The sequence below is a fragment of the Suricata suricatta genome, chromosome 3 (genome assembly GCF_006229205.1).
Source record: "Suricata suricatta isolate VVHF042 chromosome 3, meerkat_22Aug2017_6uvM2_HiC, whole genome shotgun sequence".
Taxonomy (NCBI): domain Eukaryota; kingdom Metazoa; phylum Chordata; class Mammalia; order Carnivora; family Herpestidae; genus Suricata; species Suricata suricatta.
Window position 1 is genome coordinate 26346825 of NC_043702.1, and position 67370 is coordinate 26414194.

Genomic DNA, 67370 nt, shown 5'->3' on the forward strand with positions numbered 1-67370 from the left:
ATCTGCTTTCTTCAAAGTCTACTGATTTAAATATCAATATTGTCTATAAAATACCTTCAAAGAAATATCCAAACTATTGTTTGACCAAGTATCTTGGCATAAGGATCCCGCCAAGTTGACGTATAAAATTAACCATTACAGGTTCCATTCCATCTAACATACAAACATGCCACAGGCAACTTTGCCTCCTCATAATTTCATTTCCTTGGGAATTAGCCCTATTCCAAAAAATCCTAAATGTTTATGATAAATGCAATGAACCTTATGCAGACATATACCAAAGCTAATGTTATTTAGAGATAGAGCTATTTCAGCTAGGTTGGTTTCCATTGACATTAATAGAAATTGAGTCAGAAGATGACATTGTAGGGGCTTCTGGGTGGCTCAGTCTGATAAGTGTCCCACTCTTGATTTCAGCTCTTGTCGTGGGCTCGAGCTTTACATTAAGCTCCACACTAAGTGTGGACCTTGCTTAATATTTTCTTTCTTTCCCTCTGCCCCTCTCCCCTACTCACACATGCTTTCTCTCTCTCTAAAATTAAAAAAAAGAAAAGCAAATGACATTTTAAAAACAAAATGAATTATTAGCTATTATATCTGAAGTATCTAGTGCTAGATTTTATTTCAAAACTCTTTTTTACCCCTCAGGACTCCAACAATAGAACATAGATTCTGTTTTTTCTCTACTCACTTCTTTTTTCTTTCCTTTTTTTTTTTGCAAAATGAAATGAGTGGAGTTTTTTGTTTGTTTTTTTAAATGCTTATTTATTTTCTTTTGAAAGACAGAGAGAGACTGAACATGAGCAGGAAAGGGACAGAAAAAGAAGGAGACACAGAATCCCAAGCAGGCCTCAGGCTCTGAGCTGTCAGCACAGAGCTTGACACAGGGCTTGAACTCATGGACTGTGAGATCATGACCTGAGCTGAAGTCAGACGCTTAACCAACTGAGCCACCCAAATGCCCCTCTCCCCTCATTTTTTTGTTGTTCTTGTGTCAGTGCTTTTATTTAGGTAAATCCCCCCCTCCCCTCATAATTCCAGTGTAGTATGAGCAGGGTCCTGGGCTTTCCAGTTTCTTATTTGTCTACACAGAAGTATAAAGAATCTTCTCTCTCGGAACATGTTAACCATAACTGGCCTAACCTACTCATGTACCCCATCTTCAACTCCCACTATGAGACACAACCCCACTGTGGCTCCAAAAGTACCAGTTTAATTCTTCTTGCATAATCACTATCCTTCGGATTCCCAAATTCAAACCAAACCAACTTATAATGATCTTGAAAGACACAAAACATTAAAGGAGATGTCTTTAGATGCCATTAGAAAAAGAATTGAGATAAGTTGATAGCAAATCTAATATCTGTAGTTGTTTTCTAAAAGTGAGCTTGTGAACATGTTACTATATTAGTTCCTGAGTTCTCTTCACCAAGGGGAAAGCCAGCCCCTGAGAAAATACAATCATGAGGAGGCAAAGTTGCCTGTTGCAAGTTTATATTTTGGATAGAATGGAACCTGTAATGGTTAATTTTATACGTCAACTTGGCTGGACCCTTATGCCAAGATATTTGGCCAAATAATCAGATATTTCTTTGGAGGTGTTTTATAGATGATATTAATATTTAAATCAGTGGACTTTGAAGAAAGCAGATTAATCTCTGTACTGTGGGTGAGCCTTGTCCGATCAGTTAAGGGCCTTCCTAGACCAAGGACAGACCTCCCACTAGGAAGAAGGAATTCTTGCAGCCGACTTCCTTTGCGCTGGGACTACGACTCTCTCTCAGGTTACAAACTTGCAACAACCCACTTTGTTGCAGGACTGCTGGGCCGTTCTGCAGACTTTGAACTTTAATCTCCACAAGCAGGTGAACCAATCCTGTAAAAGAAATCTCTCTGTAATTATACATCATGTTGTTTCTATTCTCTAGAGAGCCCTGACTAATACAGAGCCATAATTAGTAATCATAAAGTGGCCTTTAAATAAGTTTACTAGACGTGTGTGAACATTTTTATAAAATCATATCAGATAGATAGATGATGCATAGATGATAGGTAGGTAGGTAGGTAGATGATAGATAGATCAGTAGAAAGAGAGAGAGAGGGAGAGATGATTTTATTTATCCCAGTCACCTGCCATGTCCTCATCAACCATTCACAACTATTAAGCAATGGAAACTGAACTGTATTTCAGTTCAGTTCAGTTCAGACTGCACTTCAGTCTCTTTGTGAAATTGTTAGCATTAAGCATATCCACAGTTCAACTGCTTACTTAGGTATTTCTTGCTGTTTAAAACATTTGAAGTTCTTATTCCCATAAGGAGTAGGTTAAAGATCATTTCCGGGCTTCTGCCATTTCACCATTCCCGGCCCATTCTCTCTCTCAGCCTCTCCTCCCTAGCGTCAGGATAATGGGACTGCAGTAAGACTACAAGAAAGTCTATGTGCAAATATAAGAATTCAAGTGTGTTATTTTTTACCTTCCATATTAAAATGCCTGAGATTTCAACATCATAAGAATGCTTCTTTCTCTCCTTATTTCTCTCCATGACCATGCATTATAGACACAGATCCATTGGACGATTGAAGGATTGAAGAATTTTGGTTTACCATCCTGTATGATTTGTGTTCTGCCTATTTCATGTCTCTGGATTTACTCTTATTTTAAAATGTCTGATTTATGCCCAACAAACAATTGTGTGTCCACATAATGAAAAGCCAGAAGATTTTACTTCTCTATGAAGACCATTTCAGAGACATAGAGATTCCTTTCTTGTATTTCCTTATTAAAACTCATCAAGATGTTCATTTCAGTATGTTTCCCACTTTCCATTACAGAAACTATATTTATGATCAATAGTTAAATTAATTAACTAATAAAATAATATTAAAATAATTATTTTAAAATAAAATAAAAATCAGAAGGAGTAAATTAGTATGAAAGACATTTGATTCTGGAAACCATGTTATTGACAGAGGATATTTCTTATGGACACTGTGGAGGACACCAGATCCTCTTCTAATCTTATCTCTAGCTTTTCAAATCTGTCTCTATGTACCTCACAGTGCACAGACACTCTCCAAGAGAAACCAAAGGTCACAAAATAGCGCCTAAAATTTAACAAGTACCATGTGTGTTGGAAGTAGCTTTCATCTTGTCATCATTGCCTGGAGTAGAATTCTCTGTACTTTGCCTAAAAAAATCAATCACATACTCCATTAATTATAGGTAAAATGTATTGGACAACTACTACGAAAGAGAAGGAAAATCACTATATATAGATTTTTAAACACTGTAATGTGTACCAAGATTGAGTACTCTGCTAGGCGGTTTCTTTCTGATCTAATTACAGATATCCATTTTATCCTTCTCTTCCTGTGAGAGTCTTTCTGGAAGGAGTAGGAACAGGACATTCACAGGGATGTTTTACAGTATTGTATTAGTAAAACTCCTTCAGTTGAACATAACAGAATCTCAACTTAGCTTAAAATAAGAAAGTAATTGTTGGGTTTTGTATGGGGAAAATCCAGAGGATAGAGCTAGCTTCTGATAGGGCTGAGAACTGAGGGTTAAACAAGACCATCAAGTATCTAGCACTCTGTGTTTATCCGTTCTGCTTACTCTGTGGTGACATCATTCTCAGACAGGCTCTCTTCTCAGGGTGGTGGAGGAAGCCCCAAGAGGGATAGACTCTTCCAGAACTCAACCAACACTTCTAGGAAAATTGAGCTTCGTCTCCACCTGCTTTGTCATAAAATCTGAAGTAAGATTTTGATCAGCATGTCTCTGGTTATGCGAACACCATGTGGTTAGATCATTCTATGGAATGAAACCTCTCTGGCAAGAGGGAATGTGATATCAGAAAAATAAAGAAGTAATTCAAGGCGGACAAGATCAACAGATGTCCTCTACAGATTCTCAGTCCATTTCCTTCCAAATGAGAGTACATGGTATGGAGGATTGTTGCAACAGCAGGAGGTCCAGCTTTACAGAAAAGGAGAGACCAAGCTTTGGTGGCCGGCCAGGTGACTCCGTTCTGAGAATACTTCCCCTATATTATAACCCCTGTTAACCCATCTCCCTCCCTGGACTGCAAATTTCCTTTTAGTAAGGCTTCTGAATATTCCCCCTTGATGTTAGCCAAGTGAATGTTAACAGTTCATATAGATTCCAAATTAAATATTTAAGACGTATCAGAGTTTGTTACAACATGGCGGATATGGACCATATCATATTGCTCCAGATTTTTAAGCTCCAAATATTTCATGAAAACATTATTCAGTTATGATTGTTATTGTTAACAATGATAAGCGCTTAAATTTGATTTCCACTTTGTTGATTTCCAAGTGCTTTCACATTCTTGATCTCTTTTGGACTTTCAACAATCTTGTGTATTTTACAGGGCCATGGTTAATACCCCTGCCTAAGGGTTGATCATTATGTGTCAGAACTGACTCAATGTTTATATCTTCTGTCTATTTAGCCAGATTTAATTCTACTGTCTGTGCTGGATTCTTCTATACTGCAAGTTGGATGTGGCAGCATGGGAGCCTAGGGCATTTAAAAGTGAAGTAGGATCTGAGGTAGGGGAAAATGTTCAAAAGAGAGAGTGTGTATGAAAAACCAAAATGTAATACAGCTAACAACAACCAAACAGACAATATAACAATAGCAACAATAAAATGGAATTTTAAACAAAAGAAACTGGTTTATATTATAATTTAATTCATTCCTGGTACTTGCTGTCCCTATGACCTTGGGCAAATTAAGCTTGGAAACTCATTTTCAAGCTCTGTCAAAATCTGGCACAGTGGGAGCATCTCACATTGTTCTGGTATGAAAATCCAAGTGGCCACAGGCAAAAGGGGGACTAGAAAGAAGAGGACAAATAAGATACCAGAGAATCAACCCACTCCAAAGACATGTCAATTAGAGTTATCCTTAACAATTTATAGACTCCATTTGAGACTAATCAGCACCACAGCCAAGAAGATCCTTCAAGCATTATACCTGGGTAAAGGCATTACAGTTATATCAATAGTGGAGATACAAAAGGCAATGTTTTTCCTATTGCAGGGCATATCCCTTAACAGTTACTAAAATTTAAATAATCACTAAAAATCGGTCCTATGCAGTAAGGTCCTATACAATATGACACTAATCACCAGGTCCAGCACCACACAATATTCCCATTCTTGTATGGCAATACTTAGATTTAGTGACAAGAGTCCATATGTAATTTGTAATGAAGGATAACTAGTTCAAACCCTGATACCAAAATGTTGCAAATCTTCATGCAAATCAGGGATTTAGTTTTACTGGTTGTCTTAGTAATATACCACTCACAGCATGCTGAAATGCTCAACCATGGGTTCTAATCAACTAAGTACACTTAGTATCTTATAGTGTGCCTAACATTAAAATATATTAATTTTAACATTAATTGTTGGGTTCCTAAATTTTTTCGTCTCTAGATAAACAAGTTTGCAGTCATCTGGGCTGAAGCACACTCAAATATTTCTTTGACTACTCAAAAAATGCCTTGCAATAACCTCTTTACTTTCTTTCCACTTGTACTAATATTGGAAAATGCACCCAACTGCACTGTTCATCGTCTTTAGAGGATGGAGGGTCAATGAAACCAATCTCTATGGTAATTCTGTCTGTTTCCTCCCATCGGAGCACATTGCCAGGCTGGTTCACAACCAGCTGCCCTGTGTGCCTCAGATAAGCCTCCTTGGCCAGCACAGCCTGACGCCTTCTTTTTCTTCTCTGAACTCTTAACAAACGAAGTCGACGCCTCTCGGTTGGCAATTAATCATTTCCTAGTCTGCCCCATGACATATTTCCTAGCAGCTGACTTAATACTAACTCAAATTAAACTAAATTGGTAAGTATGTTACTATTTATGTTGCTCTAAGTGTTCCACTAATAAAAATTAAAAAATGTGAGTGGACTTTTCGATTCCTTAAGAATGGACTGATTTTTTTTTTCTGTAGAAAAAATGTACTTGTTTATGGCATGAAGTTTCTATTTAGTAAATGAGACTCGCGTCTTTCATATTTGGAAAGAGCTACTCTTCTTCAAAAGGGAGATTACACCCATGTATAATCATCTGAAGAGACGATTATCTACTTAACAGAAGGCTTTTTTCTTTAGATTTAGCTTCAATCTCCTACTAGGAAATACAATGGGCTTAGAATTGGGATGCGTTTCAGGGTTCGGGTCTTATATTCCTTACCTCTGAACTGTTATTCCCTTGCCTGTAACATCCGTCTATACGCTACCTGCTCGCTTCAGAAGATTGTTACTTAGTAATCAAATCGGAAATATGCAGGCTCTGGCTTTGTATACCAAGTCCTACTCATGTGTAAGATATTACTACATTATTATTTAATTTGATCTTATATTACCTTCCTGTAGAATATATTAGACTTCAAACCAGGCTGTATATGTTAGTGTCCGGACACCAGGCAGGCCAGGACTCAGAGAAATGAGTACACACCAGACAGTCATGAGTTCCTCTGGGCCAATGCCTTTAAATCCTAAGGCGGAGGAGAGAATGGAGTGTTGAGTTCTCATCCTGCTGCTCAGCGGCGGAGGTGGCATTTCACCCAGCCACCTCCTAACAGAGCTCATACTCAGAAGCACTCGTCTCTACCACCTTGGCACAGAGTTCCGTGTCCCGCATCTTCAACAATTCTGCAGGGCCCCTTTCCAAGCTGCCCATGGAAGCCATCTTAACAAACTTCCTACCTCGTGTTTGTTTTTATAAATTTCAAAAGAACATTGAAGTCTATTCATTTATATTGGGTCTTTCTCTTTCAATATGGCAATTTTGTAAAAATTAACACTACCCTTGTAAAGCACTGGAATCAGTTCCTGCTGTGGTTGAGCCCCACTTTCCCGGGCACACAAGGACCTGCAAGTAACACAGGGTGAACGGTGCTGCCTTCAGGACAACACATCGGTGGCTCAAAATAAGCCGTGTTGGAAGTATTCACACCAAGACAACGGGCAGATGCCATCAGTCAGTCCCCCACGCCCAGAGTCAGTTGTTAATCTGCTACCAGCACGGCACTAGAATCAGGCAAATGGGGACTCGTATCTTAAAGTCATGACCTTAAGTAAATTATTAACATCTCTGAGACTCCATTTACTCCTTTGTGAGATGGTGATAATAATACTCCCTACCAAATAATTCTGTGAATTAAATGAGAACATTGTCACTGAAGTGTTCCTGCCAGTTTAGGGTGCCAGCAACTTCACTCCTGACAAGCCCACCTCCGTCCCCGTACCTCTCTGGATGTGCCTGACTCTCAAGACTTTGGTGTAATGATTTCTCCTTCATCTCCATTCTCTGATAAGCCCAGGAGAAGGCATTGATTTTCAGTTTGTCCAGATTTTTCTTGTTATACAGATAAGATTGAAGAATCCCAAGCACTTTACATAGAGGAGCTGGGGCATTGGTTTTTGTGTTTGGAGCATTAGCCTCCCTCTAAGATCCCAGCATTTGGTGTTGAAGCTTTTTTCTACCAGATTGTAGAAACAATGGTCACTGATTTATTTAATTTAAACTGGTATTGTCTATGGTTTGGCTATCATAAAATAGCCTTGTATTTCATCTTTGGGCTTTGAAAAAATAGATTCTTAAAAAAAATTACCCATTATATTTTCTGATACTGTTTAAAAAATGTTAATGTTAATTTTTGAGACAGAGAGAGAGAGTGACAGACCACAAGCAGGGAAGGAACAGAGAGAGAGAGAGGGAGTTACAAAATCCAGAGCAGGCTTCAGGCACCAAGTTTGAATTTGGAGCTCAAACCCGCACACCGTGAGGTGATGACCTGAGCCTGTCTGACACGTAACTGACTGGCCTCCCAGGCGCCCCCGATACTGTGTAGGTATTAAAGGCAGCTAACTCTTGTTCCAATAAAGTGAATGTTGGTCTGTTTCTGTCAGAAAATCTGGGTTAAGTTTATTAAGTGAGTTTCCAGGGCTGCAGATAGTTCTTATTCACTGATGAGACTATAATTCTTAACTTTTTAAATAACTGTTGTATTTATCAATATAGTTTTCACCTAAAAGAGTTATAAAATCAGTCTTTTCGTGGGAGCTGCATTTCAAGTATATACAATGAAGAAACAAATCAACCAACAACAAACACAGCAAGTTATGTAGTACGGCCAGGGTCCTGTCAGAACTTCTCCAAGAGCCTCCTCTTAGGCTCAAGTGTCCCCTCCACATCTAGGTGCTCTCCTTGATGGCAAATGTAATCACATCCTCTCCCAAATAACAGTAAAAATTCATTTTCCTTAACAGGACATCCTCATTGCAGTAAGTTACCAATTAACTAAATAATTAATTAAATAAAGCCATAGCATGTGAGTTTTCACCTAAAGTATTTCTAGCCCCAATTATCAAGTTCTAGTTTGAATTCTTGTTGCAAGTGACCTTGTGCCAAGAGTACGTGCAAATTTATTCAGAGATCTTGAAGTATCAACCTCAAGTTACAAAAAGAATACTGGGAGGGGGGCCTGTGTGGTGCAGTCAGCTAAGTGTCCAACTCGTGATTCCAGCTCAGGTCATGATCTCACGATTCATGAGATCAAGCCCCATGCTGGGCTTAGCATGGAGCCTGTTTAGGATTCTCTCTCTCTCTCTCGCTCTCTCTCTCTCTCCCTCCCTCCCTCCCTCTCCCCCTCTCTCCAGCTCATGCTCACTCTCTCAAAAAGAAAAAAAATACTGCTGTTTGTGCAGCATACAGAATTATCACCCAAACACTGTCGCACATTACAGAGACATTAGAAGATATTTCTCATGGGTACTTACTCTTACTTACTTCAAGTGTGAGTGAGAATAAACACTGTTTGGGGAGGAAATTCAAAAGCTTCACTCTATCTGTTTAGATTGTCAACACACTCATTTTTTTTTTGTCGCAGACTTTGAGTCTGGAGTTCTCTATATAAAACTTGTGCTAAATCTAGAACTTGACCCCATATTCATATGCTTTGTTTTTATTTGAGTCCTGATTCTGTTTGAGCCTGAAAATACACACTACACATCCCACATAATTATTTGTTAGAAAGCCAAGTTAGCAGCATTTATCAAACTTAATTGTGGATTATGAGCTAACAGATACTTAGCCGGACTATTTTACCAATATCTCTGTTTTTCATAGATGCATATTAAGTAGGCAATCAACATTTTCTGCCATACCTTCTTCCCCAATTGAATTGGAAAAGTAATTTTTGACAAGAGAAACGCTGTTCATGAAGACAATTGCACTTAAAAGTTCAGAAGGTCTAGGGGCGCCTGGGTGGCTCAGTCAGTTAAGCATCCAACTCTTAATCTCGGCTCAGGTCATGATCTCATGGTTTGTGTGTTTCAACCCCACATTGGGCATGCAGCCTACTTGAGGTTCTCTCTCTCCCTCTCGTTCTGCCTCTGCCCTGCTCGTGCACTCTCTCCCTCTCAAAATAAATAAATAAACTTAAGAAAAATATCAAGAGATCTAAATAAAGATTTAAAAAAATAAAGCTCATATGTAAACTCATATATAAGAAGGAAGCTTTCAGGAAAACTGGTGAGCCTTCAAGTATTAAGAGATTTTAATTATCGTGGATTGTGAACAATTACACAATTACTAAGCAATAGCTTGAAACAGTGTCCAGGGGCATTTCCCTTTGTAGGAAAGGTGAGAGTAAGTGGGTTGGGGACACAAGGACAGAAAGCTGTTCCAGGAAATAGTGGACCTTTGTAGGAATGAAAAGATTAATTTGCTTGCATTCTTGCTAATATATGATACACTTAAAAGTAATTCATTATGATAACACTTATAAAGTTCATAAGTTCCTTCAACTATAAGGCAGCATGTTGTAAGTAAGCACATTATAAATACAGCTAGACTGTGTGTTAAATATCTGCAAGTACATATACCAGGTCTATATCTGAGCACCCATTATGCACTAGGAATACACATTTTCACTGGGGGAAAGTGGAGTCACAAACGTATCACAAATGTAATTATAGATGATGTAAGAATTTGCAGGTTAGCTGATCTGGCACCGTAGGCAGAGCTGGTGAGAGGCGGGAGCTGAGGATTGGTCGGATCAGTTGTGTTTCCAAGGAAGGCAGGCTGTGGCTGTCTTTCTAGAGGTGGAGTAGGAGAAACAAGCCCGCTTTACTTCCGGATGATCACTCCTTCTTCATGGTTGGGGATAGACCGAGGCAAACAGTTTTTTTTTTTTTTTTAATTCTTGTTGATGATGATTGTGATAAGTTTCCCTATATAGCAACTGGAATTTTATGGAAAACAGTATTATTAAGAACACTGGAGGAATAAGCAAGGGAGATGATTTAGTACTTGGTGAGCGCGGAACACTAGAGCCCCAGGAAGTTGTGCCCAATAGGATATTAATTCTGCCATTTGCATTGGAAAGAATGATTATGGAGCCATCACTTTATAGAAAGTAACTGAAATCATGGAAGTGGCAAATGTTCCTTAACAGGTTGTAAAATGAGACAGAAAATTGATGCTATCATAACCCTGAATACCTCAACTTTTTAATGAGAAGGGTGATATAAGAGATGCTCAAAGAAATGTAAAAAAAAATAGTCAGAAAGTTTGTCAAAGGACAAGAAGAAAGCAGTATTACAGACCCCAAGAGGGGACATAGTCTAAGAAAATGAGGATGTTTAGAGAAGTCACTGATGGTGTCCTTGAGATTAATTTTTGTGAAATGGTGAGGACAGAAGCTTAAGTCAGTACATTTTCTGAGATGTAACAGACCATGAAAATATGATTTGCTTTTTTTAAAATTTGAATGAAATCCCAAAACAATCAAGAATTAAGCTTTATACAATGTCCAGAAAATCAATGAAATAGTGGAGAGTAAGATCACTTTAATGACTCTGATCCTAGAAGATTTTTTAAATGCTCACTACTTTGATAGTGATCAACACTATTTTAATTAACACGCCTACTTTGAAAGATGGGTATTATCTACATTTTGATCATTGAAGAACCCAACATTTTGAGCAGTTATCTGTCTGACTACAAAGACCCATAATTTTTCCAGTTTTAAAAGTGTTAAATGGGGGCCATCATTTTTCATATAAACAAAAGGAAGGATGTACTCCCAATAAAAAGGTCACTTCACTTGTCTACCAAAGCAAGTGCAATATCATCTGATATTTTATAGTTTATGTATTTCCTTAGCACAGAAGCTATGTCATTTAGAAAAAAACATGTATATTAACGGATTCAGTCATTTTCTCAGTACCAGTTTTCAAAATATTGGTTTGAAGCTAAAACTCAAAAGAGACTATTTTCTTTGCAAAAAATATACACATTGAGTATTCTGTTTGCATTAAATTTTGCACTGCCTCAGCTTTCTGATACCAATGTTTCAGAATGGAGGACGACCACTTTTGCTGAACTACTTTGTTAACTAGCGTGGCTTACCCAAGCCCGGGGCCGTGGAACAACAAAATGACTTTTGCTTGTTTTTAAATCCATGAAGATTTGGATTAAATTTCAGCGGCGTATATTTCTGCTTCTGTGAGGCCCATTTTCCAAATGAACAACGGGGAAGCTAATTCACTGAAGCCAGTGATGTGGTGCTTTGCTTTCCCTTGGCTTGCTCTGACGACCGCTCGCTTCCACCACCAGGCTTGAAGGCTCGCTTCCACGCAGACTCCTCGGTGAGCAAACAGCATCAGAGATGAGATCTCAATGAACCTTACAAATAAAAGTGGATGGGAGAAGTAACTCAGAACTTTGAAGCATAATAACAATTTCTTCATCAAAGTATATCTCTACCTACCATCCCACCGACACTCAGAACTATTTCTAAGGATTTCACAAGAGTGTGGTTCTCACCCTTACGCATATTAGTCCTACCTGCTGTCATCCTCCCTTTCCAGGTTATAGAGTCCTGGATTTAGTGAGGCTAAATGACTATGGTACTCCAGACAGTTGTGGATTTTATGGAGTATCATTGAATTTGGTGTAATATGCTAATTCTGTCTGAGTGAAATAGACTTGAAATTTTTTCCTGCTAAACTGAAATCAAAAGTTTTTCTAAATAAGACAGTGTCCTCCCTTTAGCCATAAGAAATTTGTTGACTGAAAAATCTACCCAATAGTATGGTAGGGATTTTGCTTGTTTTATTTACAAACTCATTGTTCAGATCTATGAACTTGATTGCTCATAACTATGAACTCACTTTATTTTCCAGCAAGCATTTCTTGAATTACAGTTTTGAGTATTTGTTCTGTTTCTTTGTTTTGGTTTTGCTCTGTAAGGACTCCTATTGTCCCTATGTTGTTATTTTCTCTTGATATCTCTTATCTCTTAATTTTTAAAAAAATTTAGGCTACTTACCTTTTGTATCTTCAATTTCTCTTAAGATGTTATCTGTTGAATTTAATTCCTCAAGTTTATTTTTGAATCTCTGAAATATTTTCCTTCTATTTCTAATTTTTTACTCAGCTTTGGCCTCTCATTTCTGAGTTTTCAGAATTTGATTTATACCGTTCTTTCATGTATTGGGTCATTTTCTTATAATTCTTATTTTGTGTCAAAATAGTAGATTATAGTTTAGGTTTGTGGCTGATTCTTCTGGCTTGGTTTCCTGGCCTGGCATATTTTCTTAGACTCCCTTATTCCCTTTTTAAAGTAATTATGTTGTATGACATTGGACATTGTCTATTTTTTTATGTAAAATGTGTCTTGGGCTATTGAGAGGAGGTGGTCAGAGTAGAAATTTCAGAGAGCTAATTTCAGGGAGCATCACCTTTTGTGACTTGTGTAGTGTTACAGTGCACATACGCACGCACGTGCACAAACACACACACGGCAGCATGTTTTCTGATATTTCGTGACACAGTTGCTTGCCATCACTTTTAACCAGACTTCCTCTTGCCTTTATTGGTATTGTCCCTGTCTTGTGAAGTTTTTATTTCACTCCCAGTCGTTTCTTCCCACTGTAGGACCACCGATGAATGGAATCCGGGATGGTCAGTTTTGAGAGTTCCTAAGACCCTCACTACTCTGTTTCCTTTATTGTAAATCCAAGCTCCAGAACCCTTTCTGTTTTAACTACTGTTCTCAGTTGGCTTGGTGTACTTCTCCGTGGGGATCTATTGGCTATTGTCGCGTATTCTGCTGTTTTGCAGTTCATTAGGCTCTCTACTGCTTTTCTCCTGCTTTTCCCCGGCAGGCATTAACACCAGAGTAGTCTACAGCTGTCCAGAGCTTTTCCCTCCCACTTACACTTTGTATTTAGAAAGCTAAGTTGTCATTTAAATGCTGTCTGTGAGGTTTTTGTTTTGCTATCCAGCCGATCTTGTCTGCTATTTTGTTAGGAAATTCAAGGAAACTGAAAATCTGCCACTCTCAGTGTCTTCCTACGCACTTCCAACATTAAATTTTAATATATGTGTGTGTACTGACTTTCTACTGTCACAGCGGATCAGTTCCTATATTTGCCCGACAATAATATATAACCACTGTTGATAAATGTTCTGCATCCATAAATGTATGAGAATTTTTTTTCTCTTAAATTCTAATTTGACTGCATACATTATTATAGCAAATCACATTTCCTCAGGATTCTAAAGACATTGCTCCCCTGTCTTTCTAGATCCAAAGCTGGTGATAAGAAACCTGATATCAATAGAATTCTAAATTAGTCTGTGTTAGATCTTTTCCCCCTTAATTTTCTTTTCTTTTTTAAAATATTTTTTATGTTTTTTTAAATTTATTTTTGAGAGACAGAGAGAGACAGCGTGAGCAGGGGAGGGTCAGAGAGAGAGGGAGACACAGAATCTGAAGCAGGCTCCAGGCTCCGAGCTAGCTGTCAGCACAGAGCCCTAAGCAGGGCTCGAACCCACCACGATCTGTGAGATCGTGACCTGAGCTGAGACCGGATGCTTAGCCGACTAAGCCACCCAGGTGCCCCTACCCCTCCTAATTTGCTTTTACATTTGGAAGGATTTACAACTTTCTGTTTTTCCTTGATCTTCAAAAATTTCACCACATTAGTCGTTTACATGTATCTTCCTAGCCCCAGGTTATTCCTTTCATTGAGGGCCAGTGTCCTCCTACTTGAGAAAGTTTCTCCTACACTTTCTTTTTCTCTATTTCTTACACCTCTAATCAGATGCATAGTGCAAAGTTTTCCTTTCTCCTCAATGGCATATACTTTTGCCTTTTGCATTTTGCACCGTATTCTTACAGAATTCTTCATTCTGTTGCTTTTTTCAGCTCTTTTAGTCACACTTAATGAGTGCACATTACTATTTAACCCTCTTTTCAAATATTTAAATTTATATGATGTGTAAATTTAGATTTTTATCACATCCTACTCTTCTCAATAGATACTATGTCTGAAAGTATCTGCATAAAGATATAAATTATACTTCTTTTAACCTCTTTCTCTACATTCTTATTTAGTTTGCTTAGTTTATTACTTTTGCTGGGTATTGGTTTTCCTCAAATATCCAATGGTTCTTTGTGTCCGTTTTCGTCTTTGGCCTTTTTTTCTTTGCCAGGCTATGGATACTGTTGCGGTTATTATGGCCAAACTCTAATGATTAGTGGCTGATGGAAAGAAGACCAGAAATCATGGTGTTAAGCACAGTTTACCAATAATAGCTGTTTTCCTTCAGAGAGATCTTTCCATTTCTATGCCTGCCAGAGCCTGAAACATGACCGTCTTTCTCCCCCCGTAAGTACTAACATTCAGTTCTGTAGCTACTGGAAATACATAATATTTACTAATTAGCGCTGACGTATGTGGTTCATGAGTCAACATTTTTAGTAAGTGCTACAGTGCCTCTCACCCCCTTTGATTATAAGGAATATTGAAACTTGAATACTACACAGAATTCTTCCTGTTTTTAAAGCACGACTTTTGTCCTATGTGCAGTATCTTCATTTAAGCCAAATCAGTGTAATTTTCACCTTTCAGTTGTTCCCCAAATTTCTAATCTACCACTGATAGACTTTTTCCTTTTCCATTAGGTTATGGACTTCTAAAATGTATATATTCTAGGGACACCTGAGTGGCTCAGTTGATTGAGCTTCAGACTTCGGCTCAGTTAATGATCTCACAGTTCATGAGTTCAAGCCCCTCATTGGCTCTGTGCTTAAGAGTTCAGAGCCTGGAGTCTGTTTCAGATTCTGTGTCTCCCTCTCTCTCAGCCCTTCCCCCACTCATGCTCTCTCTCTGTCTCAAAAAAAAATGTTAAAAAATATTATAGTTCCAAAGATATTTTATGGAGGAGAGAAAAGAAGCATAATTACTCAGTCTGGTTTTTTTACCCAGATATTATGAACTTTGAAAATTGTATTAGATATTTTTCATTAAATTTGTAATTTTCTGTATATTTTTATTTAAGTAATACAAACATGCAGCCACATTTCAATCAATATTTATCAAGACATGTGTCATCTTCAGAGTCAGTAGTAAAGTGTACATTAAAATTAGCGAAGCACAAACCAGCTCTGTTTTTTATCAGATTTGTGAGCTTGAAGCAGCCACCTTAACCTACTGAGACTATTTTTTCCTTTAAAATGTAATAAGCAACTCATATGATGTTTTTAATTTTAAGTGGGCAGTATATATGATAGCATTTAACAAATTTCAGAGCTTTGACACTGTCTTCTTTTCTCTTTTTCTCTTTGCTTTTTTCTCTGTTTTTCTATGTGACAGATGCCAGAATTCTCTGCAGCTAAAATATGATATTGCTTGCTCTCAAAAGACAGTACAATGAAGACAGGATTCATCTCAACATACTTTTGCTGCTTGCTTTGAGTGCTATGAAATGTCAAACAGTATTGCAAAAGAAAATAACTTTGGAACCAGCACCATATTTGAAAATAATTTCTTCTTGGTACTATTGAAATATCTGAATAAATATGATTCTATTGTTGCTTTTAGAACAATGTATTTGCTTCTGCAATTCCTTGGGATTGTACAAAATAGTGTTAAATCAACACATTGCTTTATTAACTCAACATTATACTTAATTCACACCCCCTTGCAGTTTTTATAATGTTGGAGTCAATATATTGTGATTTATAAAATAACCCAGATTTATACTTGAGTACACAGAAACACATAAGAGAGGGGAGGGGAGGGAAAGTCAGGATCTCTTACTTAGAGTAAAAACTAATGAACATGAGAGCAAAGATTCAAGTCATGAAAAAGCCTTCACTATCACAGACAGAGACTGTGTCCAAATGTGGTCAACTGTTCAAACATTTATAATCATGTTCAGTGTATGAGAAGCACAGAATGAAATAGAGAGGCTGCTGATACAATGCATCACCGTGGTCTTCAACAATTTTCATGAACTCAATTATCTGGCAATGCTTTTAGCCCCTGTAATCAGCTAACCTCTGGAAATGTGGTCAAGTTTGTAAATCACGGTTTTAGTAAATTATAGTACCTAATAGAAATACTCTGGGGAAGTTCTACTGCTCCAACTTGAGAAAAACATACCAGCTACATTGTCAAAAGGAATTCAACAAGGAAGGTGGGTGGATCTTCACTAACATAAATATTACTACTAAGGGAAAGAAGAAAAAAACTAAAGTGTATTTATTACAAGTGCACCCAAGTTGCTTTAATTTCTTAAAAACACCACAATAACTATTTAAAAATTATTCAAGATTTTAACTTTGAGGGTTATGGCCTGCCTGACTCTCAAACTTTGTTCTTAACCAGTATGCTCTGCTTCCTTTTTACTAAAAGCAAAACAAAAACTTCATAACTGTACACATATTTATAAATGTGCTTCTTATCATAAGTAATTTAATTGAGAAAAAATGTGTTACTTTGAAGGTGAATCTGATTCTTATAAAGACAACAGTTTTGGGGCCAAGAATAGGGAATAAAGTAATTCATTATACTGAACAATTCAGATTGGGATAAACAGAAGTCCTGGATAAAAAAGTCATAAAGAGCTCTTTTGTGTGATTCAAGAGCTGATTCTAAAGGGAAGTCACAAAATGATGTCATATGCTAACAAAGACACATATTGGAATAACCACATCATTTTCTAAAAGCTCTTTTAAAAGCATACAAATCCAGGTTTATACATGCTAATATTTGTTGTTTTTTTTATAGAAGCAATAACACAACAAACACTCAGGATTTAGGATATATATATATGCAAATATACACGATATACATAAAATGCATATATTTTCACTGATGTACTAATAAGATGCTATTTTAGTAGCTTTTGCCAGTAGCAGAAGGATTATGAGGTTAAATAAATAATATAAAGTGTTTACTAGCAGAAGTTTTTGTTTTAATTTTAAAAATATTTTTATTTAAGTATAGTTGACATACAATTTCACATTAGTTTCAAGTGTACAACTTAGTGATTTGATAAGTTACACATTATACTGTTCACCACAAGTAGACCCACCTGTCCCATTACATCACTATCACAGTATCATTGACTGTATTCCTTACATTCTGCTGCCTATTCCCCTGGCTTACTCATTCCGTAACTGGAGGCCTGTATCTCCCTCACCCCTTCACCTATTTTGCCCAAGGCCTCAAACACCCCTCCCCTTGTGCAATCATCAGTTTGTTCTCTGTAAAAATAGTTCTGATTTTCCTTTTTTTTTGGTTTACTTTTATGAGTGGAGTCAATATGGTATTTGTCTTTCTGACTTATTTCATTGAGCATAATCCTTCAAGGTCCATCCATGTTGTCTCAAATAGTATCATCTTGTCCTTTTTTATTGCTGTGTAATATTACTTTGTGTATATATACCATGTTCTCTTTATCCATCCATCTATTGATGGGCACTTAGGTTACTTCTATGTCGTGACTACTATAAATAGAGCTCCAATAAACATAGGGCTGCATATATCTTTTTGAGTTAGTATTTTCATTTTCTCTAGGAAAATACCTAATAGTGGAATTACTGGATCATGTGATATTTCTATTTTAATTATTTTTTGAGGAAACTTTATACTGTTTCCACAGTGGCTGCACCAATTTACTTTTCCTGCCAACAGTGCCAGAGGGTTCTTTTTTCTCACATCTTCACAAGCACTTTTGGTTTCTAGTCTTGTTGTTTTGTTTTTTTTTTTAATTTTTTAATGTTTATTTACTTTTAAGAGAGAGAGCAGAGCACAGCAGAGGAGAACGGAGAGAAAGGCAGACACAGAATCAGAAGCAGGCTCAAGGCTCTGAGCTGTCGGCATGGAGCCCGATGTGGGGTTCAGACTCATGAACCATAAAATCATGACCTGAGCCAAAGTTGGATGCCTAACCAACTGAGCCTCCCAGGCACCCTTTGTTTCCAGTCTTCTTGACTTTAGGCATTTTAACAGGTGTGAAGTGATTTCTTATTGTGGTTTTGATTTCCATTTCCCTGATGATTAGTGGAGTTGAGCATCTTTTCATGTATCTGTTGGCCATCTGTATGTCCTTTTTGGGAAAAAAAAGTCTATTCAGGTTTTCTGCCCATTTTTAAATTGGGGTGTTTTTATTTTTTCATGTTGAGTTGTATAAGTTCTTTATGTATTTTGGATTTTAACCCTTTATTGGATATATCATTTGTACATATCTTCTCCCATTCAGAGGTAGTTTTCTTGTCTTGTTGATGGTTTACTCACTCTCAAAATTTTTTTTTCTTTTGATGTAGTCCCAATGGTTTATTTTTGCTTTTGTTTCCTTTGCCTCTGGAGACATACCTAGAAAAATGTTGCTATGGCTGATGCCAGAGAAATAACAGCCTGTGCTCCCTTCTAGGATTTTTATGGTTTCAGGTCTCATGTTTAGGTCTTTAGTGCATTTTTAGTTTATTTTTATGTATGGTGTTAGAAAGTAGTCCAGCTTCATTCTTTTACATGCAGCCATCCAGTTTTCCCAGCACCATTTATTGAAAGGATTATCTTTTACCTATTGTATATTCTTGACTTCTTTGTCATAGATCAATTGACCATATAAGTGTTGGCTTATCTCTAGGTTCTCAATTCTGTTCTATTGATCTGTGTGTCTGTTTTTGTGCCAATACCATACTGTTTTTATCACTATAGCATTGTAGTATATCTTGAAATCTGGGATTGTGATACCTCCAGCTTTATTTTTCTTTCTCAGAATTGCATTGGCTGTTTGGTGTCTTCTGTGTTGGCATTCAAATTTTAGTTTTATTTGTTTTAGTTTTGTGGAAAATGCTGTTGATATTTTGATAGAAATTTTATTGAAGCAGTAGATTCCTTTGACTAATATGGACATTTTGACAACATTAATCCTTCCAGCCCATGAAAATGGAATATCTTTCAATTTGTTGTGTCATCTTCATTTTCTTTTATCTATGTTTTATAGTCTTCAGAGTACAAGTCTTTCACCTCTTTGGTTAACTTTATTCCTAGGTATTTTTTTTATTTTTCATGCATTTTTAAATGTTATTGTTTTTTAAATTTCTCTTTCTGCAACTTCATTGTTAGTGTATATAAATGCTACTGATTTATGGGTATTACTTCTGTATCCTGCCACTTTGCTGCATTTATTTATTACTTCTAATAGTTTTTTGGTGAAATCTTTAGGATGTTTTATGTATAGGATTATGTCATCTGCAAATAGTGAGGGTTAAAGTTCCTTGTTTCCAATATTGATGCCTCATTTCTTTTTCTTGTCTGATTGTTGTGGCTAGGATTTCCAGTAGTATGTTGAATTAAAGTGGTGATACTGGACATCTTTGTCTTGTTCCTGACTTTAGAAGGAAAGCTCTCAGTTGTTCATCTCTGAAGATGATTTTAGCTGTGGGATATTCATAAATGGCCTTTATTATGTCAAGGCATATTCCCCCTAAGCTTACTTTGTTGAGAGTTTTTATCATGAATAGATGTTGAACCCTGTCAAATGCTTATTCTACATTTATTGAAATGATCATATTATTCTTATTCTTTGTTTTATTGATGTAGTATATGACAGTAATTGATTTGTGAATATTGAACCATCCTTGCACCCTGATACAAATCTGGCAATTGATCTTTTATATTGTTGTATAAGGTTTGCTAATATTTTGTTGAGAATTTTTGCATCTATGCTCATCAGAAATATTGGTCTGAAGTCTTTTTGCTTTTGTGGTGTCTTTGTCTGGTTTTATTATCATGGTAATGCTGGCCTTGTACAATGCATTTAGAAGCTTTCCTTCCTCTTCTATTTTATTAGAAGAATGAGTATTAACTCTTCTTTAAATGTCTGATAAGCTCTTTTCCTGCCACCACTGAGTCACGTGGAGGTAGAGGCTCTGGTGCGGTCAAGATTCAGCTCCATCCATAACCCACCACCATGGCTGAGGAAGGCATTGCTGCTGGAGGTGTAATGGACATGAATACTGCTTTACAAGAGGTGCTGAAGATCTCCCTTATCCACGATGGCTTAGAATGTGGAATTTGCAAGGCTGCCAAAGCCTTAGACAAGCGCCAAGCCCATCTTTGTGTGCTTGCCACCAAATGTGATGAGCCGATGTATGTCAAGGTGGTGGAGGCCCTTTGTGTTGAGCACCAAATCAACCTCATTAAGGTTGATGACAACAAGAAACTAGGGGAATGGGTTGGCCTCTGTAAAATTGACATAGAGGGAACCCCCCATAAAGTGGTTGGTTGCAGTTGTGTGGTGGTTAAGGACTATGGCAAAGAGTCTCAGGCCAAGGATGTCATTGAGGAATACTTCAAATGCAAGAAATGAACAAATAACAACTTGATTCTTGTTCTTCAAAAATAAATAAATAAATAAATATCTGATAGAATTCACCTGTGAATTCATCTGGTCCTGGACTTTTATTTTTTGGTAGTTTTTCATTAACAATTCAATATTCTTACTTGCAATCAGTCTTCTTTATATTTTATTTGTCTGGAAAACTCTTTATCTCTCCTTCAAATTTGAATGGTGACTTTGCTGAGTAGAGTATTCTTGGCTGTAGCTTTTTTTTTTCTTTTCGCAATTGAATATATCATTCCACTCCCTTCAGCTTGTAAAACTTCTGCTAAAAAACCAGCTGATAGTCTTATAGATTTTCCCTTGTAGGTAAATTTTAGTTTCTTTCTTTATGTTTTTGAGATTCTCTTTTTATCTTTAACCTTTGACATGTTACTTATTATGTGCTGTGGTGTGGACCTCCTTGAGTTCATCTTGTTTGGAACCCCCTCTGCTTCTTAGACATGGATGTTTATTTCTTTCCTTAGATTAGGGAAGTTTCCCATTATTATTTCTTCAGCTAAGTTTTCTACACATTTCTCTTTTATTCTCTGGGATTTTATGATGAAAATATTTGTTTGCTTGATGTTTTCCAAAAAAAATCTCTTAATCTATCCTCATATTTTAAAAACTTTTCTCTTTTTGTGGTTCAGCTTGTGTACATTTCATTACGCTGTCTTTCATATCATTGATACTTCTTGCATCCTCTAATCTACTATTGATTTCCTCTAGTGTGTTTTTGTTTGTTTGTTTTGGTTGTTGAATTCTTCAATTCTAATTGGTTCTTTGAAAAATTTTCTATCTCTTTATTGAAGGTCTCAGTGAGTCTCCCACTCTTTTTTTGAGCTCAGTATCTTTACAATCATATTTTAAATTTTTTATTCACTTAGTTTTTTTTCTGAGTTTTTTTTTTCTTTTTCTTTCTTTTGGGGCATATCCCTGGTCTCCTTCTTTTGTTTAACTTTCTGTATGTGGTTCTGTGAATTAAGCAAAATGTCTGCTTATCCTAAACTTGAAGGAGTGGTCTTGTGTATGATGTCCTCTATGCAGATTTTGTGTGCTTGGTGACTGTTGTTGGTTGGGCAGAGCTGTGGTTGTATATGCTAGTTTCTCTTTTGAATCATAACTTTTTTATTAAAAAAAATAAAAATAATAATAAAGAAAAAAGAAAGTAGTAAAGTATAAAAGGAAAAGAAAAAACTAAAAAAAGAAATATTTAAGAAAGAAAAAGAGAATGAGACAGAAAAGAACAAACCCCCAAAATAAATAAATAAATAAATAAGTAAATAAAAACAAAGCAAGACAAGATGAATTTTTTAAAATTTTTAATGTGCATTTATTTTTGAGAGAGAGAGCAAGGGAGGAGCAGAGAGAGAGAGAGAGAGAGGAAGACACAGAATCCAAAGCAGGCTCCAGGCTCTGAGCTGTCAGCACAGAGCCAGATCCGGGGCTCAAACCCATGAACCACAAGATTATGACCTGAGCTGAAGTTGGATGCTTAACCAACTGAGGCACCCAGGTGTCCCAAGATGAACTTTTTTAGGTAAAAACTAAATTGAATTAGAAAATACAATTTTTTAGAAAACAACACAAAATGAAGACTTGTTGCCTGCGCCTCAGTACCACAGGGCGGCTTATGTGGCTTCAGACCTTGGGCTTGCTGAGTTTGAGGGTCCCTGGGATGACTGGACCTGCCAGTTATGGCATCTGGACCAACCCCTTTCGGCAGGGAGATCCTTCAGTTAAGGAGTCCAACCCCACCCTTTATGGTTCCAGACTCTGCTCTGGTCTGGGCTTTCAAGCAGGAGTGTGAAAGAGAACATCCCCAAAGTTCCTTGGCCCTTTTAAACCACTGCATCCTAGTGATGTTGGAGCTGGTGTGGGCTTGCATATCCTGAGCTCACTGAGGTCACAAGCTTTCTGTGATGATCTGGCCTGCCAGGTATGGTATGGGTATCCACTAATTATGGCATCCAGACCCACCACCAATCTGGGCTTTTAAAGTGGAGGGGGAAAAGGTGTTTCCACAGTTCCCCAGCCCTTTAAAACCCCTGCTTCTTTTTCTGTGTCCCAGTGCATCTAGGGCTGATGTGAGCTTGTGTCCCTGGGTTTGCTGAAGTGACAAACCTGCAGAAACAACCAGCCTATAGTGTCTGGACTCGGCTCCAGTCCAGGCTTCCAAGGTGCATAAACCTTGTCGTTCTCCAGTCCCTCTGACCCAGAGAGCTTTCCTGCAGCTCCCACACCACTTGGCAGAATTTCTAGTATTGTCTCTTTTATATGCTAGTTGCTCTTTTAAACCATGACATCTCTTCTGTGCCCTAGGACAGAAGAATCTGTTCCCAGTCCCTCTGTACCATCCCTCCCATGCCATCTGCAACCCTGGGGGTGAGGTTTCCCTTTGTTACCATGTCTCCAATTCTCTTGCTGTTCTCTTTCCATTCCATCTTTGGTGGTTCAGTAGCTGTCCAATCGATCCTCAGTTCTTCGGGAAGAATTGTTCTATGAGTAGGTGTGATTTGGCGTGTTCCTGAGGGAAGTGAGTTCAGAGCCTTCCTGTGTCACTGTTTTGAATCAGAACTCTATATCTTTATAGTCATAGATTGTCAAGTCATTTGTGCCACTATAGACTTGGGGATTGTAAGATTAGATTTGTTTTAATAAGAATGACAAAAATAGAAGATACATTTATATAAACCATACCCGATTACATGGCCAAATGTATGCAGAAATAAAAGGAAGTAAGTTCTTAAGAGACTTTCAAAAATAACCACTTAATTAGGGGAAAACTCGAGTTTAAAACCATCAACAAATCTAGAACATTTGTACAACAGGATAATGATTTATCTTTCAGGAAGCGATTTGACATCATTTATGAGAAATGCCATTACCTAAAGTGGCAGGCAATTAGATGAGAGAAACTGATTTTAGTGGAAAGAAAATGGACATGGTTTGTTTAAATATGGTTGACCTAATGGGTTGCTAACAAATCCATATACCAAAGGTTTTTCTACTAATTAAAATTGTAATAAGGTTGGTCAAATAAAATATATGGCATTTGGAAGTCATCTTTCAAAATTGCTTCAAAATGTTTTGTTACTGATGGAAACTTTCCTAATTGTACAAATATGTGTGTGTCTCCTTGAGGGGAAGTATGAGAAGCATTTCCTTCTTCCATTAGCTCAAAAGGATGGTCATGAGAACATCTCTATTCTTTTGAGACAGTCTAGCTAATAGAGTAACAGATTACTTTCTTAAAAGAGAATACATATATTCAAGGGCAAGAATGAACAAAAAATATCTCTTCAAAAGCGAAGATGAGATTCAAAATAATAAGGTGAAGATTTTTAATGGAATTTTTCAAATAATATTCTTTTCATCTTTGATGCTTGCTTTAAAATTTTCTTTATCTAAAACCTACAGTACTTTGGCATTGCCTTCAGGAAGAATTTTTTATTGAATACAGTTGACATATGACATTGCATAAATTTTAGGTGTACAGCATGGTACATTTAGATATTGTAATACGATTGCCATTTTTAGCAACACCTATTACATTGCCTCCTTATAGTACAACATTATGTATGTTCATTATGCAGTGCATTGGATCACTATGGCTTCTCTACTACTTGTTCTAAGTTTATACCCTTAAACCATTCAGGAAGAATTTAACTGAGTGTAATACCATGCTCACATACTTGATATAATGTAAAAAATAGCCTCTAACTCAATCTTTTTAACATAATTGAGAAAGACATCACTGGATGCCAATCTCTTTTTTACTTTTAGATTTTAAAATTCATTTCTTAACTTGAGTTAGTGAAAACAACTTGGTCTCCATCGCAACACTTCAGAAATTCAAATTATTTTTAAAAGGATGTATAGCAATGTATAAATGTATAAGAATGCCTAACTCCTAAAAAGTAGCAAGAGGACAACCTTTTTTTTTCCCAATTCTTATTTAATTTGTCCTCTTGAGTTGGTATCTCATGGGAGCTCAGGGACAAGGGTAATAGAAGCACCACTTTATGGACTAAAACATCACTCTTAATAGAAGCCAAGAATCTATTTACTTGGCACCAATAATTGGGCCTCTGGTTCGCTTAAATTCCTGGTTTAGAAAGTTTGACTTTGATGAACAGAATCCGTGTGTTACATAATGGCTCAGTACTTCTCTGTCAAATCTTCTCTAATCACAGCTTGGGTCCGGAGACTTGAGCACCTCGACACAAAATCAAAAGGGAGAAAAGGGTTTTTAAGGGGTGCTATAGACAAGGAAGACACAAAAACACCCTTTGTCTTAGCCATCACTGAGGTACAGATATTTGTCTTGCCCAAATATTCTTCTCTGGAGGTAAATATGGCTGGAGACCCATGGGATGTCAATGATCTTCTAGATTATGATGTGGGTATTACAATAGAGTTGCAGAGGAGGTCCAGTTAGTTGTTGAAGCAGTGTCTACATAGGCACACTTTGCTTCACAGAAACCCACTATTCGCATTCCCTACACCCTACACATGCACATTTGTCCATCAGAAACAGGCCTTTTTATAACTAGTTCCATTTCCCCAAGGTAATTCCATCAGAAGTGGAGACTTGTCCCTCATTAGCTCACTCAAGTCCCTGTAAGTGGAGAATTATTGTCACAATTATATTATCTTACTTGAAGGATCAAAACATTTGCCAGCTAGATCTCCTTATTCATATTTGAATAAAATACACTTGAAGTTTAAACTTGAAATATTCAATATTGGTTTTACTCCCATTTTACCAAGGGTAGGTAATAATACCAATATTCCGTGGGGATTTCCCCATACCCACAGGCCACTACCCCCTTAGCCCTTCTCTTCATCTCATCAAAATGAAATCATCAGAATCAGAATTTTTAAGAATTTTTTTAATGGCATACACATTTGGATATAGGAAATGTATTTTAGCCAGAACTAACCATATTTCTTACCTGCTGCCAAAATGTTTCTTAAAACTCTTGACTTCTTTTTTTTGCAGTATTTTCCTTAAATTTTGTTTATGGAGCCATAACAAACATTGTGAATTATTAATAGATATAAAAAGATCTCTATATATGGCATGTGTCTGTATATGTGTGTGTGTGATATCTATGTACTGTGTATACTTATTTTATATACACATTTATATTATATATAGACACACATACATGTGTTTAATTTCCACCTGCCATGACATGATTCTCCTACCTTCATTTCTCTGGAACAAGCTGCCTCTTCTAATTCTTTAGCTGAAGAAAATCCAAGTTAATCTCTTTATTGGCAGAGCAGTAACTTTCCATGTAGCTAAAGCCAGCATTTACTGAATACTTCGTGTTTCTCGGGAATTATATGATGGCTTACTCTATCCCATGAGGTACACTTTATTACATAAATAGACTTTATAGATGATAACTTTGAGCAAATTGTTCAGTTATACAATATTAAGAAATAAAAACTCCTATTTTTCTGACACCAAGTGAGTCCTCATGAAAACTGTATAGTGTGACTGACTTCCGATGGGTAACTCAGAGCTAATTTAACATGGTAAACCAGGCAGTCACTTTCACAGTATAATCCTAGGTAATATCCCTAAAATAGATCCCCTGTGCTAAAATAGTTCCCCTGTCTAGGTTATACCTCAAATGCACCATATGTAAATGCCCCTTAGAAGCAATGTATTCAAATACTATTATAATGTACTCTCTGTTCTCACCTCTTTTTTATTGTTATCTCAGATGAATAAATATTCCTTCTTCCTCCCTAGGTAGCACTTAGCACTTGCACTTTTGCAACCATCATTTTCTGCTTCCTGTAAGACAGCAGTTCTCAGACTGCATTGTAGGGGGCCTCTCGGCAGGGCTGGTGCCAAGAAGACAAAGCCCGGTGCATCCACCCCTCTTTACCCAGAGCAACTCTGCTTAATGCTTTCAAGTTAGTATAATAAAAGAAAGATTTTGGATTGAGTCAGATTTCTTTCTTTCACAAGGGTAATAAGAGGAATTTTATTAGAACCTTTTTTATCATTCTTGGTTTAAACTCTTTCAATCTCTAGATATTTCTTAAATATCCAATCTCTTAATTCTCACAAGTATATAAGAAAGGGTTGTGCTCTATGTTCTCAAAGAGTTTACAGTCTAATTAAAATATACATAGACAGTTTCCATTAATGTGATAGGAATTATAATGAATTTATGACAGATAACATAGATATTGAAGCTTCCAGCTGTTGAGTGGATCAGAGGAAACCCCACAAAGTGGATTTCACTAACACTCTCAACTGTAGACACTAAAAACAGCAATTATTAACAGAACTATTATTATTCCTGCAATCAGGGAATTAAAGCAGATTAGACAGACAAGTTCACTGTAGCCTGCAGCTACTCAGCATTGCATACACAAGTTCTTCTATTTCATACATATGGAGATAAGCATAATGTAAACATTTTCACTTCTATGTGCATATCTACAATAAAACACCCATAAATTGGTGGATCATTGCTGTTTCAAAGGTGGTGATAATTCTGATATAGTCTGTTGCCTTTACAAATAAGTACTGATGTTTATCTCAGCTGAATTCCTTAAGAAAATGAACTAGAAATTCTATTAAAACCATGATGAGATACTGCCTCACACCTGTCAGAATGGCTAAAATTAACACGAGAAACAAGTGTCAGTAAGGATGCAAAAAGGGGAACCCTCTTACACTGTTGGTGGGAATGCAAATGTGCCGCCACTCTGGAGAACAGTATGGAGTGTCCTCAAAAAGTTAAAAATAGAACTACCCTACAACCCACGAATTGCACTATTAGGTATTTACCCAAAGGATACAAAAATACAGATTCAAAGGGGTACATGCACCTAAATGTTTAAACCAGCATTATCAACACTAGCCAAACTATTGAAAGAGCCCAAGCTTGATGTGGTATATAAATTTATATAATGGAATATTATTCAACTATCAAATAGATTGAAATCTTGCCATTTGCAACACGGTGGGTGGAGCTAGTGTATTATGCTAAGCGAAATAAGTCAGTCAGAGAAAGATAAATATGTGATTTCACTCATATGTGGAATTTAAGAAGCAAAATAGATGAACATATGGGAGGTGGGATAATGAGAGAGAGGGAAGCACACCATAAGGGACTCTGAAGGATAGAGAACAGAGTGCTCTTGGAGGGAGGTGGGAAGAGAATGGGCTAACAGTGTGATGGATATTAAGGAGGGCACTTGTGATGAGCATTGTCAAGATGAACCACTGAATTCTACTCCTGAAACCAATATTGCACTGCAAGTTAAGTAACTAGAATTTAAATAAAAAATTGAAGATAAAAAAATAAATAAAACAAGGTAGAATGTCCAACTTTCTGAGAAAAGACGTCTAGTCTGTCAGAAAGCATCTGTACTTCACCTTTTAACTATGTATACTGTCTTGCATTCAGAAACATTCTTAGTCCAAGTTTAACCTAGTACACACGATGAAGCACATGCCTCTCCTAGAATTGTCTGTTTGCTGTTTTGATCTGCATCTGGATCCAGAGGAAAAAACAGAGCAGAAATCACATCATTTTTATCACACACATGGCCTTAGAAGAAGATTCAGGGGTTCTTGGTCTCTAATGGTGTGGGCAGGCATGCTCTAGGCTGATAGGAAGCCTACTTACTTTTGAACTTTCAGGTTCTCCAGAGAAACATCCCATTGGTTCTATTTCTAGAGAGAGAGATTTATAATAAGGAATTGACGGACATGGGTATGGAGGCTGAGAAGCTCCAGGTCTGCAGTCCCCAAGCTGGAGAGCCAGGAGAGCTAGGAGTATAGTTCTGGTCCAAGTTTGAGTCAGAAAACCACCATTCCAGCTCGAAGACGCTGACAAAGTGAATTCTCCCTCACTCAGCCTCTCATTCTATTCAGACTTTCAAGGTACAGGATGAAGCCCTGCTCCCACCCCCAAACTGGGGAAGGCAGTCTACAGTTTAACAAAACAAATGTTACAGAAGCATCCTTACAGACACACCCAGAACAATGTTTAACCAAATATCTGGGTAACCCATGGCCCAGTCAAGTTGACATAACATCAACCCTCACAGGCTTATCATTTAGTTTTTGCTGGGAGGCAATGTGACCGAGGGGTTATGAGCATATTCTCTTTCAGTCTGGGCCAAAATCCCACCTCCCTGATCAATCTACCTTATGAAGTTACTGTAAGTGTTAAATGAATAAGTGTATAAACAATACAGGATATTTTCTCATTATTATTGAATTATTGCAATAGATTTTGCAAGAGTCTTGGGGGCATCTCATCTCATTTCCTTACTTTCCAAACTCTTTGGGTTTTCTTACAGGGATAAAACCGTACATTTGGGAGAGAAATAGAGTAAATAGAAGGTAGTACAAAACCTTATTATAATTTTGAAGCTGATTAAACTTCAGTGGAAGCCTCAGCCTCTGAGTCACACTTGACCTTAAATATTATAAGACTCCTACAACACGGAAGGCAAGTTGTGGCTGACAGATGGAACAGATGCTGTTGTTCCAATGCTCACTGTAGTCTTAACCTCTGTTACACTGGCACTTTATGGGTCGCAAATCCAGGATGGCTGTAACAGTCCGTTTGAAAGTTGATTATGAACTAGCCTGAGGGGTCTTTTGGCAGTCTTAAATACCACCACCTATGATATAAAATAGATGACCGGACTTATATTTAACATAGCCAAATTCTAAAACTGAATTTCTTCTCAGATTCCTTGACATAATCCAACATTGTGACCCTCTGCGAATTCTTGATACTACTGATGGGAAATTTTCACCATCCACCTCTCTGTTTGAGTCATTTTTCAAAACAGGGAGAGTGTGATATCTCAATTAAGGAGAGCTAAAGCAAAGACGATTAATTATAGGGGGTTCTGCAATTGCCCTCTCTGTGTGGACAGGAGAGAAATCCAACAACTCAAAATTTAAAATAAACTCTAAGAATTTCAGTTTTTGCTGGTTAGGTTTTCCAACTGATTAGAGACAAAGTACCAGAAACTATCATTGTTTGTTGTTTATTTTCTCACTTGGACTTTCAGCTCTAAAAATGGGTAAGATTGCACTCTGCAGCTTGATGTATTAGGTTTGTAGAATTCTTTATAGTGTCCAGAGACTTATGCATTCTTATCCATTAGGTCATTATCATCTTACAGGTGTGGGGGATGGGCGTTATTTTCTAACTAAAAGAGAAAAAGGGAAGCTGAGTGACTTATCCCTGAATCATAGCTTTGTTCACAAGAATAGAAGCTCCAAAAGGGCAGGCGAGTTTGTCTGCTTTGTTCATTCATGTATCCTCATGTATCCCCAGTTCCTGGAACAACGCACAGCACATAGTAGGTGTCAATAACTTTTTGAGGATTAATCAACGAACCTGATGAGGAAAACAGGGAATAGAATTCATTTCTTCAGTTCTACAAACTTTCTATTGCACCATTTATACTGGCGAGAGTTGTTATCTGGATTCAAGTCTAACGGGCCTTCTCCATGGGGTGGGGTGGGGGTGGGGGTACCGGGAACCCTCGCCTCACAGTAACAGAGGAAGGAAAGGAGGGCATTTATCGGAACCCATTTCCCCAAAGAGTCAGAGAAGAAGGTCTCCTGGGCGCTTCTGTTCAGAGGACGCTGGTCTCTCTTTGGCGGCGGAGCGGGAATTCTCTGGAGCCCCGTGTGACCGGGGCTCGGCAGGCTCTGGTGGGTGCCACTCCCGCAGTCCCCGTCGGGCGGCGGGCAGGCTGCGGCAGGAGGCGGGGCGGCCGCGCTCCCGCTTTGCGGACACCATGGTGAGGACACTGCAGAGCGGCTGGTGGACGGAGGGCGGGACCGGGGAGGGGCGGCATAAAGAGGAGGCGGGTCCGGGGCGGGGCGACTGAGCGGGAAGGCAGGGACCAAGGCGGGACGCCAGAACTGGGAGGCAAGGCCGGGGCGGAACCAGGGCGGGGCAGAGGCGGGGCTAGAGCGCAGGGAGGCGGGGCCTGGGCAGCTGGGCGAGGCGCTCTGGCTTTGCGGGCTGCTGCACTGGCAGCAACAGCAACATCCTCCTTTTCCCTTCCGCTTCTTTTTCCTCTCCCCCTCTCGCTCCTCATCCATTCCTGGCCTTACACTTTTTTATTTTCTTTTCTCTTAGAGAGTTCTTTCTCCAGGCCCAGCAGTAGTCTCAGCGAGCACCGGGGAACCCGATTTGCGCCCAGGCAAGAGATCTGTCACCACTCTCCGGTAGTCCACGGCGTTCTGCACCTCCCTCGCCTGGTTTCTCACCTACAGACGGAGCTTCCACGGGACAGAGGTGGGGAAAAGGTCTCTGGGACACTGGCCGAGATGGCCTGAGTTGTCCTGAAGTGTCAGTCCCAGCCTCTCCGCGTGTCCTCATGGAGCCAGTCACTGGCTCCGGGCTCCAGAGGAAGAAGGGGGGCAACTTTGTAGATCACCTCGAGGCTCCAGGATTAATACTACTTTAGATTAGGATGTGCAACCATGCAAAGGTAATAAGTGGGATTTGGAGCAGAAGCAAACTCCGGCTGTGAAAACTGTGTGTTGCAAAGTGAGGGGGACTTGTTCACTAGCAAGTAATGTTCCTTGTAAGTGTTCGACAAACAACTTGAAAGATAAGATAAATGTTCAGATTTTTGAAATACAGGAAAAATCAATATTTAATGGGAGTGGAGTGTGGGGATGAGGAAATGAGAATGGATGAATTTTGCCCTTTTCTGAATTTTAGTCTTTACTCCTGTATTTTTTTTAATCCTGAAAAGGGACATCCATGATTTACCTAATCCATTTTTCTTCTTCTTTTTAAAGGTTGTTTCAGGGCTGCTGTGCTAGCTATCTTCTTTCTCCTTGTCTTTTATTTAGAGATAGAAATTTCAAGAATGTGTGGGAAAGAGAGCAGGAGTGTGGTTGGGCGAAAGGAGGGAGTGAAGTGACTCAAGTCAGAAAAGACATTTCTGAATTGGAACGTTGGTGTTATTCTCCCTGGTTCCACCAGGCTCTGGGATTAGGTCAGCAAATGGAAAACTTTCAGTAACAACAAGCCCATTTCTCAAGGTCATTGTTTGCCACCTGCTGTGAGCTCTTATCACAGTGCTTCTAGGACATTGACCCCAAGAGGCATACATCCATGTGTGCACACATACATATGTAGTGTTACAAAAGGCAGTGCATTTTCTAAAGACAAATCATTTGAGGGCGTGGTGATTTAACCATGTATGACATGTGTAGGGAAACAAAAGGTATTACCTGGAGGATTGAGACAAAGGAATCAATGGCTGTTGGTAAGGATGTGTGACATTAAGTCCAGTTGTACACTAGAGTTTAAAAAGGTCAGCCAGGATTGAAAATGATTGCAAACCCAATGGTCTAGTTTAGGCGACATTACAAGGAAACTATATTTAAGAAAAAGAAATCAAGTTTCTGATAGATGAATCTCTTCTATTAAAAATACCAATTTTAAGTTTATTTTAAAATTTAATTTAGATCTCTTTTTTTAAATTATTTTAGAGAGAGTGTGTGTGGGAGACGGACAGAAGGGGAGAGAATCTCAAGCAGGCTCCACGCTTAGCACAGAGCCTAATACCAGACTCCATCCCACAACCCTGGGATCATGACCTGAGTCGAAATCAAGAGTCAGACACTCAACTAACTGAGCCACCCAAGCCCCCCTAGATCCCTTTCTAACACACTTGATGACTTTGTCTCTTGTCTAACAAATATAAATGAAACTCCATTGTTATATAAGGTGGTTCCCCTTCAAATCCATGCAGGTTCTTGAAAATGCAATGTGTGATGGACATGGATCTAATAAGCAGGCAATTCATCAATTCACTGCTCTTGACTCTTCTGGAAGCTGAAGAGTGAGGTTCTGATACAATATCTTTCCTGCATTCCAGTTCCTCCACAATTTCCAAATCTCAAGCAGGTATGGACTGGAAACTAGGTAAGCCAGGCCACCATACCTGAGTAACCTGTGAACCTTTCTAGGATCTTGCAAAGACCACTCTATCCAGAATTCATAGCATACATAAAAGGGGTAAAAGCAATATCAGTGTGAGAAATCTAGAGTACAACTAAATCAAAATGGACCTGATAGGAGGTTAGATTAGGCAAAGGGTATACTGATATAAACAGTCAGTCAGTTCAGGGAGTTGCACTAGGCACCACAGAGATTTGTGTAAGAACACCAAAAAAGAATTTAAATGTCAGGAAGTCTAACAATGGAATTAGAAAGAGATGCATACATATTATGTATATTATACAGTTCACTGTGTCATGTTTCTCATACATGTGAAATGGGAAGGATGATGATGAAGATGATGAAAATACAAATAATAGTAATATCTAATTGTTACTCATCATTTTCTATATGGCAGGCATTTTTCTCAGTGTCTTACTTGTATTAAATGTATGTGTCACAATTGTTTCTTATGAGTTCTGTCCTCAGAATTGTGAGACTTTCAGATGACCTGTTCTCTCCCCACTGAGTGTCATTGCATGTCCCTGTCCTGGGATAGCCCCAGTCTCTTACTCGTCTGTCAATCTAGAGTTGAAAACCAACAATGGAGAAAGGAACACTTCCTCTTGATAAACGGGACTGTGTTAGCTCAATGCCACTAAAGGACCAGACTCACACTGTATGTCAAATAACAATGTGTTTGGGGCAGTTTGGTTTGGATTTTTAATAACTCTTTAAAAGATGTGAAATATATAGATAGACAGATATCTCTAAATATATGTATATATTCTCCAACCAAAGGAGTGCTCACTGATAAACTTGCTTTCCTCAAAGGATTTTATTCCCAAAGCTCCTGCCCTTTCCACTGAGCATACTACCTCCCAGAAAGTATTAAGCAAAATCATATGTTCTGAAAATAACAGTGTAGCTATAGTTCACCTAGAGATTTGGGTTTTTGGATTTATACATTATTACGCTGATAGTGTGTCATTGCATTGGTGATAAAATATTAGGAAGCTATCCAGAGTTCTTAGGAAATTGCTACTGAATTTGAGGTATAAAACTATTCCATTTGTGATGTCAGCTTGCCTTGCTCTATACTGAATTGAACTGGAATTTGATTCTGGGAAGTTTCTCTTTACCCCCTTCTTTGCCCTGAAAAATTGCAGCGTTGTAAATAATCAATTAATAAATTACTTTTATAGACCGTACATGGTGCTTGCCTAAGATTTTAGAGCAGTGTTTGAATTGGAGCTATGATTCGCGTGGTGAAGCCCTGCTCCTGCACATCATTACGGCTTCCCAAGTCATCAAGTAATACTTCCAGCGATTTGAGTAGGTGGGGTCAGCACAATTTAAGCCTCAAATTTTAATGCTCCAAGACACTGTCAAAAATAAATTGTTGAAGATATTTAGATTACATTAGTATAATTTTTTTAAATTTTTTAAATGTTTATTTTTAAGAAAGAGAGACAGAGCATTAGTGGGCAGGGGTGGGGGGCAAAAAGAGAGGGAGACACAGAATCTGAAGCAGGTTCCAGGTTCTGAGCAGTCAACACAGAGTCCATTGTGGGGCTTGAACCCACAAACCATGAGATCATGACCTGAGCCGAAATTAGATGCTCAAACGACTGAGTATCCAGGCACCCTTTAAGGGATATATAAGAAAAATCTGAGCTCATGAAAAAAATGCAAAATTCCCTATTTTTCTAAAGAAAAATATGTATTTTGAAATATATGACTACTGTGTTGGCCTTATCTCAGATTTTTAAGAAAACCGCTATATTTATAAGAAACCAGAACTGAAATCTTTTAAAAGTAACCCATAATGAACAAAAATGTAAATGTTAAAGTGTGTTTGATTCATTTCTCAAGATTATTTCAGAGTTTATCAATTATCTATTACAAACAAACCTCTCCAGGTTTAGGGGCATAAAACAATACTTGCATTATACTCTCAAATTCTCTGGGTTACAGATAAAAACAGCACACCGCGAGAACAAGCTGTCTCTGGAGGCTTAGCTGGGGAGACTCAGCAGCTGAGCCCCCCTGACAGATGGGGACTGGAAGGATACGGTGGTGTTTTCACTCACACGTGACGGTGTCAGTGCCAACTGTATCTTGGACCTCAGCTGGGCTTTCAAATAGAACATTGACTGGTGATCCTCCTCTGTGGTCTCTTTAAATGGCTAGTTTGGACTTCCTCACAGTCTGCAAGGTTACTAAGAGCAAGCCTTCTCCAAAAGAAAACTTGGATGCGTGACATTTTAAGATCAACCCCAGAGACCACATAGAGCTATCTTTCCCCTCTGCTGTTGATCAAGGAAGTCACAAAAGTCCAGTAGATTCCAGATGGTGTCCCATAGACCCAGCCTTTAGTAAGAGGAGTGTCACAATCCCATTGCAAGAATAGCATCTTGGGTGGAGCGTGGACTGGTGTGGCCATCTTTTGAAAATACAATCTATTGTAGTCTCCCCATAGGCAAACAATTGACCTCTCCCATTACACACTTATATTTCCCCACAATGTCCCCAAGGCTCATCCAATTGTGAGAAGGAGAAGCAATTTTCTTTTCGTACCTTGTATGAAAGTATGAAAGTGTCGGCTCCTTTAACTTACTTTTATAGCTCATTCCTCTTCTCTCTCATTTTCTTTTTTTTTTAATGTTTTTGGTGTGTTTTTTATTTATTTTTGAGAGACAATGCGAGCAGGGGAGGATCAGAGAGAAGGGGAGGTACAGAGCCTAAAGCAGGCTCCAGGTTCTGAGCTAGCTGTCAGCACAGAACCTGACACGGGGCTTGAACCCACGAACCGTGAGATCATGACCTGAGCCGAAGTCAGACCCTCAACTCACTGAGCCACCCAGGCACCTCTTCTCTCTCACTTTCTGATTAGCAGCTGAAAACCAAATGCATTTTCAAAACTGCTTGGTAATCTAGTCTCCTCACCATATCCATCAGGTGTATTTCCTGTTTACTATGAGTGCAGAAAATAGTTTTGCTAAAATTGTGTCTCTACATAACAAGCGTCTTTTTTTGTCCCACTCTGACTAACAATCTCCTGAAGGCTTTTCCAACTTCTCCCAGTCCCAAAGGCAGTGCTATATATTTTAGGTTTTAATTATCTTAACATTCTACTCTTAATACTAAAACCAATACTACCACTGCTATCATAAGAAATCACCCTAAGCACGTAGGCATGTAAAGCAGCTATCACTATGCACAAGGATTCCGTGGGTCAGGAGCTCGGGGAGGGCACAGTTCCGATGTTTTGTCTGTGCCCCATGGTGTCTGGGTCCTCAGGGATGAAGTAGAAATGACCCCACATATCATCCTTCCCAAAGACTTGTTTGTGCTTATTGTCCTCGCAGTGCTGGGCTCCAGGGTTAGATAGCCTGGTTCCCAAAGGATGGACCCTTATATGAAGGCTTGCAACAAGTGTTTTGTTCAACTGTCAGCTCGGGCTGTTGCCTGGGTCCACGTGTCCATGGACCAGCAGGCAGGAAGCACAGTCTTGGCCTTCCCACGACGACGCTGTTACATAACGCAGATCCAAGGAGTATATCTGGTGTCCAGGTGACCCTCTTTGTCACCTCTCGGTACTCTCTTGTTCAATTCTGACAGTAAATAGCCAAGTGCAGCATCTGGGCCTGAAAAGATCAGATTGACCAGGGGCTCAGATGCTGTTGAGTGAAAAATGGATCTTAGAATATTTTAAATTCCCATTGTCTCTATATTCTTTATGGTAAAGTCACTTTCTTTATGAATCTTAATAATACAAATATAACATCTTGTTTTTTGACTTTTATTTTATATTACACTGAGACTGACTAACAGTGATTATTTAACTTCTGGTTAGATAGATGAGACACAGACTTTCCTGGTACCAGAAAAATGTAAACATACAAGCAAGATACTACCTGCAAATCATTTTAGAAATTAAATTTTTACTATGCAGTAACATGAGAGAGAAATATTGTCTAAGAGTAAAATTCTGATCATGATTGCTGATTAATTTTATTGATCTTTAAGGGTAGATAATTTAGTTGTCATGACACTAAGACAATAACAGACTTGTGAAGTAATTTTCTCTGATGAATAATAGTACTTTGTTACATAATCTTTCTCAGATTGACCAATAGATTTTTATCTGTTAAATTAGATGTAATCTAAAAAATACAAGGCATTGAATAAAGTTGATTTTTGAAACCACATTTTCTACAAAAAGAAGAGTCATAAAGCCTTTTGGAATGTTTAGTTTTGAATTTTCCTTCACCTTGCTGTAAAGTAAAATAATAGTGTAAAGATATGAAAAGGATTTTGAAATCATTTCATTTAACTCCCTCACTTTGTAGAGAAAGAAATTCGAAAGTTTGAGTCACCAGAGATCATGCTGCTAATTACTGCCAAAACTTTCAGAACTTGCAACTAACATGTGTCAAAATCTAGTATGAAATGCTCTGTCACCATGTCCTTGGAATAATTATAAGTGTATATTTTTTCCATCTTGATGACAAATTTATTGCCTTTTTTGTTTGCTCGTTATTTTCACTAAGTAAACTTTAGCCTGCATTCTGCATTTCTATTTCTTTTCTCAAAAACAAATAAAAGATTTGGAGAGGATTGCTTTGCATCCACCTGTCTAGTATTAAAACATGAAAAAACCTCTTCACTCAATGTATTTCATAGGATGTTTAAAATTGCTTACCCATTTCTCTAACGTAAGGATCCTGCCCCAACGGACACCAGCCAGCATCAGTAACACCAAGAAGAAAAGAAGGAATATAAAAAAACTCCCACTGAAATGTTTAGTTTGTTTAGATTTTGATATCTCATAGATCTTGGATAACTTCTGCTGGATATAAGCATTTTTTTTCCTGGCTTTGTTTTTAATTCTTACTTGAACTATTACTAAGTCAATGGAGTTTGTTAATGGTTAGAAAACTTAATAACCCAGGGTAGACAATTTTTCTACCTGGGTTTTGTTTGTGTTCTGTTCCTTTATTTGGAATTACAGGAAATGTAATAGTTTAGATTTATTACAGTTTCATATCTTTAAAAATAATTTAGTAACTATAAATAGAACTAATAACCTTATGTTAACTTAATTTTTGGTTATTTTTTCCTCACCCCTTTCCTATCAGAATTCCTCTCCACTGCACTTTCTTTCATTACAGATGTAACCCATGCTTTGAAAAATAGTATATATTTGTGATATAGTGTTTCTATTTGACATCTCTTTCGCAGTGCTTTACAGTTGAGTTACATGTGTGTTATCTTTCTTGGCACTTTATGCACCTGTTGCTTACTGTATAGTAGGCATTCCATATTTTTTGGCAAGTGGAACCAGAGAATGAATTGCCTTTATATGATTTACTGCTATTAATACAGTTGCTACAAACTTCAAAAGTACAGTTCTATTCATATTTAGATTTGCAAATGGTTTCTATGGCCTTTATTGGGGAGGTTTCCATGTGGACAATAAAAGACATGCTCTGTGCTGCCACTTATGTAATATGCTGATAATCATTTATCTGCATTTATTGGGAACTTCACTGCTTTCCTGTGATTGGTGTAGGGAGCTAGTGTTGCCTCTATTGTAGACCAGCTCAATTACTGAGTTATAGATGATCTTCTGTAGGGCATGTGTCTGATGCTTAGTGTGCTTTAAGAACACTTCCATAAGAAACATACTTAGTAGAAAATGTGTTGTTTGATTCTTGGGTGTAAATAGCTTCAGTGTTAATCAAATACATTGAAATAATAAAACAGCACCTGCTGCTTATTCCTTAAAGAGTTAAGTTTGCCACATTCTTTGAGGAACATACTAAAATGCTTTAGCTGAAAGTGGTTGGAGGACACAATTGTGAATCGTCTCTACCAAGTTCCTCAGGACAGTTTTCAACCTTTCGCAAGTCTCTGTGTCCATCATTTTACATCATTTCTTCTTTAAATAACCTCCAACCCAAAAGTGATTATCAAAACGGACTTTGGGAGAGGGGGGCAAAAGTAGATTTTATGCCTGCTAAATTCTTATGTTGTCTTTAGAGGTCAACATGAAAATAAAAGGATTTCATCAAGATTTTCTGACTTCATGAAAAATTTTTTACTGCTTATTTTGAATCGTGGAAGCCCATAGTTAGAAAGGAATCTATTAGGCAAAAAGCTCTGCATATTGTAAGCTTCATGTTATGTTCAGAAGTGGAAAGCATCGCAGATGACTGAAATAATTTTGGGTGACAAAAAAAGGTCTAAGCACATCCTCAGATATCACTAAAGGAGTCATTTGAAAACGTTGAAACTAGAGCCTAAACTGAAGTCATTGTCAATATCCAACTGGCCATCCGCTAAAGCCCGTGTGCCCCACGTTCTTTCTCCCAGCCCTGCAGTTTCTGGCCGTGGGGCTCTGCCTCCTGAGCTGAGATCTAGGTGCCAGCTTCCTCCATGGGGACGCCCAGTTAGTCTTGCTTTTTTAAGAACTGTGACATGAGCCAGACGTTTTCCAGTTTCTACGCTGCAGAAGCCCTCATCTGCTTAATGTTCTAAATAACGGTGTTTCCGTTTGGAAATGGCATACCAACGACGTAAACCTGTTTACCCTGATATACTTTATAAACGATCGTTTCTCTCTATATTGTGGTTTGTTGGTAATACATTCACATTAAAAGGAAGGAGGGTCTGCACAGTACACTTACCTAATGGTTTCCAAATTTTTCATTTAACAAAATATTATTTCTAGCCACTTTCAAAGAAAATCATATGTTTTCTCTATTCTATTTGACAGATAAAAGTTATTCTAGAGAGTAAAGGGAGGTGGCCACTCCTCTCCCCGTTGCTGTTTGGAACTGCACGGAGGCACTTTAGAGAAGCCCCAGGGCTCCACAGAAAACAGCCTTCAAACCATTTCCTGAGTCTAATGCATTAACTAAGGTTGGGAGTTTTGGAAATAGATTTAGGACAGCCTCTTTTTAAGTATACATTGACCACATGCCATGAATGTAAAGCTGGATAAAATAAAGATATATGTAATGATTTTAAAAAGAGTCTGAACCTAAATACTTGCACACATATTTTCTGGAATGATTCCATTGTTAAAATCCTCAAAAGGATCTCAAACTAGAGAATTAACTGGATTATAATTTAGTTAAGTTGCAGTTATTAGAATGTGATTCTTCTATCTTAGAGTTTTACAAAATGCCTTCTTATTTTTCTCTTTCTATACCTATTCCCATTTCTATTGCATGGGTAAAAGTCTTTTTGTTGTTGTTGTTGTTGTTGTTGTTGCAGTTATTTATTTTTGAGAGACAAAGCACAAGTTGGGGAGGGGCAGAAAGAGAGGGAGACAAAGAATCCGAAGCAGGCTTCAGGCTCTAGGCTGTCAGCACAGAGCCCAATGTGGAGCCTGAACCTCAAACCTCTAACCCACGAACAGTGAGGTCATGACCTGAGCCAAAGTCAGACGCTGAACCAACTGAACCAACCAGAGGCCCCAGTAAAAAGCTTATCACGAAGACCTGGTTAATAATTTGAAAATAACTGAATTTTGTTTAATATACAATTTATCACTTTGAGTTTCAAAGAAAGCCAAAGTACAAAAGACTATAGAACACATAACAAAATCAAAGTATTCGTAGGACCTCTAAACTTTTCAGGTATTGTGGTTTTTGTTTTTGGTGCCTACGCTGTATGTCATCCTTGAATTAATCCTGCAGCCAGCTCTTTTGCAGAGGGGAGGGGTAAGCGTTAAAAGCATCTTTCAATTTTCCCCTCAGAAAGATGCACGTTTTTTATGGCATCAGAGGAACAAACCAAACAATCACCAAAACCTTTTCCTGTAAGAAGTTTTACAGCTCTACTCAGTACTTTTCCCCAGAGATTTATCTCAATTCTCATTCTAAAAGGGCTAAAGATGGCTTAGAAAGTAAAATATGGTGTGAAAAATAATTTAAAGCTAACGCCAACCAGACCCCAAACAAATGAATCAAAATGCATGAGGGAAGATGAGATTTAAAGTGTTTGGTTGGAAATTTGCCTCCAAGAGTTCTGATAGTTACTACAAATAAGAGAAACATAATTGACTGGATAGCCTTTATTTTTATTCAAAAATAGGGGACACATTCATATCTAGAGATGGACTTTTTTTTTTAGCATCGATCTCAGGTAAAAATTTAATCCCTTGTTTAGAGAGGAAGAACACTAAACTATGGATGAATAGCCTGTGAGCAGGAGAGGAAAGTGTTAAGCAAGTAAATAAAACCCTATGCAGTGATTTAAAGTACTAAAACAAACTTGATCCAAAGCATATGTCTATATATTTTAATTGCATTGCTAAGACATAAAACATTGGGATTTTTTTAAGTTTATTTATTTTCAGAGAGAGAGAGAGAGAATGCTCATCTAAGTAGGGGAGGGGCAACAGAAGGGGAGAAAAAGAGAATCCCAAGCACTATTTGTGTGGATCCTGATGTGGGGCTCCAACTCACAAACCAGAAGATCATGACTGGAGTGTAAGCTGGATGCTCAACTGATTGAGCCACCCAGGCATTCCAGAATTTTTTTTTATAATTATTAATCTAACACCTTTTCCACTAGTCACTGAAGCTAATCTTATTGCCTTATTCTTTATTCTCCAATTCGTTGTTAAGTTTGATCATTTAATCGTGAGGTTGATAAGACCTTCATGACTAATGAATGGAGGTGCACAGCGAGGTTAGCTGAGGGCAAAGCTAGATTTTCTCATGCCCAGTGTAGGACTTGGTCTCTTAGCAACATCTCCTGTTTGCGTGGTGGTTCAAATATCCAGTTCCTTTACCGGGAATGAGATTACTTCTAGAAGCACAATCTTTGCTACAAATTAAGCTTGTCAGGTAGTAGTTCTACAAGATCTCCTTACCAGATGCAAAACAGATTGTTAAAAATTTGTTTTGACCTTCCTTGACATAGATTATCAATATTTTTTCTCCCTACTCCCACCTTATCAAAAACATGGGATTAGGGAGCCCAAAGAAATATTCTTCAGGAGTGAAAACCAACTAAATATGTAAGAGAGAATTAGAGATTGAGAGAGGAAGGCTAATCAATTAGGACCACAGACCCAGCAGCTCTGGAGGATTTGAACCTCATATAACAGTTAAGAAAAAGAGAAACTGATTCATAATCGTAAATTTATAATAGTACTTGACAACTATATAAAACTATCTCTCTATATATTTATTTTAATGTTTGATTGCATGTAAATATATAAATGTTGATAGACACAAATACCCAGGAAATAGTAATTTATTGAATTGTTTTTGATGTGCGATATTTAATAATATTAGAAATATATCTTACACATGAGTATCCTTCTCTGATCAAAGATTGAAATTATTGATTCTTTTCTCTATATTTGGTACTTTATTCATTAGTTCTGTATAAGATAGTCTTTCTTGCTTCACACTAGACTTAGGTTATGAAAAGGAAAACTTAGAGGATATTGAATCTTTATAGGCTATTGTGGCTTCTTTATTTTTAGCATCAGAAAAATATTGTATAGTTTCTTTATTGTTATGCCAGTTGCTTATAGTTTATTACTTCTAATTTACCCCCAGCCCCAAGTAGAATGTAAGCTCCATGAGAGAGAGATTTTACTTTGTTTATTGGCCACTGGTCAAATCCAAGTACCTGGCAAGAAGAAAAACCTCAAAGAATACTGATTAAACCAAGTCATGAATCACAATAAGAATAAAGCGACAAAGGCTTTGTGTGACATCAAATCACTTATGCTGTCACGCAAAGGAGAATGAAAAGGTGACAGCTCACAAAGTCCAAATGTGTGCCCGGCCGATCGTGGGGATGGCTTGACTGGCCATTTGACAAGGACAGTTGTCTTTTGACTGTAGTACTATGTTTCATTTACCTAGCAACCAAAGTGCTTTTGCATTGAAAATCCTACTCCTGACTCCTTTGGTGTCCGTCATCCATTTCAAAATCATGACATAAACTGGATAAAACAGGATGGGATGATTATCAATTCCACTGCCCACTTGGAGGATAATTCATGCCCTTTACAGCTTCACTGAATTCTGATTGAATTTCCCAATGGAAAGTGAGAACAGTCTTCTTTTCCAGCCTGGTCACCTCATACAAAGTGCGTTGTTTCCCCCTTCATAGAATAACTTTCCTTTTCTTTCTGACTCATCTGGTTAGCTTGCTTATTTGAGTTTTATTGATCTTTAAGGCAAATTCTCTGATTATCACCTCTATGACATTCAGTTGTATTTTTTGACTGGCTTTCTTTCATCTCTTCCTTCTACAGACAACACCTTAACATTTCTCATTGTTTCTTCATTTAAAAGAAAACATAATATGGAAATAACAAAATGCTAGAATTATCCATATTGTCGTCATCCCTTCACCATCATGGTTTTACCTATTACCTCCTACCTGGACACTTAATTTTTCATAGATACAATCATAGGTACATGTGTATTTATTTCATTATGTTCTTATAGCATTATATTATAAACACATTTCTAGAACTTCCATGTATAAACTTTAGTGTTGCCAAGATATTTTACCATGTTAATACGAGACATAGTATAACACAAAATTCCTAATGCTGGACTCTTTGCTTTTTATCCAAACTTCCACTACCGTAGCACACCTGGTTTTTATTGATCACTTACTGAACTTAAACTTACCTATTGCTATATGATTTCTATGTTATTTCATGTTATATCTTTGTAATTCTCAACTCCATTAGACCCAACATCTTCTTTAATAATGAATACATGGTAACACTTCCTTGACTATATCCTGAAATAGAAATAGATAATATGACCGTGTACACAAAACCCCCAGAGTTAGAGGGACACTGAGGCAGTTCTCCCCTATGTGCCAGTTTGCCACGTGGTCAGGAGCATACCGGCTTCTTTTGGTTGGTTGTGCATCTCCCAGGATCCCTGAAATAATCCCAGAGCTGAAGTATCCCATACTGTAACTGTATTCAGAATCACCACAGCTCTTTGACGGCTGAAGAACTGATAAGGCAAGTTTCATGACAGACTCTCTCAACTCCTTAAAAAAGAAAAAAGAAGTTTTCTTTTTCCTAGCACCACTTTGGTGAATTTGTAGTAGCTGGCTTGATATTATGCCCAGTCATACTGAAATCGCTCTGGAGAACACATCTTGGCTACATTGTCTCGGGTGCCACCAATGAAATGGAAAGACAGCAAGAGCTGGCAAATAATGTCATCCTCCTCTTTCATTTGTATGGAAAGTCAGAGTCACATTGCTTCCCCTTTCTTTCGCTTTATCCATTATCACTGGTGGTATTTCTCTCTTATTTTGTGAGTAGCTACTATGGATTTTTTCATCTTTTTTCTTTATATCCTTTTTTGGTCTGGAAAGAGAACCCATTCTACCTACTAATGTAATAACATTGAGCTTAGTGCAACATTTCCAGCTGATAAAGTCAAAGGTATGACTTTTTTATTTTTTAAATTCTTTCTATACTTTTATTTTTACTCTAAGCTCACAAACTTATAATAACAATGCAGACAATGATTTTGAAAAACCATAACACGCCCTTCCTAGAGATTCCTAAAGCCATCCCACTTGTCCTTAGTAAATAACAATATATTTATGGAAACCTCAACAAAAACACAGAAAATCAATCTTTAAAAGATGAAAATTTTCATAATTAATCACATGATGGTTGCTTTCTTGAAAATGGATGCAATTTTTAACAAATCATAGATGCACTATAAAAAAAGATACAATTTTCAAATTTGTCTTTGCTTATAGACTGTGATTTTGTTCCAAAGTTTATATTTCATTGTCTAAATAACAATGGAGAATGCCTAGACAACAGGCACCAATGTACTACACAGCTTGCATAAATTAGGTGAAGACTTTATAGACTTGAGGTATCTAAATTGGTATGGCTTCTTTAAGAAGCTTCATTAAAGTTTTAATTGATTTTCTTTCTGCTTATTTCCTCTACTTTAAAATAGGCTTTTATGAAATTGGTGGCAAAGTCAAGTCTTTTTAAAACGTCCAGAAATGGGCACCTGGATGGCTCAGTCACTTAAACGCCTGGTTCTGGACTTCAGCTCAGGTCATGATCTCACCATTCATGAGTTCACATCCTACATCAAGCTCTGCATTGTCAGTGTGCAGCCTGCTTGAGATTCCCTCTCTCTTCTTCTCTCTCTGCCCCTCCTCTGCTTGTGTTCTCTGTCTCTTTCTCTCTCAAAATAAATAAACTTTCAAGAAATAAATTAATAAATAATCAAATCCCCAGAATGTTTAAAATGATGCCTTAGTTTCTTTAACAGAAAGTGGAGTTCGTTAAATTATCCCAGTAGATAGTCCTTTTAAAATCCATCAAAGCATCCAAATAATTGAGAACATAAGTAGGTAGTTTCATTGTAAGTATATGCAGAGTACAACAAACTTCGCCTTCTTTATTGTCTTTTTCTGTTCCCTCTTTCTCAACCATCTAGACTGGTTTTATAGGAAAAGTTTGCGACAATCATGTTCTTTTTCCTAGGTGGTGGGGTGGATGCTTGTCCAATGATTTTAAGCCACATGTTTCAGGACAGCCTTACCTGGCACCGCTCTGCTCCTCCAACTACCTTCTTGGGTCCCACATCAACCAGCAAATGTAAGGTCCTGATCCAGAAATTATCAGTAGGGGGTTAAAACCATAAGCAGTGATATATTAATTTACTATTTTTGATTGGTAAAAGGGCAGAAAAGTGAAAATAAACTCATTAAAATGTTTTCATTAATTGGATTTCTTCTTATCTAAGGAAAATATGTAACTCATATTTATAAATATTCAAATTAACCTGAGCCAGCGGCCTCACACTGGAATACTAGTTACCATGGGTTACTTGAGAGGAACTAAGATGGCTGTCCCACACTCAACCTCTAGCCATTCGTGATGGCAGAAATTTTGTTGATTTAGCAATTTATTTGAACAGGAGTAGAAATGTACATTTTTTACCTAAAGTAATTATAAGATTTATGAATCGATTAAAAGAGAAAGGACAAAAAAAAACATATTGCAGTTTTGTCTTGGCAAAATATCCCTAACAAAAATGTACTCCTAGAATCCATAAACAATGCTGCAGGGGCACCGAGGCATGTTCAGCATGGAGTTAATGAAACTAATGAATGGTTGATGTAGTCATATGTTCCCGTAAAACTTATTTAAAATGTTATTCTTTATATGCAATTGGTTAAGATCTTTTGTTCAGGGGCTGAAATTATCAAGGCTCTCTGACATTTGGCAAAAGGTAAAGCAGAATTGTGCTTGTATTTAGTTCTGATTAGGTGGGGTACGTTTATGTGTGCCTCCCAGGTGATAGGGAAGTTACTGCTGGCAGTCCCAAAGCAGGGGAAGATTCTGGAAACATGCCAATATCAACTCTGCCAGCTCACACGGGGACAGGAAGGTGCAGAGACATGGGCCATTGTGTAACAGGAGCATGGTCTAAGCACCCCTCCCTGGAAACATGCATGGGGGTCATGGAGAAGAAACCAGTTTGGAAATGAGTGAGTCAGGATCGCCACATTAAAGGTGGAGTCCTCTTCTCTTTCACCACTGGAAAATAATTATATAAAATCATTGACATAGTAAGAAAACATAAAGAATATGCAATCAAAAAATGAAAAAAAAAGATATAAAAGACTGAGTTAGGCAGTTAATAAGAATATTATGTATTTGTCTGGATTTTAAGATATTTATGGTATATGTCATCTTATTAAAATATCTGGTTCAAGACTTTACCTCAATAAAAGAATTATTTTACTCTATAGCAATTTTTTTCTTCACTATAAATAAGAATTCGTTTTGTATCTGATGCTGTACTTGTGATTTTAGTTTCCTTTTTTTCTTTTTTTATTTAAAAAAATTAACGTTATTTTGGAGAGAGAAACACACACAAGGCATGAGGTGGGGAGAAGCAGAGAGAGAGGGGAGCAACACGGAATCTGAAGCTGGCTCCAGGCTTTCAACTGTCAGCACAGCGTCCAACTCGGGGCTTGAACTTACAACACAGAGCCTGACTCGGGGCTCAAAAGGTAGATGCTTTACCGACTGAGCAACCCAGGTGCCCCTTGATTCTTTTTCTTAAAGAAGTTTCCCCAGTGTATATAATCTTCTATACCCACAAAACCTGGATCTATACCTTAGTGTTGTGCATTAATTGTCCTTTTTGAGGCACTACATTACAGCCGACACTAGGTAGGATGTCTGAGTTAGAGAACCAACCCCGAATTTTACAACCTACTGTTTCCTGATACTACGTATTGCAGTACTGATATATCTTGCGCACATCAGCACCACCTTCCCATGGAAATCCTGGTGTTGCTAAGGCATTTCATAAGCAAAGTTCTCTCTTTCCAGGTGGTAGATTCTTTTTTTTAATTTTTAATATTTATTTACTTTGAGAGAGAGAGGCAGAGTGTGAGCAGGGGAGGGTCAGAGAGAGAGGGAAACACAGAATCTGAAGCAGGCTCCAGTCTCCAAGCCCTCAGCACTGAGTCTGTTGCGGGGCTCGAACCCACAAACCTCAAGATCATGACCTGAGCCGAAGTTGGACGCCCAACCAACTGAACCACCCAGGCATGCTCCACTAGGTGGTAGATTCTTAACTGCTGGGGGATCTCTTGGGTAGTTAGAATTTGTTGTGGGATTGTGATGCCTCCAGTTTTGATTTTCACAATTCTGGACTTCAATCTGTGTTACAAAGCTGTAATCAACAGGACTGTATGCTACCAGCACAAAAACAGACACATAGATCAATGGGACCAATTATAGAACTCAGAAATGGACCCACAAACTATGGTTAACTGATCTTTGACAAAGCGGGAAAGAATATCCAATGGGGAAAAAAAAAAAGATAATCTCTTTAGCAAATGGTATTGGAAAAACTTGACAGTGACGTGCAGAAAAATGAACCTAGACCAGTTTCTTACATCATACACAAAAATAACCTCAAAATGGATGAAAGACCTAAACATAATGCAGGAAGAGACCAAAATCCTAGAGAAGAAAGCAGAAAAAAACCTCTTGGGCCTCGGCCACAGCAACTTCTTACTCAACATGTCTCTGGAGGCAAGGGAAACATAAGCAAAAATAAACTATTGGGATCTTATCAAAATAAAAAAAAAAACTTGTGCATAGTGAAGGAAACAATCAGCAAAACTAAATGGGAACTGAAGGAATGGGAGAAGATATTTGCAAGTGAAACATCAGAAAAAGAGTTATAAAAAATCTATAAAGAACTTATCAAATTCAACACCTAGAAAAACAAATAATCCAGTGAAGAAGTGGACAAAAGACATGCATAGACACTTTCCCAAAGAAGAATCCAGATGACTAACAGGCACATGAAAAAATGCTCAACATTACTCATTGTCAGGGAAATATAAATCAAAACCACAATGAGATACCACCTCACACCTGTCAAAATGGCTAAATGAACAACTCAGGCAACAACAGACGTTGGTGAGGATGTGGAGAAAGAACCCTTTTGCACTACTGGTAGGAATGCAAACTGGTGCAGTCATTCTGGAAAACAGTGTGGAGATTCCTCAAAAAATTAAAAATAGAACTGCACTATGACCCAGCAATTGCACTACTAGGTATTTATCCAAAGGATGCAGGAGTGCTGTTTCAAAGGGGCACATGCACCCCAACGTTTAGAGCAGTGCTATCTACAATAGCCAAAGTATGTAAAGAGCCCAAAATGTCCATCAACTGACAAATGAATAAAGAACATGTGACATATATATAATGAAAGATTACTTGGTGATCAAAAAGAATGAAATGTGGTCATTTGTAATAGTGTGGATGGAACTAGAGTGTATTATGCTAAGCAACATTAGAGAAAGACAGACTTCACTCATATGTAGAATTTAAGATTCAAAACAGATGAACATAAGGGAAGGGAATCAAAAATAATATAAAAGCAGGGAGGGAGACAAAACATAAGAGACTTAAACACGGAGAGGAAACTGAGAATTGCTGGAGGGGTTTTGGGTGGTAAGATGAGCTAAATGGGCAAGGGCATTAAGGAGGACACTTGTTGGTGTGAACACTGGGTGTTATAGGTAACTGATGAATCACTAAATTCTATTCCTGAAAAAAAAAAAAAAAGAATTAGTTGTGGGAAAACAATGCATTCTCAGTCAAGCGTGAAAGAATGATACCTTGGTGATTTTCCATAAAACATTGAACTACTAGAACCTATACACCTAATTTTCCATACACTACTGTACCGCTTTCTTTTCTTTAGATCAGACTTTTGGGATAATGTTGCCCTTTATTTATAAGACAGCAAAATTCACACTTAATTAACACCACCTTCTTCCTTAACTTGGAAAGTTCTCTGAACACTGAGGTCACAACACCAAAACCTGAACAGATTGTCCTATATTCATTTCAAATTTTTAGCATATCAGGAGAGTAAATCTAGTAGCTGGCCTCAGTTGAAATACTCAGCATATTTTTACATAGATATTATGCATATTCTCATAGACACATCAGATTAAATCAACATGAATTGGCTTCATAAGAGATCATTTTTGAATGGTATTCTGAAACCTGAGAAGAGTTGGTCACTTGAAATGGCTTTTTATTTCCTCATAGGAGAATCAAATATATTTATTAGGAGCTGGTCTTAGGGTGCCTGGATGGCTCAGTGGCTTAAGCGTCCAGCTTCGGCTCAGGTCATGATCTCATGGTTTGTGGGTTCGAACCCCATGTTGGGCTCTGTGCTGACAGCTAGCTCAGGGCCTGGAGCCTGTCTTTGGATTCTGTGTATCCCTCTTTCTCTGACTCTCCCCTGCTCACACAGACTCTCTCTCTCTCTCTCTCTCTCTCTCTCTCTCTCTCTCTCTCTCTCAAAAACAAATAAAACATTAAAAAAAATTTTTTTAAACAGTTGGTCTGAACTTTTGGGTGGCCAATTTCCTGCTTATAAACTAAGGGCAGTAGCAAACATTTGCCAAAGTCAAGTTTGTTAGAGTTTATTTTGACTCTGATACAGTAGAATGAATATCTGTATTTGATCTTCCTTAAAAAAAAATAATAGCAGTAACCAATGAGTGAGAAAGAATAGCTTATGCCCCCATCACCACACCATCCTGACTACTGAAACACGGAATGTAGACAGCATCTGATTGTGTCAGAGTTCTCATGCCTGGTTGTCTTCCTGGCTGCCGGAAGGTTTCATTCACTAATAAGCTGTCTCTACCATTAATCTGGCTTTCCGAAAAGTAAAAGGGACAAAATAAAGAAATCCTTTATGAGTTCAAATGAACACTTCCATTTTCTGTTTTATCCTTTCTAATATATGAACTCCCTCTCCAAGTTTGAATATCCTCCCGTAATTATTGGAAATTTGGATTTTGACCGGGTCCTTTCATGCCAGTACCATGCAAGCAGTGTATCGAATGAAGTGGCAGAGGAAACAAAGAGGAATAAACCTTGCCTTTTGTTAGTGCTGGTGACTGAAACCTACACCTACTCTGGGGTAGCGCTCCACGGGATATCCGGCTGCTACCCAGGAAAAATCCATCCGCTGTGGCAGTCATGGAGTTGTTTAGAAATTTGGAGACTTTCCCTGGCTTTAGCACTACACGCAGGGGATAATTTTATTGCTCATGATATGATGTAATATTACATTTCTGAAAAATTCCAAAGAAAGACTCCATGCTTTTGCTATCTATTTGAAAAGCTTAAATTTTAGATGCATTAGAATCCCTGACCTACCATGGCCAAACAAAAAAACAGCCAAACTGACAATTTTCGAAAGATTTCAGCCTCAAAAAGTTTTATGTTTATGGCATCTAATTTATTTTGTGTTATCAGTTATGCTAGATTTCTCTTTAAACCAATATTAATATTAGAGTAGAACATTAAAATAGTATAGAAGACAGAGCCACACATTGAAAGAGTAAATTTGTATACATACCTCCGGGATATTGGAATAGAATTTGACTTTGAAGTAAGCTATGCACACATAATTCACTTAAACAAGATATTTCTCAATGCATTTATTTTCCCTTTACATACATTATAATCATGTTTCTTGAAAGACTGATTAAGGATCAGAATTTTGCAAGGAATCAGTTTGGTGATGTATTTTTGTTACTGCATACTGTATCACACCATGCTGAATTGATTATCATAATCATAGATTTTTATAGGATTGCTATGATGTAATAGAAAAAGCACAGTATTTAAAAATCCCACAAACCATGATATAGTAAGATCTTTCACTAAGTGTGTCTCTACCTGGAATATGACCTCCTTTTTTTTTTTTTTTTTTTTTTTTTTTTCCAGAAATGGGGCTGGACAGACCATGCTGCAAGAGGGATTTCTTTTTATGTAACCTGAGGACAGTCTGTATTCTTCCATCCACCCATGTAGCCTCATTATCTGAAAGGTCAGTAAACATCTCTGTAAAATTCCTTTTCAGATTCCTGAATAGTGCTTTTAGTTTCACCACGTTTACAAGCAATTTTGGATAATCAGAAAATGTCATTCTCTCTGGTTAGCTGAAAGCCAGAGAGGAAGAGTTTTTCAAGATGGCTTCTAATCTAGCCCAGCCAAAATAGCAACTTTGTTAAGGGGACTTCATTTTCTATTTGAGCAAATGCCACAGTTCAATCTCTCTGGTGACTTCTGTTAGAATCATGAGATATTGTGCCATAGGATCTTACCATCTTTGGTAGCCCACCTTCTCTCTTGGTCTTCATCATCACCCCTCTCTTTCACTGGACCCTCTCAGCATTGTATGTGTGTGATGGAGCCACACTTCAGACGGTTCAGCTGATGGACAAGAAAAATAGCATGAAGTGAGAAGAAATGAAATCCATGCTTTGAGTTTGTGAAAATATAAATAAAATTATAATTCAATCAAATTTTTTTCAAATCAAGTATTTCAAAATAAGGGTGAAGCTCTCACTAGACTAGTCACATTGCAGCTAGTGCAGGTGCCTCAAAAAGGCAGAAGTACCAAAAATATGTAAAGACAGTCAGCTAACATCATATTCGATGGTGAAAAATGGAAAGGTTTTTCCCTAAGATCAGGAACAAGACAAGGATGTCCACTCTCACCACTTTTATTCAACATAGTACTGAAAGTTTTAGCCTCAGACATCAGACAAGAAATGAAAGGCATCCATATTGGTAAGAAAAGCTCACTATTTGCAGATGACATGATACCATACATAGAAAATCCTAAGGATTCCACCAAAAACCTACCCAAAACTTCCTCAAAACAGTCCCTTAAAGTTCTTCAGAACAGCTCAACTGACCCCTGACCTGATGCACACCTGGCTCATTCAGCTTTATCTAGAATGTGCTCTCACTAGTTATATATGCACATCTTTGCATGTCCCATGGACCAGAGCTCCTCCAGGAATGAAAAATTACATAAATAAGGACCAAGGATCAGAATCAAAGCACAGAACTGAGAGATGAATTCAATAACGTCACAGGATACAAAATCAATACATAGAATCTGTTGCATTTCTATACACTAATAATAAAGAAGCAGAGAGCAAAACTAAGAAAATAATCCCATTTACAATTGCATCAAAAATAATAAAATTCTGAGGAATCAAGTTAACAAAGGCGTGAAAGACTCATACTCTTAAAACTACAAAACACTGATGAAAGAAATTGAAAATGACACAAACAAAAGGAAAGAAATTTCATGATCATGGATTGGAAAAACAAATATTGTTAAAATGCCTATACTACCCAATGACATCTGCAGATTTGATATCCCTATCAAAATACCAACAGTATTTTTCACGGAACTAGAACAAATGATCCTAAATTTTTATGAAACCACAAGAGACCCCAAAGAGCCAAAGCAATCTTGAAAAAGAAAAACCAATGTGGAGGTATTAGAACCTCAGATTTCAAGATATACTACAAAGTTGTAGTAATCAAGAGTATTGTACTGGCATAAAAATAGAACAGAATAGAGAGTCTAGAAATAAACCCTCATTCATATGGTCAATTAGTCTACAACAAAGAAGACAAGTATATGCAGTTGGAAAAAGACAGTCTCTTCAACAAATGGTGTTGGGAAAACTGGACAGCTACATACAAGAGAATGAAACCGGACCATTTTCTAACACCATACACAAAAACAACACAAATTGGATTAAAGACAAAAATGTGATGCCTAAAACCATAAAAATCCTAGAAGAGAGCAAGGCAGTAATTTCTCTGACACTGGTTGTAGCAATAATCCTTCTAGATATGTCTCCTAATGCAAGGGAAACAAGTGCAAAAATAAACTATTGAGACTACATCAAAATACAAAACTTCTGCACAGCAAAACAAACAAACAAACAAACAAAACAACCAACACAACTGAAAGAAAACCTATGGAATGGAAGAAGATATTTACAAATGGCATATCTAATAAAGGGTTAGTATCCAAAATATATAGGTAACTTATGTAACTCAACACCAAATCAACAAATAATCCAATTAGAAAATGGACAGAAGATATGAATAGACATTTCTCCATAAGAGACATACCGATGTCCAACAGACACATAAAAAGATGCTCATCTAATCATCAGCAGGGAAAGCAAATCCACAATAAGATATCACCTCATATCTATCAGAGTGGCTAAAATAAAAAACTCAAGAAACAAGTGTTGGTGAGGATGCAGGGAAAAAGGAATCCTCCTGTTACTGTTGATGGGAATGCAAACTTGTGCAGCCACTGTGGAAAACAGTATGGAATTTCCTTAAAACATTAAAAATAGAATTACCATGTGATCCAGTAATTCCACTACTGGATATTTACCTAGGGAAAATGAAAACGTTAATTCAAAAAGACATATGTATTCCTATATTTATTTCAGCATTACTTATAATAATATCCAATAACTATTGAGTCACAATTATTGAGATTTATAATTTTATTTTTGTAAGCTTATTTATTAATTTGAGGGTGTGTGGAGGGGCAGAGAGAGTAGGAGTCAGAGAATCCCAGGAAGGTTCCATACTGTCAGCACAGAGCCTGACACTGGGCTCAATCTCACAAACCATGAGATCATGACGTGAGCTGAGATCTAGTCAGACACCTAACCTACTGAGCCACCCAGGTATCCTTAATTTATAATTTTAAAAGACTTTACCCAAAACAAAATTTTCAGTTCCAAATGATTTCAGTAAAATACCCTACCATATATGTAACAAATTAACACCAGTTCTACAAAATATCTTTCAGAGAATATGAGGATAGAACTCATTTCATTTTATGAAGCTGACATCAAAACAAGACAAAAACAGTACGGCCAGGAAAACTGCAAACTAATATTCTTAATAAATATAAATGCAAAAATCATTAAATATATTAGCAAATAGAATTTGGAATATGTATTAAAAATTATACTTGACGACCTGATAGCATTCATAGAAAAGATGGAATATTCAGAAATCAATCAATGTAATCCACCGCATTGAAAAAATTACATGATTGTATCAGTTAACACACACACAAGGAAATATTTGACAAATCAACACATTCATGATAAAAAAACCTTTTGGATAAATACAAATAAAGGAGAATTTCTTCAACTTAATAAATAGCATCTACAAAAAGCCTATAGATGACATAATACATAATGGCAAAGGACTGAATACTTTCTCCCTAAGACTGAGAAAAAGTCACATGTTTACTCTCACCAGTCTTATTCAGCATAGTGCAAGAAAGTGAGAAAAGGAAATAAATGGTATACTTATTGGAAAGAAAAAAATTAAACTGTCTCTATTTGTAGAGATACATCCATAGGAGATAAATAAATTATGAGAATTCATAGTTGAAGTGAACTTTTAATTTTGGACTCATGCCTTTTTAATTTGTAGAAACTTCTCATGACCTATCTCTTTGGTTTTTTCTTCACCACTGTTTTGTCTATTCTTCTCTAATTCCTTTGGATCTAAGAGTTTTTAAACTTCTTTTAAATGTTTGAAAATAATAGACATTTTATCTCATCGTTTCTATGGATGCCTTCCAATCAGTTTTTCAATTCTTTTTCCCAAATTGTTTTCTTTTTTCATGAAAACTGAAGTTTACTTGTTCATGTCTTTTTATTTCAATGACTAAATTTTTCATCGCCAACCTTTCTCTTTGATTATTTTTATACCTACTAATACTTATTCCATTTCAGTTCACTCTTCTTTTTGTATTTCTTTTTTAATTTTTAAATTTCTGGCATACAGTGGTGAAGAACCCAGTTTCTAGAGTCAAATTACATGGGATTAAAATTGAGCCCCACCACACCTGGGTGACTCAGTCAGTTGGGCGTCCAACTTCGGCTCAGATCATGATCTCAGGGCTTCTGGGTTCGAGCCCCGCATCTGGCTCTGTGCTGACAGCTCAGAGCCTGGAGCCTGCTTCAGATTCTGTGTCTCCCTCTGTCTTTGCCCCACCACTGCTCTTGCTCTGTCTCTCTCTCTCTCTATCTCTCTCTCTCTCTCTCTCTCGGGAGTAGATAAATATTTTAAAAAAATTTTAAAGTTGAGCCCTATCAGTTACTATGTTAGATTGGGCAAATCACTTAAACTTCCCTTGTCTCAGTTTCTCCATTTACAAAATGTTTTGTTCTTAGAGTTGTTGTAAAAATTATTAAACTGTTATACATAAAACTTGTAGGACAATGTCTGACACATAAATCTTTTTGATATAAATATTAATAATATTATCATTCTTTTTTGTTACTGCCATTTCTTAATTTGTCTCTCTTAGAATCTAAAGTACATATTTAAATTAAAGTACATATTTTAATCTCTCATATTCTAATTTCAGCCAGAGAAAAATATACTTTATATATAAATTTCTCTTTTCTTGCTACCACGGCTTTTTCTCATTTATGTTTTTGAATTTCCATTTGAAAGCATACTTTGAGTAAGAAGTTTCTTGTACCCTTTTGCCGTCTTCTTCCTTCCATTCCTGACATCTCCTGTTCATTACTATCTTGAAATTAGGTTCTATTTCAGGGCTTCTTTTTCAATATTTTAAATAGCTTACCAAAAAAAAAGTTGAGTGACAGTTGGATTTTGCTTTGTTCTTTCACTCCCCATCTCAGCTACGTATTTCCAATTGAAAAAAAAAAAATCGTTTTTACAGATCATGTTTTCTTCCACGGCCAGTCCCTGCCTTTCCATTCCCAGAGCCAAACATTTTTATTTTCTAGATGAAAAAACTTGATTATTGGTTTAACTGTGACTTCCTTTATTCTGTGCTTCTTTCTGAGACTTAGAACAAACTTTCATAGGTTCTGTTCTGTAGTTTGGTTCCAGAAAGAACGCTTGAAGAGGTTTCTGTTTCCCCCAATTATGTCAGAAATGTGACAGGAGAATTTCTGACAGGGCACCCATCATAGGCAGAGAATGTGGCATTCTAACCTCCTTGTATCCCAGCAAAAAACTTCCCTGAACGTGTTTAGAACCCGGGTAGAAAATCAAAGACAGAAAAATCAGGACAAGAAAACACGGTAAGGAGAAAACATTGTTTTTTTTTCCTTAAAGTTTCTCTACAGAAGTTGATCCATGGTAACAGAATTATTTACTATAGCAATATCGCTAAACTTTCATTATTATGTTACTACAATATTCTTCTCAACTCCTTTAAAACCACGGATCGTGTCCCTGGTAGGCAATACAGCACACTATTGCTCAGGAATGAAAGCCACACACTCTAAATTTTGGTCCTCTTAATATTGGCATTGGGGCAATATTTTCCTTATGAAACTAAGCAAAATATTTCTTAGTCATTTTGCAAATATATATTGTAATCATGATTAAAATACACGTCATTCAAAAGGAAATTATTTTTGACTGTTTTTGCCTTGTATATATAAATCTAGAACCATCTGCCTTGCATTAGTGTAAGATTTTTAATTCTATTTAAAAAGAATGAAAATTAATTTTATTATCCTAGCCACTAAAAAGCAAACAATCTCCTACTAAGACACAGGAACAGTTAATTTTCTTTCTCTCTAATTCTCTGCGGCTCTGAATATTAGTTTTATAACGTAATTGACTTCCAGTGCTTCTGAGCAGGCAAGCTCTATTAAATGAAATCTGAAAGTGCTCAATTTACAGATCACCAGGAAAGCATTGTGGCCCTGCTGCTTTCTCCTGGACACAGGTGACAGTGGCTCCCTTCCTCTGTAGTCGCTGCTTTGCCTGGAGAATGGCTTACGTGGGAATACTGGAATAAAGAGGCTGGCTTCAGAGGGACACCTCCCGCAAATATGGGAAGCTGTGCTTTATTCATCCAGCAAAGTACTCATATAATGTATTCTGAGAATCTTATAAATGTCATATCTAAGGCTCCAATATTCACACTAATCATTTCCTCAAGAGATATAGCTTGAGACAGGGAGGGATAACAACCTATTATTGGTGCTGGGAAATGGTAAGATTTACAATCCTTATTGATCATTCTGTAAGATTAAAAATCTCACTCTACTCTTAACCCTAACTCCATCCCCAATTCCAACCCCAACTCCAACCCTAATCCTAGCTTGAAATCTGAGGAAGTGATTTTTCCCAAAGACCTAAATGTGACTTTTATGAACCTTCTTGTCTTTTCCCAGGGTTATATAAAGAAGCAGGAATTCAGACCCTGGCAGTTTTCTTTGTGTAATTCAATCATTTTATAGACATCTCCCACACCCCATCCACGGGGGCAAGATAAAGAACAAGGATGAGACGAATCCACTCTTAATTTCCTTACACCAGAAATCACTCATTACTTCCAACTCATATTCCACATTGAGAATGAATTTTGAGAACCACTTACGTTCAGGTTGGCAACTGTATATGGATTTATGGCACATGTATACACTGTGACTACTAACAATATCATTGGACATACTCATGGGCTCTTTTTGTTCACTTGTTTGTTCTTGTTGGAGGGAAGAGACTTCCAAATGTTTACACATCACCACTCACCTGCTGCAATCACACACCTAGTCCCAGCCATGTGATCACTTTGCTTAGGTAGGTGGTGCAGCCACCTGCAGGGAAGAATATCCTGTTTCCGTTCTCTTGTTCTTTCTTGGTTTCTTGCTCTTCGAGCAAAACAGGTATCAATGGGGGGAAAATAGCCTAAAATAAAATGACCTGCTTTTAGTTCTTAAAGTAGATTTAGAATGTTGGTGTAGCTTTTTTGGTCTTCTCTGTCCCTTCTGCTCTGTTCCTCTTTGCTTCAATCATTTATAAGTTATCCTCATTATCTATGGATCTAGTTTTGTTGTGTATGTGTTCCTTATAGCCTAAGGGTTCTTGTTCAAAAGAACAACCAGTGGAGTAAGAATAGGAAGGAGCAAACAAAAGAAAACCACAGTCTGAAAAATATGTTATCTCCTTGTCAAAAAGTCATGTTGTAGAAAAGAAAACTCCTGCTGAGGAAGAAGGAAAGTCTTTATTCTGCGTCCATTTTCTTTGGAACAGCTTAACTCCCCCCTTCTTTTTCATTTCCAACATTTTTCCGTCTTCCTTTCCTCTTTTCTCTCTTCTACTTTTCCATATATATCAAAATGTATTAATAAGGTATGTTTCCTCAAGAGGCCAGGAAAGAGTGAAAATCAAATAGGAAGTATAAGATTTTGGTAAAATTGGGAAGACTGAAAAGAATATCATTGACAATGAATATATTTAGCTCAAATGACCCATTTTCAAAGCTACTCTACACATTTTCCATTTATCCATTTTTAAATTCTATGGCCCAGAACTGGAAGCTCTCATACTGAAGTATGTCTTAGAATTCAGAAGTAACTTAAAAACAACTGATTTCAAACTTGTGTCTATTGATGCTGACTAATGGGGATCCAGTAAATTACTTATAAGAATACTTGCAAACACCCCCTTTCCTCTGCACCCCAACTCTTGTATAGTTGTACAGTTGCACACAGTAGCTCAGCAGATCTACCTCCCTTCCTCCACACTCTCTCTGCTCAAAGGTCATTCAAAACACCAGTTCAGGAACACCTGGGTAGCCCGGTTTGTTGAGCGTCCAACTCTTGATTTTGGCTCAGGTCATGATCTCCTGGTCTGTGAGGTCCATGGTCTGTGAGCCCTTCATTGGGCTGTGTTGACAGTGCACAGCCTGTTTGGGACTCTCTCTCTCTCTCTCTCTCTCTCTCTGTGTCTCTCTCTCTCTCTCTGTGTGTGTGTCTCTCTCGTGCTCTCTGCTCCTCCCCCAATCTCTCTCTCTCTCTTTCTCTCTCTCTGAAGGTAAATAAACATTTAAATGGAGTACTATATGGCAATGAGGAAAAATGAAATATGGCCATTTGTAGCAAAGTGGATGGACCTTGAGGGTGTCATGCTAAGCGAAATAAGTCAGGCAGAGAAGGACAGATACCATATGTTTGCATTCATAGGTCTAACAGGAGAAACCTGGCAGGGGACCATGGGGAGAGGAAAGGGGAAAGAGAGTGGGGGAGAGTGAGGGACACAGATCAAGGGAGATTACTGAATACTGAAAACGAACCATGGACTGAAGGGGGAGGGGGAGGGAGGGAGGGGGTGATGGTCATGGTGGGGGGCACTTGTGGGGAGAAGCACTGGGTGTTATATGGAAACCAATTTGACAATAAAATATTTTTAAAAAATAAAAATAAATAAATAAATACACCAATTCACTCTCATTCACATGTTCCTTTCACCTTTCCAGCTTTACCTTTTTTATATCCTTCTCTTGGTGCAAGCAACCCTTACCATAATATCTAGGACTGTATGGAAAATATCGACTTCATTTAGAATATGGATAAGGGAGAGAAGCTTGAGAAGGCAAAGACAAAACTATCTCTACGTGGACAGAGATACTTGGGCATGCACAGTGGCTCTGTCACTAGACTGTGAGCTCCACGAAGGCAGAACATATTTTCAGTTTGTTTACTGCTGAATCTCCACTTACCATCACAATGCCTAGTACAAAGTAAGTCTTCGATAAATATTTGCTGTCCATCCGCTCATGCCTTTATTCATTTAATTAATCTCTTTGATCCTGACAGCTACTTAGAAATTAGACTATTATTTTGATGTCATAGATGAATTTCATTTAGGAATGTCTTCCTCTGGATGGCTGAGAACCCAGCTCCTTCAAAGGAAGCTTATTTAGTAATATTTCAATAGGTAGAGCGATTCCAGGATAGAAGGGTGAGGCGGGGGGGGGAGAAAGAATGAGTCAAAGTGAATATGCGGTCAATCTTACAGAGCTGCTTACATCCTCATGAATGCATTTGGTTTCTCAGTGTTGAGACAACTCCTCCTAACATGTACTCATAAAGAATAATCCAAGGGCTTTGGGGAAAAGAGAGGAGAATCTGTCCACTGACTTCCTCCTATCTCCTGTCTCTCATTAGTCCAAGTTAAATCTTTTACACTCCCTGGTTGGGTTACCTGCCTTCTCCAAGGAGTTGTCTGAGAAGCAGTAGTCCCAAGACCCTATCCAGTCTTTCTAGTTTAGGTGTATAAGTTTAAGTCAAGGAACAATGCTGCAGAAAAGACAGAGACAGAAAGAAAAATTGAAGTCCTTTTAAACATGCGCACACATACACGCACACTCATTCATATAAAAAGAGCAATGTTTTCTGAGCTCTGCTTTTTTGCAGAAATTCCCAGATTCATTAATCAATAATATATTTTTAGGCTAACAACTAAAATTTAATCTGTGGAATCATGTTTATTTGCTTTTATTTGTTTAACATTTTACCATGCTTTCTTTTTCAACATATTTCACTGCTAAAAAAAAAATGTAGGGGGGGGGGAATACAAATAAAACACCGTCAACGTTAAGTCTGTTCTTTACTAACTGAATTTGTGTGTGTGGATAATTGGCACTTTGGAATTAATATAAAACTTCTCTGGTCATTAAACTATAGGGGGTTCTGAGGAATCAGAAGGCACATAAGGTTTATAGTTAATTTACTCTCTTTGTATTTCAGATTATACTATTCACATAGCAATAGGATCCAATCTGGGTATGAGTCATAATGCACCTGGGGAACAGTTGTGGAAAGATTTAGAACTCGCTGCTACCAGTGGATGGGGTGGATGATAGTTATTACAGGAACCCCAGGACAATGCCAAGTAATCACATGGTGGTTTTAGTCCAGCGGTTTTCACAGGAAGCACAGAATACTATTTTTCTTTTTCCTTTAATCAGGTGTACTAAATTTCTGCTTTTTTCTGGAGATGAAGGTCTCCCTTGTATCTTTTCTCTTTTCATTACTATTTTCAACTTAATCCTACTCTATTTTCATTTTAACCTACTTTATAGTAAAATACCATGAAATCTCTCAGAATTGTTCAGTTTCAGTTAATAATGGTCATAAGGGAACAATCGTAAAAAGAAGCTGACTGTTCAAACTGGAAGTTTTCACATTGCCTGTCCATTCACCATTAAGGAAAAATGATTTATTTCTTCTTTTAAAAGCTGCTGGAACATATTTCCTCAGAGTATACAAAATCAAATAGAATCAAGAAAAAAACTTCAAGTTAGCATAAATGCCTTTGGAATTTAAAGGGCTTTATACAAGTTAGGCATTAACAGAGTCAGGAGTAGGTTCAGAGCCACTAATTTCTAGCATAGAGATCTAATTCTGCAAAGGAAAGAGAATACATGAAGTTTCGTTTTGAAAAAAGCAAGTATTTTCAGGGCACTCGGTGGTTCAGTGTGTTAAGCGTCTGACTTCAGCCCATCTCATTGTCTCAAAGTTTATGGGTTTGAGCCCTGCCTTGGGCTCCGTGCGGACAGCTCAGAGCCTGGAACTTGCTTTGGATTCTGTGTCTGCTTCTCTCTCTGCTCCTCCCCCACTCACACACACTCTGTCTCTCTCTCAAAAATAAATAAACATTAAAAATTTTTAAAGAAAAAACCAAGTATTATAGAATATATCTAATAATCAGGCAAATAGGTCCAACTCAACCAATGCTCTATTGTGAAAATACCAGCCATTACTTCTTTGTTCAATGAACATACTAACATGACTTCCCATTTCCAGTGCTGAAAACACAAATTACTTAAGTGTTTAGAAAAATACAATCTTAAAACAGAAATAGTTCAGTTTACTAAATAAAGAAGACCTTCGAAGTTATAGACATTCATCCATACATTTCCCAGCTTGTCTTCTGCATTGTTATGAACAGAACAAAAGTTTAAATGCCTAAAGTAAACAAATAAACATGGCATTTGATGCTGTATAACACTGTATTAGTTATGTGCAAGTTTCATATATGTTTCTTTTTTGTATTTCAGGTCAAATTTCTGTCCAACGGTATACAATTCACTTGGGAAAGATGAATCTCATCTCCCAGACATCACTGTTTTTCATTGCCTGATGCCTAATGTCTTGAAAACTGTTGTTTCATATATTTTTTTCTAGTTTTGTGGTTGTTTCAAGCAGGAGAGTAAATCTGGTCCCTGTTACACCATCTTGGCTAAAAATGGAAGTCTGTGCAATAAGGTGTTATTTTTCAAGTGAAATAAGGGAAGGACAATACACTGAATAAAAGCAATTTGGGGAGATGTTTTGTTGCACAGCCATTTCTGAGAACTTTTAGTTTCCCAATAATAAAAACAAAACTTGTCCCATTGTGGAAAGACATTGATTGGCAACTGCTCACCCAAAATACCAATAATGAAATCCACAGCTTCAGAACTCAGAGAAATGGCATATCCAACAGTGTACATGATGGAGAAATAGTCAATGAGCTCCTGCTGGAGGGAAAGAATTAGAAGTTAAAAGGTCTGCCTTTATGCTAATTTCTCCCTGTTATGCTGGGAAAAGAAAGAAAGAAGCCGAAAGCATATGCTACATTTGCAATAATCCTTTTTTTCCTCGAACAATGAATTTTACATATTGTTTTGAATTATTTAAAAATAAAAACTCTTTATAGATATATTTTAATGTGTAAGATACAAAGAAAAAAAATAAAATAACTTCCCAAGTTCGCACAAACAACAAAAAACTGTTAACATTTTGTTTATTTCCTTTCAATTTTTTCTATGAATAATTTATTTTGGTCTCAAACAGTTTGGTTTGCAAATTATATTCAAGTGTGTATGCTGTTTCTTTTCTAGCTAACTATGTAACAAAAACAAAGTTCATGTTCTATTATAAACTCTTTAGACTCATAACTTTCATAACTATTTTAATGTTGATTTATTTTTGAGAGAGAGAGAGACACAAAATCCAAAGCAGGCTCCAGGTTTTGAGCTAGCTGTCAGCACAGAGCCTGACACAGGGCTCAAACCCACAAACCGTGAGATCAGGACCTGAGCCGAAGTGGGACGCTTAACTGATTGAGCCACCCAGGCACCCCTAGATTCATAATTTTTTATGGCCACACCCCATTGTACTAACTCATTTTCCATTTCTTTTCTTAGAAATTTAAATCTCTTTACAGTTTCTTCCGTTCCCCCTTTCTTTTAAATGCCTCATGTTTTCAGTATTTCCTTAGGCTAGATTACTAGAAGTTAAATTACAGGGTCAAAGGATTGAAGTCCTTGGAAGGCTTTTGACATATTTTGTCAAAATGCTTTCCAAAGGAACCTATTCTTTGTAAATAAAATATATTTTATGTTAAGGTATGACATTGTCTTCTGGTTATATTATCATTACACAAGTAATTTGTGGTCTAGCTTAATAATGTTTTGTTTCTTTTTAAAAATGGTTACATTATAGTTCAGACCATAATGTAGTAAGTATTCCATATTTCCCAGTCATCTTTCTCCAGTGAAGAAGCTTGTTTTTCTACATATATACATATTGTTTTCCTCTAACCTTGTTTTATAAGATTTTAATAAAACAAGCAATTATAAACTATAATGAAATAGCTAAATAAACTTTTAATTAAGTTATATCATTTTGCCATAGAGCATATCTATAGCTCTACAAAGACAATTTACATTGCTTAATATAATTTTATACTGATTAATATAATTTTTTTGAATTACTGTAAGCAAGAGAAATCCTTTAAAGTGTTAGGAAAATAAAATTAGTTATACTGAAACAGTTGGTCTTCAAATGTTTATTTTTTTCACTTTTATAAGAAATGCTTTAGGCCTTATGCTAATTACATTTATTTATTGTGCTTCTTGTCATACATAGCAATAAAAAAGTGAAATCTGGAAGTGTAATTGGGTAGTTTCATCTTATTAAGACCATATTCCATAATAATTTGAAGCTGAGTTTGTCTTCATTTAAAATACAGACACCTTTCATCATGATACAGTAAATATTCAATAAATGTTTATTTCTTCCAATGAAGTAAAATCCCTTTGAGATTTTTATATGAACTCAGTGTGGAGTTTAGCTCTATTGTAACTTATATAAAATACGCCATTGATTGATTAATTTTCTTTAAGACTCTCAAGATCAATTATATACAAAAGTGAATATCTTTTATCATCTTACTAATTAAACCAATTAAATTGCTAGTTATTTGTTTTAGAAAAGATGACATCAGAGCGCCTGGGTGGTTCAGTTGGTTTAGCATCTGACTCTTGGTTTCAGCTTACGTCATGATATCATGGTTTGTGGGACTGAGCTCCACATCAGGCCCTGTGCTGACAGAGCAGAGCCTGCTTGGGATTCTCTCTCTCCTTCTCTGTCTGCCCCTACCCTGCTCTCTCTCTCTTTCTCTCTCTCTCTCTCTCTCTCTCTCAAAATAAATTAATTAATTTTTTAAAAAGGATGACATGAAGAATTCAAATTCTACTTCCAAGTGCTAAAATGCATTTTCTACCAATTCACTCCCATCCCTCATCAACGGGGACCACACAGAAAAGTCTGTGTCCTAAGACAACATTGTTTATTCTCAAGTCATAAGGTTACTCTATTTTATTTTTTCTGAGAGATTTATAGTTTTAGTTTTTCCTTTTCAGTCTCTGATCCATCCCAAATTAGTTTTCGTATTTGTGTGAGGTAGAGGATGAAGATAATTTTTTCCATATTGATATTCATTTAGTCCAACAACATTGGTTGAAGTTTTCCTTTTCACACTATATCTATCACACTGGTTCCTTTGTCAAGAATTAACTGACAGTATAACAGCATTATTATCAGATCCCAACAGAAACATTACTCCCAAGATGAAAAAATTTACCATGAACAGAAATGCCCCAAACTGTGCTATTTCCTTAGTATAAATTTACCTCCCATTGTTCATTAATACCTATATACATATACAGGAGAATAATTTATCTATACTGATGATGATAATATATCATGGCTTGTTAAAAAACAAAACAAAACAAAAGCATCATCTTTCTCCTGAAGAATCTTACTTAAAAGAAAACACTCAGAGGGCACCTGGGTGGCTCAGTCAGTTAAGCATCTGACTTTGGCTAAGGTCATGGTCTCGTGTTCATGGGTTGGAGCCCCCCATTGGGCTCTGTGCTGACAGCTCAGAGCCTGGAGCCTGCTTTGGATTCTGTGTCTCCCTCTCTCTCTGCCCCTCCTCTACTCACACTCTCTCTCTCTCTCTCTCTCTCTCTCTCTCTCTGTCTCTTAAAAATGAATAAATGTTAAAAAAATTTTAAAGAAAGACATGCTCACCTTCTCAATGAAGCTATTCTTAATACTTACATGTCCACCACAAGATGTCTCTTCAATTGGATTTCCCTCACCAAAAATAGACAGAAAGTATCATATTTATATTTTTATTTTTGAAATATACAACATCTCAAAGATTTTTGTACAGTAGCATATATTATTTGGCATTGACATCATGGTGTATTTGTCTTTCTTTCCTACTTGGCTTTGGGCTTCCTTAGAAAATCATTTTATTGTCTAGACCTCGCCTCATATTTCTCTTCCTGGGTCACAGTGTTATATATGCATGAGTTTAATTTTAAAATTTCAGACATAACTACTTAGACTTAACTTTAAGACCACAGTTATCAGAAGAAAATACTATCATTGGAATGTCTCACATTCAGTCAAAAACATTTTAAATGAAAACACAAGAATAATGTTGTCTTAAAGTGTGCTGCTGTATCAGGATAATATGGGGCCACCTGATAAAAGCAGGCTGTCACCTAGACCTGGTGGTCAGTTTCTGGAGGTGGAAACTATCAATACAAAATTCAGGAGATACAAGCTAGACTCAGAGAAAACCTGACGCTAGTCAACAGGAACATTTCAGTTCACAACGTCCACCATATTCACTTGCACGTCGTCATTTTTATTTCCTTTACTGAAGATGTAGCCATTTCACTGCAACAAATCTTTCAGGGACAAAAGCATACTAATAACTGCAGTTTTAAATATATATTTTCCTAAGGAATATGGATAGTTAATCATGAGGAAGTTTGATTCGGCTATGATCACTGATTCATTCATCTTTCAACATCTCAGATAAGAACAATATTTTTTATATTGTACAAATACTATAAAGTGACATTAAAATGATACTTTACTTAGGGCATTTGTCAGCAGTTACATACAAATAAAATGTCTCTCTCTCTCTCTCCTCTCTGACAGACACACACACACACACACACACACACACATGCACACACGTACACATTTTGTTGGTATAGTGTGGGTACACACACAGATTGTGGGTACTGTGCTGACAGAGTACATGGAAATAGTGAACAAATCTGACCAACTCAATGTAAGTAGATTTTCTTAAATTCAGCTCCACTTTAGATCTGGCACAAAGAAGTGGACGGAAGAATCAAAACGATGCACTGTGAGGATCTGTCTATGCAGATTCCAAGCCTGAGCTTCCACCAGAATCCGTACTTGTTCTCAGGAAACAAGTGTGCTTATCAGCTCAATTTGAAAGGATTCTCCACTGTTTGGAATTTTAGTTCACCTAGTCCTCGTTGCTTCTATCTATTCTTACGCCATTAAAAATATTCTTGTAGTTCATCCAGCTTTGTTTAGTTGTTGCAGTGGGAACTGTGGCCGGTCACAACCTATTCTATCCTACCTGGAACCAAAAGATCTGCTCTGTTTTTAAGTTCAAAATAAACTAAGCAATAAAAGTTTCTATTTTTCCTTGTTGTATTTTATTAATACACTGCTTGGCAGTAATTCCTAGAATTCTTATGATCTACTGACAATGAGGAGAATGTTGTAAACGCTTTAGGAGCACAACACTAATGAGAATGATATCTCATTTGCTACATGGCTGTGGCCAACACACAGTCTTGCTTCATTAGAAAAGGGACAACTTGAAACTGACATCCTTCTGGAAGCCATTTTTCTTCTTTTCTATTTTAGCCACATGTTAGTTTGTTGGGAGAGTATTGCTAGATGGGTTGACTACTATGACTACTACATAGAAATAAATGTTTTTATTTATTTATTATTGAGACAGAGAGAAATAGAGTGGGAGTGGGGGAGGGGCAGAGAGAGAGGGAGACACAGAATCTGAAACAGGCTCCAGGCTCTGAGCTTTCAGCACAGAGCCTGATGCAGGGCTTGAACCCAGGAACCATGAGATCATGACCTAAGCTGAAGTCGGCCATTTAACTGAGCCACCCAAGTGCCCCTAAATCATGTTTTTGTTAATATACTTTTTTAAAGTTTATTTTTGAGATAAAGAGAGAGAGAGAGAGAGAGAGAGAGAGAGAGAGAG

The 67370-nt window shown here is 37.3% G+C and overlaps 1 long non-coding RNA gene and 1 pseudogene across 1 annotated transcript; one reads left to right on the forward strand and one right to left on the reverse strand.

Moving 5' to 3' along the window:
• Positions 1-20333: 20333 nt before the first annotated feature.
• LOC115286392 lies at positions 20334-20756 on the forward strand (annotated as a pseudogene).
• A 24586-nt stretch (positions 20757-45342) lies between these two features.
• On the reverse strand, positions 45343-57957 carry LOC115286393. Its single transcript, XR_003906042.1, has 3 exons — positions 57720-57957; positions 51463-51554; positions 45343-45379 (listed from the first exon to the last, which is right to left on the reverse strand). It is a non-coding gene; the product is annotated as an uncharacterized LOC115286393 (long non-coding RNA).
• Positions 57958-67370: the final 9413 nt, after the last annotated feature.